At 34.4% G+C, this 61,354-nt stretch overlaps 1 protein-coding gene across 1 annotated transcript; it reads right to left on the bottom strand.

Annotated features, from left to right (window-relative positions):
• Nucleotides 1-17,424: 17,424 nt before the first annotated feature.
• Nucleotides 17,425-57,393, bottom strand: LOC124368515 (rhythmically expressed gene 5 protein). The gene is made up of 5 exons (XM_046825760.1): nt 57,229-57,393; nt 35,567-35,633; nt 27,937-28,041; nt 19,950-20,021; nt 17,425-18,287 (listed from the first exon to the last, which is right to left on the bottom strand). Exons 1-5 carry the CDS (start codon nt 57,328-57,330, stop codon nt 18,037-18,039), a joined length of 597 nt encoding a protein of 198 aa, XP_046681716.1. The 5' UTR covers nt 57,331-57,393; the 3' UTR covers nt 17,425-18,036.
• Between the last annotated feature and the right edge of the window lie 3,961 nt (nt 57,394-61,354).

Raw genomic sequence — 61,354 nt, 5'->3', positions numbered from 1 at the left:
GTACAGCTTTGTAAAGAAAAAAATCTTTATTTTATTTAATTATGTCATAGGATTACGTTAATAAAATTATAATGCAATCATAGATAATAATTTTAATTTCATCATGTATGAATGCCGCATTAGCATTATATAATTATATCAATTATATTGAATTAATAAAATATAAATTTGTATGAGTTATAATAGCCTAATTGAATTAACATATGATAGATGCACACAAAGTACTTTTTCTACCTGGAGCAGAACTTGGGTCTCAGTATTATTATACAACACAAAGTTGTCTAAACTATTAACTGTTTTGTTTGCAAATTATTCCATACAACTGAAAAAAAAACAAAAAATTGTCAATTTTTATTTTCACAAAAATGCATAAATAGCACAGTATATAAAGTAACATTGTTGTATAATATCAGTGTGCATAATATTAGCACAATAATTATGAGAGATATAATTAATTGATTCGCAAGTGTATTAATAACGCTACTTAAATCCATAATATTAGTTTAGTTTGGTATAATTATATAACAATCTGGTATAAATTTTACATAGCAAATATTATGTCATCAAGTAAAATTAATTTGGTTCCCATAACACGTTTACTTGGATGTAAGGTCACATAAAAGCAACAAAGATTAAGGACTGATATATTGTAAAACTTGAGTTATATGTACTAGTGATAGGATATTTTTTAATCTTGACTATCTAACACTGAACATTTTTCGAATCACCCACGGACGAGTCGGAAGATTAGACAAAAATTAAGTTACATTCATATAGTCATAATAATATTAGTAGCAGATTACTGAGATAATCTTATATAGAAATTACAGTTGTTTATAAATATATGATACAAATTCAATTATGTTAAAAATAAAACTTATTGAAAAATATTTTTATTGCATTTTTTATTTGCAAACTTTTAAAGAAAATGGACCCATTTGCAAATTTGTTGCTGATAAGTCATAATATAGTTCTTATAACGAAAACAAAAGTAGGAAAAACAAGTAATAATATTATTTAGTGATTGACAAATAAATGGTCTGTAATGTAAACTACAAATTATTGTATTTCTTTGAAGATTTTTATGCTTTTATTTAACACTGGGAAAAAATAAAATAAAATACCTGATTTAAAAAATATCCATTTTGTATTTCTGTATGTATATTAAAAAAATTGACTCACATATAATATATGAGACACATTTGAGAAGTATTATTTCTATGATACTGTCCCTGTTCCTAGGACATGCAAACCGGTATTCTCATTTATTGCTTCGTCACTTACACCATATGACTTGTATAAGAGGGATGTTTCATAAGTATTATTCTGATGCTACAGTCACCGTACCTAGATGCACTGGTTTCTCTTGTTATTTGCTATGTCACTTACACCGTATGACTTGAATAAGAGGGACATTCGATAAGTATTATTCTGATGTTAGTCACCGTTCCTAGGATGCGCTGGTTTCTCTTGTTATTTGCTACGTCACTTACACCATACGACTACTGTATAATAGGGACAGTCGATAAGTATTATTCTAATACTACAGTTACTACAGGTTAAGTGTAAGAAGGACCTAATGGTCCTAACTTCACCTGTCACAATAAAGAGTTTAATCAATCAATCAATCACTGTTCCTAGGATGCACTGGTTTCTTTTGTTTATTGCTTCTTACTGCATTACAGATTCAAATCTTATCTAAACCAATACTTTTGTTTGTATTCTATCAATACTTTCACTTACTCTGCTTGTCAAGTGCACATCTACTCTATGAGAAATCACAATATGTTTGTTTCTTAAATCATAATTTATGTGTAATCATACTACAATACTTAATTTTTAAAGTAGGGTAGTGTTTTTCAATTGAAACCTAGTAAATATAAATAACCATTACTGATATAAATAGTACTAAATTCAATTCAAAATAACAATTATTTATATTTTTATATCAAAATGTTTTATTAACTTTTTCAATAATACATCAACTAACTGTCTATACTATGTGACATGGTACAATAGGCTTAATTGGGCAAGAGAATGCTCCTGTCATTGTGATCATGGGGATCTACTATGACAATCCAGTTTAAAGACGTCCTTAGCAGCTAAAAGTCTACTATAAAATTTAAATAGTTAAAAAAATGTATCATAGCGTCTCATCATGTTTTAGAACTGTATTGTATTATCTATTATTTGAATAAATATATTTAATGTTTCACAACTCAGTTGGATACTTATATGTTTCTCTCTATTATACTGATATTGCGTCTAGTATAGACGGGGTTGGTTGGTGTATTGTATTCAGAAATGTGGGTTAAAACTTTTGATGTTAACATTTATTACTGTGAGGATAAGCTTTTATCTAAATTGGAAGTAGGCTAAGGATAAAAAGGGAACATTAATAAGTAGCATGTAATAAACTAAAAAGTTTAGCACAATTACTCAAATAAGAAGAATTTTGTTTGTTTCAACTTGCTTCTGAATGGGAATCCAAGTAACTAAGGCAAGACCACCGTAGGGTGGCTAAAGTTTACCAGTTATAATAGAAAATAAATTTCTTGCATCATTTACCTGTTTTTTTTTTAGTCTTAATTGTGGTTGTAAATTTTTGCAAAATGTCCCACTTTAACATTATGGTTTATGTTATGTCTCCCAATTCCTTTTATTTTTAAAAACATCCGAAGGCATGTGGGTATACATATATAAGCTGTGCCTTTAAATGTTAAATTTCATAAAACTGTGAGCAGAAATAATAAAGAAAAAATGGTTGCATGTTGTTATGGGACAAAGCTCAAAGTTATTTCAGTATACCTTGATCTTAAACATTCTTTTTATGTTTATCCAAAATCTTTGTTGTGTGGGCACTTCTTTAAATTTGCCCATGATGTGGCACAATACAATTTGGAATATCAATCCATTTATTGTGACTCACGTCTAAACTTCCGACCTCACCCATTCACATGTAATTTAGCTATAAGTGTTGTATAGTTTTTTTTAAGTTCATAGGTGTAGACCAGTATAGCGGTTTTTTTCTTTCAAAAACATTCTGATTGTTGTCATTTTGTACAATATGCTAAAGTTTGTCTGAAAATTTTAATTCTAGTGACTTAGATCATTTAGTAGAACATGTGTCCTCAAAATTAGTCATTTTGAAGACCATAATAATAGTGTATATTTGGATTACTTGGTCATATAGCTCTTCTCCGTTTGCATTTGTGTGACCTTTCCTTCTTGTATTAATTATTCAAATTCTTGTATGAATTCATAATTCTTTGGACTGTGTATTTTAATGCTTGCTCAATTAATGGTCATATAAACTCAACAAGATTTGGAGAAACCTTTTTAGTTCGTACAAAACTTCAAAGTATTACAAATTATATTTTGCTTTTTATATGTGTTTTCATTTATACATTAGCAATTTGATTTGTAATAATATAGGCAACGTTTAACAATACTTTGTCATATGTTATAGTAATTTCTCTAAATAAAATGTAAGCTAGTATCGGGTTTTAGTTATGTATATTACACTTGATATTCAGATAATTTAGTCAAATCTAATTCAGTTTCTTATCATATATTTTCTGATTTTGTTTCAAATTATTAGTAATAATTGTTATAGGCCTAAAACATTAACCTACACCTGTGAATTTACAATTATGTGCCTAAACGCATATATTAAAAAGTAAATGAATATTGAATTGGGCACATTTGTACATATATATGCTTTTGTAGTAAGAAAATTATTAAAAATTAATATTAGGTTTTAAAATTAATTTTATTATTGTAAAATGTATAATTTTTGTAGATCAAAACCGTGCACGGGTTTTTATCTTTTTTTTATATATATATATATATATTTACATATGACAATAGATTATCTATGTGTTTGTTATAAATTTGTTCCTTTTTCATTTCGTCCAGATTACACAACATGTATATTAGGCCATGAAACATAATTCATGAATTAGTGTTTTGTAAATCGGCAAAATTAACTTTTAAATGCATTTCTAGGTAAAATTGTAAATGCTACACATATCTTTTGTTATTAAACCATATTAATGTTTATAAATTATGTGAACAATATTTAGTTGAAAAAGTAAAATAAAATACTTTCAACAATAAAAAGTTATTTTCTAATATTTTTCATGGAACCAGAGTGTAACCTAAAACAAAAGTACTATACAGTAAGATATCTCCTATATTAAATAGAGACAAATAAATTCCTTCTAGAACAAGTAACGAATGTAGAGGAACTCCAATGTTCCGTAGTTACAATGTACATAAAATAAATTATAAGTGAAACTCTGATCTTTTTAGTGTATGAGCAGGCAGTTACTCCTTAATATCATGCCACGAGATTCCTCTAAGGAAAAATAACAGGTATAAAATTGTAGTGTATGTGTTAGTACAGATTTTGAGTGTAAAATCAGAGCATCTTTTTTGTTCATACAAGTTATTCAGAAGTATATAAAAAGATTGCTGAAATGATCGTAGCAGGAGAAGAGCCTGCACTTGACCGAAAAAAATATATATTTTAATTAATAACATACGGTATCGTGAAATACCTGGATAACTGGCTTAAAAACTGATTTAATATATTAATTTCTTTTAATGCAATCGCAATAAGAATCATTTTACCATGTCTATTTGGGCTTATAGCCAAGTAGTGTGCCAGTTTTTCCATCCTTTTCTTTTGAGTCATTCTTATTTTATGAATTAGTTGACCTAATCCGTAATTTTATGGTCTGCTGACCTGTTTAGTGTACAGTATTGTTTCATTCAAAACTAATGTAGTGTAAGTGAATGTCACTTTGTAAGTTTAATAACAAGTACAAGGAGAAAACATATATTTTGCACAATTGAACTACAGGTATGTGTACAAAGGCGAGTTAGTTGCTAAATTAGCATCTGAAATGGGTGTTGGTGTAACAACCATTAAAGACTAAAAAAAAAATTGAAAAGGTTTATTAAAAACTGGTAGAAATTGAACATGTTATAAATAGAATTAAAAGAAACCAAAACTTAAACTCTTAGATGATGCAGTGTGGCTTTGGTTTTGCCAGGAAAGATGTAAAGCAACTCCAATTTCAGGGCACATACTAAAAGAAAAATCCATTTAGTTGCACAAAAAATTGGACTGTGAAGAAATTGAGTTTACTGTAAGTGAGGGGTGGTTTAGGCGATGGAAGAATTGTGACAGCGTTAAACAAGTTGATATTTCTCATGAAAACTTTCAGCCTATGATGATGTTGATAAAGAGTACATTCAAAAGGTTGGAAAATAAACTTGTAGCAGATCAACTGAATAATATTGAAGAGTGAGGTCTCAACTATAAAATGCTACCAATTGCTTTATTGAATGAAGCTGTTTTGGGAACAAATCCAGGAAAAGACAGGCAGGTCTTAGCTAAATATAGCAACGCCAGGGTTATCTCAAAATGCTGTTGTCATCAGAAAGTCTAAAAAGCCTAGGGCTTTTAATAACATTAACACGTCAGCTTTGCTACTTTATTATCATCTCAAAAATCTGCTTGGGTAGATTGTAATTTCTTCAAAACATGGTCTATTGAGAAATTATCAGCTGTGGAAAAAGTACTTATCAGTTTGTGCTGTTTTGTAGGACAATGCCCCAAGTCATCCCTCTGAGCCTGATCTTCAACGTGGTGACATTAAAGCTATGTTTTTACCTCCCTACGTGAATCCATTGATACAATTAATGGACTACAGTGTTACTAAGTGTTTAAAGAGACTATACAAAAGAAAATATGTCAGTACATTGTGAGAGAAAAGAGGGATGTGATCCTTTTGAAGGAATAAAAAGTCAAAACATAAGGGACACAATTTATTTAGCAGCTCAATCTTGGGAAGAATTTAAGATGACCACTCTATAAAAATCGTGGAAGAAGGTTTGTCCAAGCCTAATCCAGATAACATAAACTGAAGAATCACTCTGTGGATCTTCAATCTATTCAAAGTTATATACAGTCTTCTGACATTGACGAATGGTTAGCTGATGAGGACATAACTATTGTTACAAATGAAGATCTTGCAGATGAGCACAACATTGGCCTCGTATTGCATCAAGCTAGTGCTGAAGAAGAAAAGATGAAAAGACAGCCACTCTGCAACAAAAGTATGCCTTTGAGACTGCCCTAAAATACTTAGAACAACTATCTGCAGTTATATGGGCAAAGAAGTGGCGTGACGGAGCAGCCAAGTTAAAGTTTTAAAAATTGAAGCAAAATTTCTGATATTTGTAAGTATTTTAAACATGTTTCATTCTAAGATGTTTTACTTGGTTGACGTACAGTATACTATATATGAAGTTACAGTAAAGTACTTTTGAATTAAATACATACTTTGTATACCTGTAAATGGCTTAATTCATTCTCCCCTGACTATCCAACATTTTAAACGTGCTGACTATCATCTGGTCTTGTAGGTGATGGATAATCGAGGTGCTACTGTATCTAAATAAGCATGGTTTCATTAGCAGTAGTTCAACTTACAAGACGTCATGTTTAGCAGAGGCTGATCCTGCAGTTCAGTGACAAGGTCAGATTGGTAACTTTAATTCCAAAATGAATTTGACAAGCACTTGTATTTTTTTCTTTTCTTCTCTTATTTTATTGATAGTCTACTGCTGTATGTTTTAGTTTTAAGTAATACATATGTATTAATTTTTCTTCTCACCTCACTGAGAGGATAGATTTCAATCCTAAAATTTTTGTACAATTTACAATACACATTTCGTAACATATAATGATGGCAAATATCCGGTATCCCATTATCCTTTCAAACCTTCCATCCTCAAATAACAAACATTAAACAAAGGAAGTTTCAACTTATTTGGCGCAGTTATTGTTTCCGCAAACCATGTTTTATATATACATATATTTATTTATATATATATATATACATATATTTATTTATATATATATACATATATTTATTTATATATATATACATATATTTATTTATATATATATATACATATATTTATTTATATACCTACCGCGTGACCCAAAAGACCCACACCCCCTTCTAACTTTTGAACGGAATTAAACAAACCAATATCCTTTGGGGGGTTGGTTATATAATGACAAAGATGATTTTTGCGCTACATGAGAACTTAGCCCCTCAACTCAAAATGGGGAGTTGGGGAGGTCATCAAGGGTTTAAAGGTCTTTATAAAAGAAGAACAATGCCACAGACTAGAAGTCTCTATCTCAATCCAGTACGAAACAACGGCTTGTCAAAGTTTTATTGAAAAGTTACGCTAAAAAATACTTTTTCTTAACTTATCTGTTCAGGCTTATTCTTAATACTAAGTAGTGCTAAATTAAACTTAAAATTTTATTTTCAAAAATCTCCCATTGACTTCTTGGCAAAAATGAAGTCTTAATTCAAATACAAACCAACAACGTCAAAATTAATGCAAAAATACAATTCAAATCACTTGAAACAATTCTAAAATTTTTGGAATGAAAGTAGGAATAAATTATGCTTAAAACATTTAAAGTAATCAAACCAGACTGATTTATATCATATAAGTACAAAGGTCATTCTGGACATAAGAGTAGTGTAGCTCTTATCTTTGGTTCAAAGTTCAGTGACTATGAGCACCATTGTTGTGTCTTATAATGCCAGTTGTGACATTCCTTTTGTGAAGAGTGGTTGTAGCTTTCAGTATCCTTACGCTTTAAGATTTGTTTGGTTAAAAATATGGTTAGATCTAACAAAGAAAAAGTTGAAACGATCCTTTTTTCCAACAGGACTGCGCCCTCCTCACTGTGATATAAACGTTAGAACATTCTTGGACCAGGTGTTTCCTGAGAGATGGATAGGTCAACGGGTGCTGTAGAGTGGCCAGCTCGCTCACCCGATCTTACTCCCCTAGACTTTTTCTTTTGGGGAGTTTTGAAAATAAAAGTGTACGAGACTAAACCTCAGAACCTTGATGAGTTAAGGATGCGGATTGAAAACGCTTGCCGACTTATCACACCAGAAATGTTGGAAAACGTAAGGCATTCATTTGAATCACGACTTTATTTTTGCCAAGAAGTAAATGGGGGCCATTTTGAGCTTAAAAATGGTTGAGGTAAGATTTCAACATTAAGTTTAATTTAGCACTTACTTAGTATTAAGAATAAGTCTGAACAGATGAGTTAAGGAAAATAGTGTTTTTTAGCGTAACTTTTCAATAAAACTTTGACAAGCCGTTGTTTCGTACTGGATTGAGATAGAGACTTCTAGTCTGTGGCATTGTTCTTCTTTTATAAAGACCTTTAAAATGAAGTGTCATTTGATGGGGTTTGCCTCCCCTTTGGGTTGAGGGGCTAAGTTCTCATGTAGCGCAAAAATCATCATTCATATAACTACCCCCAAAGGATATTGGTTTGTTTAATTCGGTTCAAAAGTTAGAAGGGGGGGTGGGACTTTTGGGACACCCTGTATATATACATACATACATATATTTATATATAAATAAGTGAAGGATCAAACATTAAGAGGTGATAGGGAGGGGAGGGTGTAATTCCCAACAAGATGAAGTATGTTATGTGGTTACCCATAGGCATTTAGTTGTTAGTAATTTTCAACAAAATTACGTTTTGAAGCATTAAAAACATTTTGCAATCGTTAAAAGGTTATTACCTTTCATGTTTTTTTTTTAATTATTTTTTTTACTATTACACTAAGCAATAGCCAGGAATACAATAATATTTGAAACTATTTTAATATATTGTAAACAGGTCCCAGACTAAGGTGATTGGCACCCTGGCCAAAATTGTCAACTTGCACCTTCCCCCTTCCCAAGCAGTCACTGGATAATATTGTGTTTTTCATTTATCATAATAAGTTTTTAGGTATTTTTCACTATAGACTACGTACACCATAGTCTGATCTAATATAATGATATAAACCATCCCAACCTAAACTGACCTAGCTATTGTAATCAATCAAGGTTAGATTAGGTAGTGTCTATAGAATTAAAAAGTGGTAGACTATACTATAACAAGAAAGATCCATGCTTTTTACAAGTACTATACTTATATTATACATGTGCCATGGAAAATAACGAGAAAGGCTGATTTTAACAACAAATCTTTTGTTATTTATTTACACAGTAAGGCAAATAATATCTATAATATTGAACAATTTATTGGACAAATCTTAATCAAAGCTTGCTTTCGGGCTTTCATCTTTGCAAACTTGTTTGTAATATCAGAAAAGTCTGTACTGAGAGTTAAGTCTTTTTCACAACAAAAAACATTAGAGAATTTAGTTTGACTTGTGAGTTAATCTCTTTGCATTCTTGACACAGGGCAAAACAGAAAACCCTCTTTCTGCGGTACAGTTGGTGACAAGTAATGTAAGAACAATTCTGATGGCCACTTCAAGATTGGGAAAAGTGGTTTTCAGATTTTTTGTAATGTGATCATATAAGTCAATTATTCCTCTGAACTCTTCCTCACCCATATACATTTTAAAGTCATGGGACTCATTTTCTAAGCCACTATCAATAATATCATTAGGGTACATTTTCATAGAGTTTGATATATGTCCTCCTGTGGTTGACTTTGTAAGAAAGTATTTTAAATTTGTTGCCCAAATGTTTATAAGCTGCTTTTTGTCTTGACAGGTTGCATATTAATGAGTTAAAGATTATGTTAACTTGAGTTTTAAAAAACGGATTTCATTAAAATTGAATTTCCTTGTATCCAATAAGGATTTCACCACAGAAGCTTTTCTTTTCTCTAATTCACCACCAATTGGATGAGTTTGAAAAAGTAAACAGGGCTTGGACAGATAAAAAAAACATTTCAGCAGCAGAACCATCTAGGTTAAGTGAGTGTGCTGCATAAGGGACAAACTCAGCAAAAGTACACTGTTGTTTAACAATAGTCTGTAGGATAGTGTAAGCTCCTGACATATTTGCCGCATTATCATAGCTTTGCCCATGGCATAGTTAATGTCCAATCCTAATTCTGAGATTTTGTTAAGGCCTTTTCTTCAATTTTGCTATACTATATGGATTTGGCCTTTCCTGTTCGCAGGAAAAAAATTATTAAACGAAAGCCTACATGTAAGATTTGTTCTTGATTACAGTTTATTGAGCGTAAGACGGCAGCTGTTATCTTTACACAGACAGACCAGAGATCTTGATTATCTTGACCATAGAAGGCAGGTTTATTTAAAACTAAAGAAAGATTTTAGAGCTTCAGTTCGTTCAGCCAAATCTGAGAAGGTTTTTAGGGTATGTTCTAAATGCTCAATCCAAACCTAAAGCGATGTGGAGCATCATAAATGAAAATACGAATCGAAGTAGTTCAAAAACAACGAACTTAATTGGAAGAATCTTGGATTCAACTGGAACTCCTGTGGATGAACCTTTTGTTAAGGCAAATGTCTTTAATGACTATTTTGTAAGCCTGGGGGAGAAGTTAAATGCTAAGACCAGCACGGCTCAGGATCTTTTGTCTAACAAAACTTTCAGTGAGTTTCTTCGCTGTTTCTGTTCCCCTACTGATGAGACTGAGTTAAAGAATGTTGTTCTATCCTTAAAGCCAAGTAGTTCCTGTAGGTTTTGACGAAGTATCGTCCAAACTTCTGAAGCAATGTATAGATTTACTTACAAAGCCCACTAGTTTCATTTGATAAATTTTTCTTTATTGTCTGGTTCATTTCCTTCACTTCTAAAAGTTGCGATTGTAAAGCCTCTTTATAAAAAAGGCTAGCAATGAGCAGTGTAACAACTATAGGCCGATCTCAATTCTCTCCACATTTTCAAAGGTGTTTGAAAAAAATTTTTTCAATTAGACTTTTATCACACTTTGACAAGCACAAATATTTTGTACCGTAATCAGTTTGGGTTTTCAAAAACAAAAAGGTACTCTTGACGCAATGTTTCTGTTTTATTGACAAAGTAGTTACTGCTCTAGATAAAAAAATGTGTGCTATGGGCCTTTTCGTCGATTTAAGCAAAGCGTTTGATTTAGTTGACCATTCGTTACTGTTAAGTAAACTACAGAGGCTGGGCGTCAGAGGTGAAGCTCATGATTGGATAGCATCGTATCTTTGCGGTCGATCTCAGCGAGTTGAAATCAGCTTTGTGGACAGCCAGGGTATTTTAAGGAGAAAGTGTTCAAATGATCTGGTCATTAAAATGGGAGTCCCCCCAAGGGTCCGTGTTAGGTCCTCTTCTCTTCTTGGTATTTATTAACGATATTAGACATTGCACCAAAAAGTCAGATATTTGTATTTTTGCCGATGATACATCTCTTTTGGTCACAGCTCACAATCAAGTGGATTTAGAGATCAATGGTTTTGTTGAATCCAATGCTCTTCTTCAATGGTTTACCTCAAATGGCATGATTGTGAACACAGACAAGACCCATATTTCTGAATTTCACACTTAGACGTAGTTTTGTGGACAACTTACAGGTAATGCTAGGGGAGTGCATGGTATCATGTGTGGACTCAGTGAGCTTCTTAGGTCTTCAACTTGACTGCAACCTGACATTTGAATTGCATATCAATAAAATAGTAAAAAAACTAAGTTCGTGTTTGTTTGCATTGAGAAAATTGGCTTCTTTCGCTAATTCACAACTACTACTAACTTTGTAACTATGGCTGCTTTTATTCTCATCTTGTTTACGCAGTTCCCATTTGGGGAAGGAACTGCAGAACCAATTTCATTTTTAAATTGCAGAAGCAAGCTTTGCGGATTATTTTTTGGGCTAAGTAGGCATCAATCTTGTAGAAATGTATTTAAAAACAACAACATTCTTACTTTCCCATGCATATTTATTTATGAATCTTTGGTTTTTTTAAAAAAGAAATGAATACTTTATGACACTAGCTAACACACAAATTCAGATTATTCACTTAGAACCCGGCTAAACATTCCAGTTCCAAAACATTCTACTTCTTTTTTTCAAAAACACGTAACTTACAACTGCATTAAACTTTTCAACTCACTTCCAGATGCTTTAAAGGTGGATTGTTCTTTAACCTTGTTCAAAAATAACTTAAAACAGTTCCTCATCGACGGTTCCTTTTACAGTGTCCAGGATTTTTTGCATAAATTGTAAATAGTAGACTAAATATGTTTGTTTTTTTTCTTTGATGTATACTTAGCATAACATGTAACACTGTATAAGTTAGTTAAGCTAGCCCTGTGTGTATACTTTAATGACGTTGCTAAATGCATGAAAATGTTATTTTGGAGCAATAAAGGATTTTGATTGATTGATTTTTGATTTGATTGATAGATAGAACATAAAACAGCTTCTTCTAAACTATATGAGGTATGCCCTATTCCTGGGAGGAGCTAGAAAATACGTTCCTTTGGCTTAGCATCTTCGATGCAAACGTAACGTGAAACAAGTAAAATCAACTATGAGAGCATAGTAATGAGAATGTTTCACACCATCTATCATAGTTTGCAGTACATAATATGCCACGACATGGATAAACTCGTCACAAATTTGAACAGATAACAGGTACTTCACTTGTCCTATTACTTTATTTCCATACCGAACGAGATGTTGGGGGAGGAAAGTGTCATATTCGCACTGAGTAGTTAAAGACATCCGAGATAGAGACCACTGGATGTGGATCCTAAACGTTCATTGTTAACCTGAAAAGGCAAACCTCTAACTGAGAGAAATTTTACCACAGACATAATCCTAAGAAATACGTTCCGTCAATAATGAACTTTCTGCTCACATTGGCTACAAGTAGTGTGCTTACTTGTACTTGTACTGTCTGTTTCCGTCTATTGATATAAAGGAACATATTAGAACGACGGTCCCCTAATTGTTCATTAAGTCATTTCAATGTTTCTAATCATTGAACCCAGTAGAAAAATTAGTTTTCTTGTTGATGGGTTGAAATAAGCAACAAGGTACTAAAAAGACTACCAGACGATAAAGCAACCAATCTCCATCATATGACTAACCATTGGAGAGAGTACATTTGAATAATTCTGTAGAAAGGGAACGCTAGGTTCAGTAATTGTATACACGCTTGGATCTAAAAAAATCAGCTTTAAACTTTTTTTGGGAAGGATTTTTGACAATATGATCAACAGATGAAGTCAAAATGAGGTCCCACATTGCAGGGTCATTTATATCCATATCACTAGTAAAAGCTAATGAATCTTAAACTTTTGACTCAGACATTATATGGCCATCTACATTTTCTAGATTGTATTTATTTCAAAGTCAGTTGGAAACAAACAAACTCCATTAGTAGGCAAAGTAGTGAACGTACCTGGAGACTCATCAGAGTGCACATTTAGGCCTAGAATGTTCTCGCTTAGGTAGCTGTAGACGAGGTAGAAGTAAGTCTTTGAGTAAAAAAGTCTTTAAAAGCTCTTGTTCCTCAAATTGCTGTTTAGCAACACGCTTCCTAAATTCAGCACCACTCAAGATTTTTGCTGATATTGAATAAAACTTAATTCAAGCTGATTAAATTAAATTTAATGGAGATGGAGTGCGGATCAAATAAAACTACATCACACAATCCAAACAATGAAACAAAAACAAACTGCCTTTGCTACGCCCACTACCTTCTCGTTAACAATCAAACATAAAATATCAAATAGGATTAAGTTAGGATGTGTCAAGTACAATCCGTTCGCCACCGCGTCAGGAGAAAGAAGGTGGCAGTTGGGTCTGCGGAGGTAGGTCCATATGACACATTGGATCGTCCATGGGGATGAACCTATTTGGCTAGTGCTGTTCTCTGCTGAACGTGAAAAAAGTCAACTTGCGCCGTCTATGCTAATTGTATGAAAAAGATTAAGACTTCGACCGTTTATATACCTGAAAGTTTAAGTCTAGTATGTTTAATAACAAATTTTGGGCAAACATATTAATGTGATGTGTTTTTAATACCATGCAGTAAAATACAACAGTTAGCTAATGATAAACACAACGAGACAGTCAGTAATAATAAAACTATTTTAATTCGATTTGATTTATACTGGGTTCGTTCATTTTTATTTATTGAGTATTTATGATAACGTCTACCATCCATACAATAATATATTGTAAAGTAAAAGCTTCAGTTTTACATACAAGGTATTAATAATAACTCCTTATGAACATGTACATTATTTTAATGCATGATTGAAATCAGTCTGCAAAGAATATGATGATTGTAAATTATTTTACCTGTATGCTCATATAATTTTATGTATACATTTTAACTTACTTGACTCCAACTATTTTACTCATATTCTGGCAATGACCTGGCTAGTTCATCAGTGTTGTCCACATCAGACTCGTCTGAAGATATTTCTGTAGAGGAATCTTCATCACTGTCTACACCCAACTGCACAATTATAGTCAATAGTATCTTTCAGAACACTGTCTTTCTTCCAGTATTCTTAAACTTTCGTGACTTGTTTAACGTTAGCCAGCCAAATTTTCCTTTGTAACTGTTGAATGGCGGCAGTGGTAAGGTAAGTTCCTCCAACCGAGTTAAACTTAGGGCATCCGTAACATTTCTTTATTTTTCTTTTTATCTTACTCCACTCAAGTTCTATGGGGTTAATGTTACACATATATGGTGGTAGCCAGACAACATGATGGACATTATGTTTTAGCAGGGTGCAAACGTTATATGCTTTTTCAACTCCAACAAGTTGGTATTTTTCATGCCCATGCCACATTGAACTCCCTGCCTCTGAAGCCATTCTATCATCTCATACTTGACTGACCTTTACGTTGGAGGTTTATCCACTTCGTTATTTCTTCCAATTAAAACCAATTTCGTGTAGAATTTAGCGCAGAGTCTTTTTTCCAATGGAAATCGATTTTGTCCTTCACAATAGGGAGCAGAACACTTATGGACTTTTTGTTGTTAGTACATAGGCGTATCTAGGATAACCTAAAGGGGGGGGAGAGTTACCACTATTAAATTTTCTGGGCAATTTTCCCTCCCCGGAATATGTTACATGTTAATAATATTAAAAATTGGATTAAAAGTTTGACAGCTGTTTTACAACATTACCCTTATTTTATCCTCTACAAGAACGGCTATAACATAAGCAAAAATGTACCCTTTTGGAGACTGCCCGATAACACAAAAGAATTTCAAGAAAATGACGCTGTATTAATGAGAGTAACAAGGACTCAGGAAAATGGTTATATATTAAGAACTAAAAGACACATCCTGCACCTTTTACCTAAAATTTATACGTTCTAAGATGGGTTTTCAAGATACATACATATTACATAGGTTTTACTTAAAATATGGGCGTGTATTTATATTGCTTAAATATGTATTTGGTATTTAAATATTTAAAAAAAACTAAAACCATGTCATTTCTAATAAAAAATATTTAGATGTATATTTATATATTTACTGTGTATACAACTACACAAATTTCGAGACATTAAATTATTAATTGTGTGTTTGTTCACAGCTGCTGAGCGGTCAACGTCCATTAAGTGCATTGCGCATAGACGCAGCAAACGTTCGATAATGAACAAATTTCACGATATTTCATTACTTTGGTTGCGTAATGTTTTGTTTTCATGCTCAAAGTGTGACATAAACGCAGAAAATGAGGTCTGTATTATGTTTGTCAACCCCCACAATTCGCAGACGGACTCGTCATTCTAATAAACTTACGTAGCATATCTTGTGGTTTACTATATGTTGTCAGCTGTTATAGTTAAAATATCAAACAAATTAAATCAAAACTGAACTATGTAACATTAAAGATTCTTGGAGCATTAGAAATATTTTAAATTAATATCACTAGTGAATAACAACACATATTCCAATAATTAATTTAATTTAGTCTGTTAAGCTCACTGGGCTTGTGGGCTATGTTACATGAAGATTATTGGGGCATTGGTAATATTTTAAATTAATATTAATAGTGAATAACAACACTTATTCCAATAATTAATTTAATTTAGTCTGTTTAGCTCACTGGGCTTGTGACTCCTCATTTTGAAGAGCATAAACACTTAAAGAATGGTGAAAACTAGAGATCGCGCTATTTCTTTTCCATACAAAATAATAGATCGTCAAAATTGTATTTAAGTTTTTACACTTACATTTTTGTTGTTGTAAAATTACTGTCTGCGTGCAAACTGGAAGATTAGTATGTACACTGATAAGAAGTTTATTTGCAAAGAGTGACCGGGCTTTCCTGCTTCAAACTACGGTTTAGTACAAACAAGTCCCTTTTTTGTTTTAATCTCGTCATAACAGGTCATGCTTTTAGAGCGGTTATCCAGTGGATCATTATCCAATTGTGTAGTTACTGTTTCGTGTAGTGTTTTGAGAAATTGTTGTGTGTTTTTGTGTTATTACGGTTATTGATTTTGAATCGCTTTGCCATTCTTACTTTTAAATAATAACATCAAATGAAACATTTGCATTTATCATAAGCAGTGGATATCTGGGGAACATTTCAAATATCTAGGGATGATCTAGTGTTTATACGTGGATTTATCAAATGTACATAGAATACCCACAGAATATCTGCAGGATAAACATTGTGGATATACAGAATCGGGGCATTTTGATATCTCATGTATATCCTGTGGATACCACTGTATATCCAGTGTATATCGTTGATATCAATTGTGGACATACAATGTATATGGTGAATTTATTGAATGTACATATAATATCCACATAGTAAAACCACAGGATATTTATGTGGTGGATATACATGGGATATACACAATCGGAACATTTGGATATCCTGTTTATATTCTATGAATGCAATGTATATTGTGGATATCCATGGTGTACATACATTGGGTAGGTTTGCACTGTATGGGGTAGTACGTTTACTGAAAAAAATCACCCATATAAAATTCAGCTTGTACATAAGTTTAATGAAAACGTTTCAGACCGTCATCTACAAAAAATTTAGTTAAATCACAAAATGAAACTTCCTTTCCACATTGCACCACTATCCAAATAATATCTTCTTATATAAACTTTAGAAAAAAAATGAGGGCGGTATCCTGACTTTTCATTTACCCCGTATACATGTAGTGGAACTATAACCACCTGGGGGGTCAGGTGGTTATGAAATATCTCCCAGAAGAGAATGGTGTGCCCTTAAAATGTTGAAATTGTTAAAAATTTGAAGACTCAAAACAGTGTTTTTATGGATTTCTGAGGTGCAGAAAAACAGTTTTCCACAACTTAATTTTTTATAGAGAGGTACCATCCATCTCAAATCGAGCACTATCTGTATTTATAGATACACAAATATCAGTTTGCACTTATGGCTGTTTTAACCTAATATCCTGTTCATTTATATACTTGTTACTTTTTCCCATTCCCTGTAACCATTAAATATACTTTAAATAATAAATATTTTTTATGTTTCTTTGTAATAATTTTGTATTTATTATATACGGGCAAAGGAAGTAGAAAAGCATATATGAAATGTTTTAATAATTTAAATTAAATACATCATTATATTACAAATAAATAAAAACTAACAATACTACTGAAACATTAAATAGAAATATAACTAAATCAGTATAATATTATATCACATCACAATTTTAAATCGGACTATTCACACGTAAACAATGCATATTTTAAGATATTCTTGATCAGTTGCTTTTTGTATTAATTATTAAACATTTCAGTTACCAAAATCTATTATAAAAATTATACATCTTTTTATAAGTCCAAAAATAATATTAAATTACCAAGAGTTAAACTTGTTTTTAAATTTTACTTGTTGAAAAATATGTTTACCAATTTCCCAATAGTTTATATACTGAAAAGTAAGTCACCCCCTACCGTCTCAACCACATCATTTTGTTTATTATTTGAGTATTTATAAACAAAAAAACTGAAATTCATTACGATTTAAAGTTTTAATAAATATACTTATCTTCTTAAAACTAGAGAAGGCCTATGTACAAAAACAAAATGACAGTTCTTGGATACATGTAATCAGCTACAAGTCCACTTTTCACAGTCAGCAACTGTATCTTTTGTCAGGGCTGTAAGCTTTGGACCCTGTGTAAAATTATAGTTAGCGTATGGTGGCTGTGGGTTGCTTGTGACTCAGCAGTTCCACCATGGTGGGCACAGGTTTGGATCTCATGGCGATGAATTCCTCTGCATCCTCATCCCTGGGCAGTGGCTTTGCTGCGTCTCCAGGCACCGGCCTGCCGTCAGGGTAAACTCGTACCACCATAGGACCCATTACGTAGTGGGGAGATCCAGCGAACTGCTCCACATTACTGGATGCTGCCTCTAGGTGATTGTCACTGGTCACAGGCTCTACAATGATCAACATTGTTTGTCACATTTTCCCATTATTTGTAATTAAACCTGACCACATACGTATTCTTAAAAGTACACATTTACTCAGGTTAGTGTACTTGTGCCTTATTCCCTTAACGTCTGATTAATGACAGGGTCACATAGTCGTGTTATCACCAACCATTATCCCATTTTAAATTAATTAAAACAATTGAGAGATCACAAGAAAGACTCATATGCACAAGATAAAACTTTCAATTTAAAAATGTCGGACAAAGTTAAATACAATAAAATATTTTCATTAAACATCTTTAAATATAGGAACAGTTTAGCCCTGTTTTAATCTTTACAAACAAAAAAAAAAAAAAAAAAAAAAAAAATGAGAATGTCAAGTTAATCTTAATTTTGGAGAATAATAATGTAGTTCATTTAATAATCCCAAGAGAGACATTTTATTGAGGTAGGTAACGAGGACTAGGCAACAGAATTCACTAGTGTTGTGCTAGGTCTAATCCAGTAATAATATATCATCTTTAATAATTATTAGTCTATTCATCTTCATTTCCAGTCAAATCTAATATTCATCTAATGTTTATTCTATACAAATCAATCTAACTTAACCCTAAAACACAGCAAGTAAGAGTTACATATTACGCTTAAGTTATTTAAAACATAATTATTTTTGAATTTATTTTTATTTCCTCCATACAAAAGTTTTCAGGAACAAATCTAATTATTTACATTGGTATGAATATCCACTGCTATCCCTATTTCATCCACTTCATTCCAAATTGGCTAATGTAGAAATTTGTAATGTAATTGAGATTGAAATTTGGGCACTGACTCCAAAACATTTCCTCTTAAATGAGTGATGAGACATTATAAGTGATAAAATGTTATCACCACAGAGTGAGGTTTACTTGTTTTGCAGCCCATTCACTAAAGTGATAAACTAGGAAATGTTGAGATCAGATTCTTTATCATTTAAGCACTTTAGAAGAATAAATGTTAAAAATTTACCAATCTCTAAATTTTAGTAGCCTATCAAAGACTTTTTTATTTCAAAATCAGTTTTTAGAAGAGACATTTTTGAAATTGATTTAACAATCAAGTTACCGTAATTAATTCCCTTTTCATGAACATTGTCAAAATTATTAAATAATCCAATATCGCTGACATAATCAACCACCCCTCAATGTGAAGATCTCGTGCTTTACTCTCCTAGAAGAAATTCATTTCATTAATATATTAACTTGCATTTAAGTATTACAATGTTTTAATCACAATAAATTTTATTATATTTGGAATAAGAAACAGTTTGCAACTTAATTTTTTTCACTTTTCATGTCATTTATTATATATTATTATTATATATCAAATTGAATTTAAAGAAAATCATTATTTATAGTTTAAAAAAATATGTTTATATAACTATTAGTTATAAAAGGCCTGGCTGCCAGAGCATGCTGTGTTTCAATGGTATTCCTTAGTCACTATTCCAGTGACACTTTTTTGTTTAATTTATTCTGTGCTTCATACTGCAATGGGATTACAAACTGAAATACTGGCAACTCTGTGATATATTAGGATTTTTGTATCTCAGTACAAAAACAAGCAGATGCTGAATTAGACATCTCAGACTAGACATTAGAAAATCAATAATCTAAACACAAAATTTACCGTTCTGGAAAGTATCACTGTGTGCAGTCTGCCCTGTGGTCTTGTAGCTGCCTTTCATCATTGAGTCCCAAACTATAAAAGAGTAACATACGTTACAAAATATATATTGTTAATATTATTTAGAAATCATTGGTTTATACAAATGCAATGTTTTATTCTATACAGATGCCAGAGGTTATCAACCACAACAAAATATCCACATACTGTTGTCATACTTATTTCAGGGAGTTCAGTAAACAAGCTCTTCACATAACTCTATGAGGTTTCAGTCCATATACTTACTGCCTGTCAAAAACCTTGACGGTATATGATGCAATAGAGGTCGACTGGATAAGAGAACACCCTAGTCACTGCCTAGGTATACATTGTGAAAAGCCTAATATCTAGACAACTCAGGTCATCCTGAGGTTCTTGATAAACCTCAAGACGTTTCTAGGAGCTAAAACTCCCACCTCAGCAGGTTTTAGAGATGACCCTGTAAATATGTCTCCACCAAGTCAGGGCAATACATAATGTATTTGCAGTCTTCTTGGACTGTTTGAGAAGCAACATGTTCTCAGATATAACCATCTTAAAAAAGATGGAGGTTGTAACAGGTCAAATTACGACATTTGAATATTCGCGGGGAATTGGCAGACTGTGACGTCAGTGAATCGGCAGACTGTGACGTCAGTGAATCACATGTTGTCGGAATTGAGATTTATTTGATTAATAACGAAGAAATATATTAAACTTTATACGGGAAAAGATTTGATTAATTAAAATAAAGTAAACATAACCAAAATTCGTGTTTTACAAAGGTGCTAAATAGAATTACGCAGAAAAGCCAATTGTGGGATAAATGACTTGTATATTGATGACGTCATAAAGCACATGTTGCTAAAAATTTAAATAAAAAGCTTTGAAAAAATAATAAAAAGAAAATAGAAAGACTTAAATTGATTAATTATAGTAAACGTGATCAATTTCGACAATTATAAGAAAAGAATCAAATTATATTTATTCGTGAAGACGCTGATTTGAACGAGAGAGGGGATGATTATTGTTTTGAGTCGGTATCCGTAGTTTTATACGGAGATTCGGTCTTCTCTTACCAGACTTGAAGCAAGGAGGTTGTGTTGATTCTCCTGGGATAGTAGTGATCTGTTATATAGTGTATTGAAATTTTAATGAAGGATGGGATATTATTTTAGACTTTTAAATTATCAAAGCATTGCAAGGTGAGTGAAATTATAATATGTATTGACAGTGTGACATGGAATAAATTAACGTCAAGGTCACTTGGTTTGACTTTTCTTTGAATATCCCATTTATAAAAAGTGTGATGGAGTGATATTAAATTTTTTAATCACCACTCAACATATTTTAAAACCTGAGATAGACATAGACTTGTTGTTGGTGATAACACCACAGACATTCAAATTTAATAAGTTTTAAGCCGTACCAAGGGAACGCAGCTAGCATTGGGCAGATTTTGGGCAAGATGGCGACCAACACCATCCGGAGCAAAATGGTACAGCAACGTGGGACTGGTGACAAAAAGGCGCACAACTACATGGTGTCAACACTAAAGAACCGACTCACAACAAATTGACACAACCACGTGGAGGGGATCCGCAGCAAATTGACGCAGTCAACGTAAGGGGCTTTCAGCAAATTACCGCAGCCAACGTGGGGCTGACACTCATCAAATTGGCGCTGCAACCTGGGGCTCACATCAAGGTTAAGTGGGCAATGTACATTCAACAGATTGGAAAATAATATAATACCAACTCCTCCAAGTCCAAGAATAGCTTTGTTTATTGGTAAGTGTTTATGACACCTTTAGCTTATCTCAGACCTGAGAGGCTTTTCCAGTACACATGGCACCTATCCATTTCATGACAGTATTTTAGACTTGACATTTAGCCAAGTCATAGAAGAGCTTATGAGTTGCAACATAGCTGCAGCTCTCGTCAATCTGTCCACCATCTCATTCCCTGCAATCCTCTCATGCCCTGGTACTCACATCAGAGTAAATCTGCAAGAATGCAGGACCTTGACACCTAGGCACCCCTTTAAGCCTCCTTGATCCATCTTTGTACCAAGTCTGTGCTCTGTTCTCAAAAGAGGAGCCACACTGCTGCCACAGTTGGCTCTCTGGTATGCGATCAATTGGCAAGGATGATCAAAGCATACTTCTGAGCAGGATAAGAGCCTACGAGAGCTGTTCAAAAAGTATCGGACTTTTTGATAATTAAAAGTGCATTTATTGAACTAAAGCTACAAACTTCTAACCCCCTTTAGTCTCCTTGGTGATGCGCACACTTCTCCCCTCGCTCCCACTGTTCAAAACATTTCTGGAAGGCATGTTTTGGAATGCTGTTAAACTCAGCAGTCGTATTCTGAGTTCCTTTCAGGGGCATTTTCAGCTTAGGAAATAGACAGAAGTCGCAGGGAGCCATGTCGAGGGAGTATGGAGCTTGGCAATCCAGGGGAGTGTTGTTTTTAGCGAGAAAACTCTGAATTAGATATGCAGAGTAGGCAGGTGCATTGTGATTGACCTGCCAAGTTTTTTTTGCCCACAGATTCGGTCGTTTGCGCCGCACAGCATTACGTAGGCGACGAAGAACATTAAGATAGTATTCTTTTTTGTGATGTTTTGGCCGTGTGGTGCGTACTCACGATGCACCACTCCCACTGGAGTCGAAGAAGACCTTGGCTGCGAACTTGCCGTGCTTTTTTGGTCTTGGAGATGTTGTGTGTTTCCACTGTGATGATTGCATCTTGGTTTCCGGGGTATCCACAAATCCAGGATACATGACCAGTGATCACTGTGTTCAGGAAGTCAGGATTATTGTTTGCACTGTCCAGCATGTCTTGTGCAATTTCAAGGAGAAGTTGATTTTGCTCCATTGTCAGCAACTTTAGAACAAATTTTGAGGACACTCTTCTCATTTTAAAATCCCTTGTTAAAATCGAATGTACTGATCTAATGCTGACTCCAATTTCCTATGCCAGTTCTCGGACTGTAAGACAACGGTCCTCGGTGACTAAATTTCGCACTTGTTCAATAACATTCTCATTCCGGCTTGTCGATGACCTGCCTGAACACGATTCACTTTCCACTAACGTTTGACCATTTTTGAACAGATAATACCACTCTTTTATTCGACTACTGCTCATGGTAGACTCCCCAAAATGTTGTTAAATCTTGCAAGTTGTTTCCACTTACGATTCGCCAAGCTTTTGGAAAAAATTAATGCAGTACTGCTTAAGTTTTTCTGTAATGTTATAACTTAATAAACACCACCGAACACAATAGAGAGGTCTACTACTAAGTTGACTGCCAGCACTGAAGCTTTGTCATGATACGAAACAGTGCATGTGCGCGCATGACAGTCCCCTCCACATCCCCACTAAACTTGGCCGCCAGCCCTTCATTCGTTTCAGCGGGAGGATAGAAGGTCCCGATACTTTTTGAACAGCCCTCGTATGTAAGGGCCCAATTATTAATTATTCTTATACGCCAGTCAAGTAGCTTGACTTCCTTCGTTCCTTGATGCATTCTTACAGCACCGAGGGCCGCCTCTTCCTTCATGTAGTGATGAAGGGAAGGCAACCCACACAAGGCTTCTAACTGCATAGTCTGTACTCAGGTCTGGATGTGAGTGTACTGAATCATAGTGGTGGGAATAACTGAACTAAAATAACTGATTAGTTCGGTTACTTTTATTTAACCAATTATTGCTGCAAGTAGTGAAATTAGTATTAAGACTAGTTTTTCTACAGACTAATACTGTTAGTTGATTGAACAGACTTAGTCTCTGCTTAAATTAGTCACAGATTCCGATCAGTTATTTAAAATAGCCTAAAGACTAATTTTTCAACTTTAGTTGCTTGTACAGATTTAGTCTCCAGTTACATTGGTTATAAATTCTAATTGGCTGTTTATGTTATAGTAGTATTATAGTCAACTACCATAAGTATATTATATAAAAACAAGCACTGATTGTATAAAATAGTAATCTATGACTAAAATTAATGAACTAATGTATCTACATACGTAATTAAGTTTTCAATTGGACAGCTTAGTGTCTATGCGGCGATGTTGTCTCAACAGGGATAGGCATTGTTCTATTCCTTCACTCTATCCTTCTATCACCCTGTCTGCAGTAGATAGCGTGTAAACGTTTGATACCCTGCTGTGATCACCATATTCGGTGATGGAGTTACCTCCATGACAGTGTCGCTCATTGCGTAATTGAGAATGATTTTATTTACCGTAAGGTAACCAATTTTTTGCCATTAGTGGTTTTATATTTATAACTTACTTCCATTTTTGTTTACTTCAAACGATTTCTTATTGATCAAATTATTCAAAAATACTAAAACTACATGAATTTGAGTTAAAACTGTAGGCACCGAGTTTTCATTTTAGTTTATCCGTGATCTAACCGGAAAAGCGCTTTTAAAATAAATTCAAATTGTGGAAGAAATAAAAATGTCTTTTATATTAAAATATACATTACTTAGCATTTTTAACCCATCTTTATTATCATGCTGTTTTATGAAATATTACTTGAAAATTCATATACATGAAAAATGTTATTACCTTTAGTTAGTGTTTGACATAAATATTGTAAAATACCATATCCTTAGATTCAATCGATCATGTGGCAGTGTGTTCGGTATTGCATACCACACAATTAGAGCCAGTAGCGTAGCCAGAAATTTCGTTCGGGGGGGGTCCGAAAACCGGGGGATCCGGGGACGTTTTGTGTGTTATTTGCCAATGAATTCACTGGTAAAAGGTAAATACCAAAAACATGGAGCTTTAGTAACTACGCCTTATAGAAAGTGGAAATATGTTATAGGCAAATTAAACTCTCACAGCAACTCTAAGTACCACAAATTTTCTGTATAGCTACAGAAACTTTACGAAGTTCGATTCTGGCCGGGTAGAAGGCACCAAAGTGATAAGAAAGAAAAAGAAACACAACAGAGCTTCACTCAAGCATATAATTGACTCAACTATATTCTGTGGAGAAAATGAAATACCCCTTCGGGGACATTTGGGCCACTGACGGCCGAAAACCCTTTAGAAAAGAAGGGCGATTTTCAAGCGTAGCTCGGGTACAGATCAAACTAACGCAACGGTCGGAAAATGCACCGGAAAAACTCTACTGATTAGAAGTTCGGCCACTTTGGATTTCACTGATTGGGGTAATTTATGAATGAGTTATAATGACGATTTTTTGTATCATTACACTGTAGACGAGTATATATTTATCGGAAAAATCACTTTCGGTCGGAAATGAAATACACCTGAAAAACTCTAATGATTAGAACTTCAATTAACTTCGGACTTTGGTTATTGAGGTAAACGTGGTATTTTTTATTGAGTTAGGACGAACGATTTTTTTTGTCATCATTAAACTGTACTCGACTACCTATATAATTATCGAGAAAAAAAAACACTTGTCCGGTCGGTAAATACCGAAGAAAAGCTCTCTACTGATTCGTTTTGGCGATTTTGGATTTCACTGGTTGAGTGGTTGAGGTAAAAGTAGTACTTATAATTAATTATGTTAGGACGTTTGAATTTAGAGATTAATTCAACTCCGACTAATAAATATATAATTATCGAGAAAAAAAAAACAAAAATAAATCACTTCCGATCGGAATGTACTATTGTAAAATAAAAAAATATACCTCAGTCAGTGAAATCCAAAGTAGTCGGAACTTCTTATCAGTAGAGTTTTTTCCGGTGTATTATCTGACCGGAGGCGATTTTTCAATTTTTCTTTCATAATTATAAAGATATTAGTCGGCGTTCAATTTGATACCTAAAATCAATGTTCTAACACAATTCTAAGTACCACTTTTATCTCAACGACTCAACCAGTGAAATCCAAAATCGTCAAAATCTGAATCAGTAGAGCTTTTCCTCGGTATATTCCGACCGGAGGTAATAATAATAAAACTTTTTATTGTGTGTCAACAGTAATAAAAATTGCGTACAATCGTCAAATTAAATTATTTAGAAATATGTATATCTATTTTAAATTGCCCCCATTCATACCCGTTCATACACAGTCCACACTCAATTCCTAAGACTGATACATACTTACAGCCATACGTTTTTAAAATCTTCTAAATTTTTCCACCAGAAATAGAGGATGACCGAATTACTTTAATTTCATCCCAGCGGCTCAGCATAAACTCTTCCACTGAATAAAACACCCTCGACGCCAAAAAGTGTCTCAATCGAGCTTTAAATTTTGTTGGTTCATTCAAAATTTTTTATTTCCTCAGGGAGCTTGTTGATCAGCTTAACACCAACCTCGGATGGCAAACGTTTTGAATGCGGCTTTTCTGTGCGGATGTAACCGAAGGTTGTCCCTGCCTCTTGTCCCATATTGATAGACGTCCCTGCCCCGGACGAACTCGCACTTAAATCGGCAGTACAGGGCGACATCGAGGATGTAGAGACAGGGCAAAGTTAGAAATCCAAGCTCCCTAAAGGCATCTCTGCATGAATTTCGGGATTTCAATTTTGAAATGATGCGGACAGCTTTCTTTTGACTTCTAAATACTCGCTCAAATTTGTATTTAGAACAGCTGCCCCATAGCCTCAACTCGTACATTAGATGGGGGTGTACAAAGCCGAAGTAGGCCATTTTTAGTACATCCCGGGAGCAAAATTTGGAAAGGTTCCGTAAAGCATAAATGCCTGAAGAAACCTTTGAGCAGGTACTTTCAATGTGATTGTCTCAATTCAGACTTCGATTAAGGTACATTCCGAGGAACTTGGTTGGAATCAGTTTTCCTCTATGAAGACATCGTCCGCCATCACAGCAGCGCGATCCTCAATCTCTCTTTTGCCGCAAACAGAAATTTAGTGCATTTGATTTGAAGTTGTTGGTCCTCAGATTTAATTTAGAAAAAAACTGAATACATGAATTCAGTTCTAAAAAGGAAATAATTTCTAATTCATGTTTTGTTAGAGCTTTAATGCAGAGCGTTTGTATCGTCAACATACTGGACCCATTTTCCCTCTCAGGAGCGATGAGTTCCGCCTGCTGATGTACACAAGGAACAAGACTGGTCCAAGTATAGATCCCTGTGGGACTCCATAGGAAAAAAGTCGCTAATTTAAAGTGATTTAATTGTTTTTTTTTTCTCGATAATTATATATGTATTAGTCGGGCGTTGAATTAATACCTAAAATCACCGTCCTAACATAATCCTAAGTACCAACTTTTACCTCAACCACTCAACCAATGAAATCCAAAATTGTCAAAACTTGAATCTGTAGAGAGCTTTTCTTCGGTATTTACCGACCGGAAGTGATTTTTTTCTCGATAATTATATAGGTACGGTGTACAGTTTAATGATAACAAAAATCGTCGTCCTAACTCAATCGAAAACCCCACGTTTACCTCAATCATTGAAGTTCAAATTAGTTGAAGGTCCTAATCAGTAGAGTTTTCAAGTGTATTTTCCGTCCGAAAGTGATTTTTTTCAATAATTATATACACGTTTACAGTTTAATGACACCTAAAATCAACGTCGTAACTTAAATTCTAAGCAGTCACTTTACGTCCCCACGACGAATTTGAACGAAGTGGTCGCTAATTTAAACTGTTCGTCGTGTTACGGTTCAGGTGACTTTGCGACGTCACGTGACCGCGCTGTATAGAAATACCGTGATTACACTACACTATCCGAAAGGCCGAGCCCAAAAGTATCGTTTGATACTTTATGATGAAAGGACAATTATATTTTTAACAACGGTCACTTCAATCAGTGAAAATCAATCAATTTAATGTTTGTAGACAAGAGTAATGACAACTGTCCTTCTTTCTCCTGCTCCATGCTTTATATTTTAATATGTTTTTAAAATTTCGGGGGGGGTCCGGACCCCCTGGACCCCCCCCCCCTTCGCTACGCCACTGATTAGAGCTCCGTTATGTATAATGAATTAGCTGTTATGAGTACTCACTGATATCCATGGCACCTCGCTGATAAGGATCCATCTTGTCCAGACTCTCGTCACCCATCTTGGCTAGGTTTGACAGTCCATATACCATCAGCACCTTGTTGCAATCTAGAAAAAGTACTGTTTAAGAAAGCTGTCTCACAAGCTCTTAATTTGGCAATACATTATATTTGTATAAATTAGTTTTCCTTCCTCGATTCTTGAAGTAGCTTTTTATTTTTTTTATTAAATAAGGAATAAGTTTCTACTTTACCCTGAACACAGAAAGAGAACCATTTTATCTCACTGTATACGAATAAATCAGGCCTGATAAAATTTGATTAAATAATCATGTCAAAATCTGATCAACTTTTTAGCAAACCTGATTTCAGCCGAATTATATTTTAGATTGTTAAATCAAGTTTTTTTAAGATTACTGATAAGTTTAAATTACGTACATTTTAACGAATGGTTAGATCAAGCCTTGTAAAGATTTGTAATGTGATTAGTGCAATTACTGAAGTTTGATTTGGAAATGTTCTACCAAGTTAATCTTTACGTAAAGTGTGATGAAATATTGATTCAACTTAATAGAGCGTGCAAAGTACAAACAAAGGAAAGCAATTTGACATCCAGGCTTACTACTAATACAGAATAGAATCTAGTGCAACAAAGAATTCTATTACTAACTCAATGATACTAGGTTTAAACTGTATTTGGTGCAGTTTGCTCCAATTGAAGTCTTAAGAATTTGGATTCACGAGCACGTTCTATTTTTCGATCATGAAAAGTAAATTAAAACAATTAATTCTTAGTATTTTCACGTATAATGGTGAAAATACTAAGACAAAAAGACAAAAATAAAAATGTTTTTCAATTTTTATTTTAAAAACATTGAAAAACTAACGATTGGCATGAAACCCCCTCGTGAGTTTCTCAAAATCACTGGTAACATTTTCGAAGAGATTATGATTATTTATTTTACGATGTATAATAATCGTGTCATCAGCATATAAAGTAACAAATAGATTACCTAAATGAGGAGGAATGCAGATATTTAGGAAAATCACTGATATAGATCGTAAACAATAACCGATCCAGAACAGAACCATGAGGAACACTGGTAGGAACTCGGACCTGAAGAGCCTTTAGGGGTAAGCTGAACATATTGTAGGCGAATTGTTTAGACTCAAACCACTTCAGCATGGCATGATGTTTAAGTTTATTTATTAAAAGTTTGTGATTAACGACATTAAAAGATTTACTTTGATCACAAAATAGACACAGGGATCACTGATTGGGCTCAAAGGCTAACATAACTTCTTTGAGAAAATGTGATACTGCATCATTCGCAATAAAGGTCTAAAACCAAGTTGGTTGGGTGAGAGAAGGTTAAATACTTGAAAATAAATATATAATCGATTAAAAACAAATTTCAAGTACTCTATAAAAAAAACTGTACAATGCATACTGAATAATGAAAATTTATATCGGACTTTTTGTTACCTTTTGGAATCGGAATAGGTATTGAGAATGTAAACTCAGTTGGACAAATACCTTGAGTAATAGAATGATGGACATGTTCATAGAAATAGTCTTTTACAAAAGAAACATATAGGTCATAAAATTCCAATCTGTGTCTGCTCGTTAAATATTGCATTGAATCTATTGTCTCAAAAATATCAATAATATTAAAGAAAAAAAGAGTTCGCATATAGAATATTTAGAGTTGGATATACTACCATTTATCACCTGCCAGGTCGCCCTAACTGACGAGGGTTCCGACTTGAAGATGGGAAGTCCAAATTCAGATTTCGTTTGTTTGATCAAATTTCTATGTTCGACTTCTAGGGCGTTACAAAATTGTTTTATCCTAACATGACCATCATCCCTCTTAAGATGTAAGCATCTTGAAGCCTCCTCTATTATAAAGTATACTCTGATTAATCTATTGGGGCCGCACATATGATTTCACTATTTTCTAATAACTGGAAATGGAAACAGAAAATAATCAAGAGAAATGTCAGTAAGTGTTAAAATATTTTTCTTCAACAGAGCTTTCTATGAAGTCTGTCCTAACCTTCAAAAATTAATAATTACATTTCTAAAATACTTATTGTTTTGAGCGTTAAATAACAAACATGAATTTTTTACAGTTTGTCTTATATACTGTATAATGTACAGTAAAGACGTAAATAAAGTTTGCCGTTTGTGGTCCGACAAGCAAGTGCTGATAATGGGCGGTGTGAATAAAAAACGAGTAGGACAAGTAAATACTTGAACATTTTAAAATGACAAGTAAACGCAAAAATTGAAGTGAATAAAACAAGTATTTACTCTTGCACGTGAGTAAATACTTGATAGGCTAGTATACCACCGAAAAATGCCAATTTTTGTGCGAATAAACGCAAGTAAATACTTCTGTAGCAAGTAAATACTCGTCCATTTGCAAGTCAACCCGACCCCAGACTTGCAGTCGTACTTGTACACGAAAGATGGCTGCATTAATGAACCTGCGTGGTGTGAAACGTTATAGAGACCGGCGTGATATAAGTCCCGATCTATCTAAGGGGACTACTAACGGTTTGAGAGCGAAAACGTAGATTTTCTCACTTCGCACTTTCTTGATCAAAATACTGATGGAAGAGGTGGAGGATTAACTGCACGGAAAAAAATGGAAATTTTTCTAAGATACGTTAGTGAACCAGGATTCCAAAGTGGTTGTTGCCAACGACATGGGGGGTTGAAAGAAGTACCGTCAGCAGAACATTTTCAAGTGTATTGGATAAAATAGTGTCGAAGTCTGAAGATTGGATTAAATTTCCAAGCACTATTGAAGATATGGATCAGGCCAAGGCAGATTGGGCATCAAAATTTCGCATTCCGACTGTCATTAGTGCTATAGATTGCACTCACGTGCATATTATGAAACCTTCGGAATTCGGCGCGACGAGTATGTGAACAGAAAAGGAAAAACAACAATAAACATTCAGATGACTTGTGACGCTAATGAAAAAATTACAAGTGTGGACGCTCAATGGCCAGGGAGTGTACATGATGGCAGGATTTGGCGATGTGAGTGGAATTCAGGACGTGGTGCGCCGATGGTGATGTTTGTCTCCTTGGTGATAGCGGATATGGAATTACTCCTTGGTTTACTTGACTTCCTTTTGACGAACCAAGAAATGCTCCGTGAGCGGAATTACAATTTGACCCATGCTCAGGAAAGAGTCATCATTGAACGAGTTTTTGGCCAGATGAAACGTCGTTTTTCCCCATACTATCCAGCCAAGTTAGAATAGCAGTCAAAAATGTTCCCAATTTAGTAAATAAGTTGTGCAGTGCTTCACAATGTAGCAAAACATTTGAATGATGCTTGGGAATTGGAAGACGAAATCGAAAATGATGTGGCTGAAGAAAATGTACCTGTATATAATTTAGATCGGAATGAAATTAGAAATAGACGACGTGGTCAGCAAAAAAACGATTAGAAATTAGTAATAATCTGATTATAAAATACACATTTTTGACATGGAAATAAATTTAATCCTATTTCCTTTACTCCAATTCCAATCCCATATGTGAAAAAATAAAAATAACAAAGTAATAAAAAAGTATAAAAAACTAAAATATATCTTTTTAAGTATGTCACATGTGCGCATGTGTGTGTGTGGGCCTACAATATGTCAGGTTTAACATGGCCTGCTGGAAAAGCAAATGCGCATATACCACCAGCCTATGAGCCCTCCACCGGTCATGCCATTACCTGACAAACTGCGTACAGCTGCGTAAGGCGCGTTTCCACGGTCCGTGGTCAGGCCAGACGCTGGGGGCGGGGCGGGGCCGAGCCATCACAAGCACTACGATTCTTTGATCTTTTAGCGCTCCTAGGGCGCAGTTCCGTCTGCTCAGACCATGGGCCCTGGGGAATGCGCCTACGTTACGCATTTAACCAAGCCGTTTTGGTTTCATACCTACATCACGTATAGAGGCGCACATGTGACGTACATCATATACTTATTTTATTTTTGTTTTTTTATTTATTTTATTATTTTTTTTAGTTTTTATTTTATTTTTTTTATTTTATTTTTTTTTACAGAAAAGGAATATTTTAGGAAAGGAAACAGGATACAATTTATTAAACAGGATACAATTTATTTCAACAACAAAAATTCCTTTAAGACATCGTCTTCTTCAACCACAACGCGTTTTTTCAACGGACTCCGTTCGTTGGTGCAGCTCTTAGGTTCAACTCCGTTATCATCATTTGTTCACGTTCAGCCAGAAGTCTTGTTAGCTTAATTTGTTCAAGTAATAATAAACGCTGCAGCTCACCAGTTGTCAACTTTGACGTCTCTCAGTTTTCAGCTGAGAGTTTCAATTTCTTATTTTTTTTCAACTTCGTCGCATCGCTATTACGTTTGCAAGTCACTGGTGTGATGGACTGGTTTGATGCTAACATGTCAACGGGGTCATCTTCGTCTTCACTATTCTCATTCTCCTCATTAAGTTCAGGCAATGGCGACGTAGAACTTGTTCCCAATCCAACGCATGAAGCCCCAGGTATTTTGCAATAAATTGGGTTCTCGTTTGACTCGGAAATTTTTAGGAAATCTGCCTCCCATGACAACAATGTTATTGGTTTATTTCCTGTTGCGTTGACATCAGTTTTTTTCTTGACTGCGGTTTTCATATTGTTCAATAGCTTTTTTAACTGTCCAACACTAGTTTGCTTCCCAACGTTTTTCGAAAACTGGTCGGCTAAACATCCCCATGCCATCTCTTTAGCAAATGCAACTTTAGGCAACATGGATTTATTTAGCACAACACTAAAGTCTTTCAATAACGCTACAAAAATAGCCCTATTGTCACAACTGGAAGTCACACCACTTTCATTCATAGCTGCAAGAGGACAAAAACAAACGGTAACGACAACTGACTTGTGAGTAATGACGGGGAGTCGATTTAGGCGAAAAAACAGACCAAGTTACAACAGGAGAGGATGCATGTAGTCTGTGTGGCGCTACAAGTATTTACTTGTCTTTCTTGTGCAGTCAGTTGTCTCGCGAGTAAATACTTGCTAGTATACCCTCGGGGTTGGCGAGTACACGGTTGCAAGTAAACTCGACGCTTTATTCACATCGGTTTACTCGGGGTTTTAAATACTTGTTACATTTTACTTGTAAGTAAATAATAGTCGTACTCGTTTTTTATTCACACCGCCCAATGAATAGCTGACTAAAATTTATGTATTGGTAGGTTTGGTTTGTTCAAATGTTGTCAATGCAAGAGCCACCGTTTTTGCATTGCCTTGTAATAAATACCATTAATAGTTCAACAAATTACTATTAATTTAATGAAGAAAGTTGTTATTTCGTTTCGATTTACTAAGCAAATTGATATTAAAATCTCCAGCAATGATAATAAATGGCTTCAATTTAAAATAGGAAGAACCTGAGAAATAAAAAAATATGCTTTCTAGACCGTCTGGAGATCTATAAAAGCAGAGTACGACCAGCTTTAGCTCCGGTAGGGACACAACAGTGATCTCAATATCCTTGCTGCTTAGTATCACAAGGATTCTCTCCCGAGGATGAAATTGTAACACTTTCTCTCTTGAACACACATTTTCATTTCCGAATTATGTGTCGAATTCACTGAAATTCCAAATTTTGCCCCTTCATGTCTGTCACACCTAGTTTTCCTTTTGTTGCTGGATTACGCTATCCGAGAGTTTTAATGACATTTCTTAGCGACGTTAGCTTTTGTCGGATGAACACCTTTTCTACTTTTATTATATAAAAATAATTCGCAAGTACCGCATCACTGTGTTCAAAAATTACACAAATGACCATATGCGTACTCATAATCCACAGCCAAATTAGTATGATTTGAATTGTATCAGTGATTTATATTTTTTAAGTGGAATTTTTAGACAGGTTAGTGAAGTAACCGAGTGGAGTTGTTGAGTGTTCAGTCCAAAGGGAAAGTGTTCCTAGACATTAGCGGCAAGGTTCTAATTTGGAGTTGAGGAATGCTTTCCCACTCTCACTCGTACAACAGTGATCGCCAATCGGAAACTTGACACTCTTCCGTCTAAGGTACCTTTCATAATGATTCCGCTGTGGGGTGGGCTGAAATCAACAGCATACTCCAGAAATTCAGTAAAACGGTATTGAAAGGATAACAGGATTTCGGAACTTTGCCATCGTTATATATTACAAAAGGTATAACAAATATCTGAAATCCTGTTATCCTATCAAACCTTCCATCGTCAATAACAAAGTTGAAACAAAGGAAACGGTATTAGTAATTTTACAATACCAAGCCTGCACTCTTTGTGAGGGATTAGGAATACTAGGACCAAGAGAAAGTAGGCTATATCATGAGAATCTTGCTCTTCTTGTAGATTACAAATTGATCATTTAAGAACATGTAAGCAATATTGTTCAAAATGCTAGGAAAGTCTTTTTAGATTTAAATTATCCGAATTTTGAACGATAAATATTTACATGTGATGATTTAAGCCATCCTCAGTAGTATGCAACCATTGTCTGAAGTACCGAAATTACACCGATGAAGCAGTAAATTGAGACAGTCCAAAGAAAATACCTTTGTTGGATAGTCTCAAAGTTTTTTAGGCGTCCAAAAGGAGCTTCGACTTCCTGCTCTTTCATTGCATTAGCTACTTTTACCAAGCACTAAGTCTGAACGGAACTTTGATATATTTAACGTTGCCGTGGATACGGAGCGTGGCAGGTGGGCTTGGGCGTATTACTACACCAGGATAGTCGTAATTTAGACCCTTACATATAAATAATCTGTTTTCTTTTTTATCATAAAAATGTATATAAAATCATAGTAATTTTTCGAAAAAATACACCAATTAAATAAATTTTTATTGATTGTCTCCTCGACTAATGTCTATTAAGCTTAGGAATTTGCATTACTACAATAATTATTTTCCACTCACTGCTACAATTTGATTCCGAGGTATTCCTATAGGCGATCGCCTCTCATGTAGTTGAATATAGAAACATAGCTACATGCACTTTAAGTAGTTAACGGGAGCTTATAACTGCTGAGGGTTGTGGTTACTACGGCTTCTAAATAATCAAATTATTTTGTTCTGGGGGTTGGTCCACATTTTCCAAATATTTTTTACTTTTAATATATAACACAAAATAAGACGATGCCCATCTACCTTCACAGGATATTAGAGTTGACAGGTTCCCCCAACTGAAATCTTGGATGCGCTATTGCCACAAGAGTATGGCAATATACACATAACACCAACCATCATAAGTCCATTAGTCTGGTTGCTAGCGAGAATTTGGCATGCAAACCATGTAAGTACTTTTACAAGCAAAGCACCCCAACTCAAAAGTCTGTTTTACATAGAACAAACCTAAACAACATTGTTATAAAAGACACAACAACTTCTGAGGGAAAAAATAAATTGGTTGCTGTGACATGAACATTATAGGTATAGGACGGCCGTTGGTTTCCCCACATCCCAGACCCTCTTCACTAGTTACGGCCCTGTCGAGATGAGTATCACAACAATATGAGCTCGGGCGTGACGCGGTCGTGGTGAAGTGAACTGGAAAACAACAAAAGGATACCATGAATGGATTGGTCACGTGATACCTACCGGGCATCGTAGATGAGTCGCAGTGTTCTGTCACTTGCTTGGCGAACATGTTGAACAGGTGACTCATCTGGAAAAAACAAGAAATAAGATTAAGAGCTGATCAAAGCTAGTATAATAGTGAAGATATTAATTATTTTATACTTTTATTTGTTTAAGCTAAGCCGATTGAACGTATTTTCATTTTCAAAATAGGAATTTTTTTTGGATATTTGGCGTATGTGCAGGCTATAATGTAGCATCGTGAAAAACGGAATCTGAATCCATCGAAGTTAGTAGGCTATATTACTGAGACGCACGAGACATACCTTGGTATCTGCACAATTGGCGGCTGACCAAGCGCAATATTGTGCAAATAGGTAGGCTATTATACTTTTAAACGAAAAAGATGACGAAATATGTACAAATTATTAGAGAAGTTATGGCACTGTACTGGCTCCTTTTCATTTCCCCGATTCGATTCATGTGGTGTGACGAGCCACTTACATGAATCTGTACAACACTTGCCGTTCTTGTAGCAATATTCTTGAAGCTATGGCACTCTTAAAAAACTAAAACCACGCTTGTTTAACTACAAGGCTTCAAGCTATGGTACTCAATGAAAAAAATGATGCTGTTGATTCATCACTGCACCTGTAAGAGTGACTAGCATCAATGTCTGCTTGTTATAATGTATTTGCCACTATCTAAGCGTGAAAAGCACTCAAAATATCAACTCCTGTGCCAAAATAAAATTACATTTTCGATAAAGCCGTATCCACCGTGTAGCTAATAAAAACTGAAGTAGTTAACGTGGTTTTGAACTCGAGCTCTACAACAAACGTGGAATACACGCCTGGGAATCTTAGAAATATGAATATTAGTCAATATACTCCAACCGGTAACTGGAAGGTGCAGGTATCGATGGGGATTCTTATTGGGTGTTGGTATAGCCTACCACTGGGTTCGTATTTGAGGAGTTCTTGTGAGATATTATAGAATAATGTGATGTACGAGTATGCGTGGGTACAAGTACTTGGTAAATAGTTGTTCTCCACCGACACGAGTACATTCCGCCCAAGCAATTCCCTTCTCGACCCACTCGAGGCCGGAATAGGACACTGTTATAACGACCGAGGATGATGAGTTAGACAATTAAAAAGAGCCAAAGCGCATGCGCGAATATTTTCCGTGGTGTTGCACTCATTATACATCCAACATATAATTGCTGCTGTATGCTGTGTTGGCATTTTAACGGCGATTAGAGTTGAGTATGTAGGTCTCACAGGCCAAAGAAAGATTTCTTACTTTGGCCTGAGATAGTTTCCTACGAAGACATTCTCGGTTTGGTTTACGTAATAACGCAGTTATATCCACAGTAGTGATCAAATAAATTCATAATTTTGTAAAGTGCTACACAGTCATCTAATAAGCACAAATTTGTTATGGTATGAAACAGAATACAGTATTGTTATTTAACAGACTAAAATATTTTTAATAAGTCGTAAATATATAACAATATTTATTCTTAACATATAGTACATATAATTTTATATATGTATAATGTTAGTAAAAATGTTTATTATTATTATCCCAGTGGAGCAAGTAGGCTACTTTATGTGAATCTTTATTATAAACCTTTCACACACACACACACACACACACACACACACACACACACACACACACACACACACACACACACACACACACACACACACACACACACACACACACACTTATTAAAAATATTTTAGTCTGTTAAATAACAATACTGTATTCTGTTTCATACCATAACAAATGTGTGCTTATTAGATGACTGTGTAGCACTTTACAAAATTATGAATTTATTTGATCACTACTGTGGATATAACTGCGTTATAACGTAAACACACACACACACACACACACACACACACACACACACACACACACACACACACACACACACACACACACACACACACACACACACACACACACACACACACACACACTCACACACTCACACACACACACACACACACACACACACACACACACACACACACACACACACACACCCACACACACACACACACACACACACACACACACACACACACACACACACACACACACACACACACACACACACACACACACACACACACTTATTAAAAATATTTTAGTCTGTTAAATAACAATACTGTATTCTGTTTCATACCATAACAAATTTGTGCTTATTAGATGACTGTGTAGCACTTTACAAAATTATGAATTTATTTGATCACTACTGTGGATATAACTGCGTTATAACGTAAACACACACACACACACACACACACACACACACACACACACACACACACACACACACACACACACACACACACACACACACACACACACACACACACACAATGCTTGAAATGCTATTATATTATGAATTAAGTAATGTAATCATTATAACCCTATAAATACGCTTATCTGAAACCGGTCTCGGTTTATTTAAATTATAATTAATCAGCCTTTAGTTCCAAATATACATTTAGAGATATGTCTCTTTCTTGCCATGTGGCCCCAGAACTCACACGTACACGAGGGGATCGCTACATTTTATATAAATTGTCATTTTGTTTATATTTTATTATAAATATATATTTAAATTTCGTTTGGCCTGTGTATTGTTAATTTTTCTTAAATTTGTTTTTTGTTTAATTTTATTGTTAATTATTTGTTAATGATATGGGGCCTCAGCCCTTGTTGAGAAGCTTTTCTATCCCTCACTCTGCCTCTTTAATGAAGGCTTTCTTAATTTGATTTTTCGTGTCTTGCTCCACCAAACAGCAACCGATTACCTCTGCATCATTATTACGATCTCCGGACCTTTAGGACTTCTGCAGAGTCCTGGCGCCTGAGATTCTGTCCTTTCAAACCATCTCGTCTCTAATAGGAGCCGACTTGGCTTCTAAAAGCCTCCGGTGGTTGGACCATTAGTCAGTTAAAAACGCCCACTACTAGAACCATCTTGTCTTTGAGAGACAGTGGGCCCAATCTCTAGGAATTCCCGCTTTCTAAAGCCACCTGGAGGCGCTCAGTAGTTTTCTGTGTTAACACTTCCACGGATTCTAACGTTGGTTAAAGTCCGTGTATGCGTAGGATCCATGACTTGTTAAACCAGTAATATTTATGCCGTGTAACTCCATCCCCTAGGCATTATACGTACACACTCCCAAGTTAATACTTTTCCATGAAACATTCGTTCTGAATTAAAATTCACGTATTGAAACCACTCATAATACTATAAAAAAGCTGTGTGAATCTCAAATTCCTAAAATCCAAAAAATTCAAAAATACCACCCTAAGTTAATATCTTTTTTGTAAAATGTTCATAAAACTTTTGGTTAAAATCAGTTAATTTATAGAAAGTGTATGGTGGTTGTATAGAAAGCTGTTCATGGTGAGCAGGTTTAATTTGTAAATATTTATAGATGAGTTATTATTTTAATTTAAACACGTTTAAACTAATAATAGTTTATTAGTTTCTATTTAACTATAAATTATGAATTTAGTATAAAACATGTTTTAAAGAGGGTTTTAGTGATTTTAAAAATGTTAATGTGCATTACGTGTTTAATAATGGTTTCAAATATATCTACATACAGAATTATCTTTAAAAAATTAACATTGATTTACTGTAAAAATGTGAAACCATAGCGATCCAAATGCTGTTCCAACCCAGACTTTTCAGAATCTTCTAGAATACTTGACATGACGAAACAATGTTTGTAACTGGAGAAACCTCCTGTCATAATTTGGCACTATTTAGTGAGTATAGGCTAGATTGGTCGATTACGCTATTTGCTGGGAAACGAACATAGTTTATGTTCCTTTGGCTTATTAACTTCCCACATAACTAAAACCTATCTGATTATACTGCCACGCCATAGAGAAGTGAGATAGGTATGTCCAGCTCTCTGGAGTACTACACCTTGGGCACGATGGAGCGGGCCAGGTTACACTCCGGCCCCAGGTCACAGTCAGGTATTAGCATCCATAGCTTTCTCGACGGGCTTTCTCTCTTCTGCTCGGCCCATGTTTGCTTTTACGCATTATTTTCTAGACGAACAATAAGTGATAGTGGAAAAAACATAGGCTGATTTGGGGCAAAATTGTACCTCCAAAAAAGGAGAAATTCACTAATAATTATATCAGTAAAATGCTCCATTATGCAATTATGCGTAAAGAATAAGCTTTCCAACAGATTGTTTGCGAGTTTTTTTTGTCTAAACTGGCTATCAGGGTTGGCAACACCGGCATTGTTACAAAATCGTTCTATTTTTTCAGAGGCTTCCAATTCACTCATACCCACATCTCTCAAGAGTTCTTATACAACTGAGCTTTTAAAATTTCGTCCCACATTTTCCAAAGTCGCAATCAGAATACCCAAAATGTTTAAAAGTACGCCAACATCTAAGTACAAAGTCACATACCCTGGAGAGTATTCTATCAGGGTCTGGTTTTTGCACCCCAAAAGTTACAAATGGGACGATCCCTGGACATTTTCATTAAAAATGTTACAACTGTCAATATTATTTTAACAGTCAGACAAGGCCGGTTTATCATTTATAATTTTCTAGGAGCCGCGTTACATGTTGCGAATAGTTACGAAAACTAAATGTAAGCCAAGTGAATCAAATATCTAGATAATTGTGACTGATAATACTCGTACTAATTGGTCGCAGAGTTAATGCAGTTTATCTGTATCAACTGTAGAAATCATTAGAACACTACGAGATGCAGGCAGACCTGGAAGCCATCAGACCTTACAAGTCCCTGAGTCGAGGTACACCGCTACACGGTGCTGGCTAGTCGCTAGCCGCTACCGCCGGACCCGAGTAACGGATGTACGGCGGTGGTAAGTAGGTCGGTGTCGCTCGGTTCACGCTCAGACGCGGTTCATTGGCGGTAGTAATTCTTCGACATATTGCCATTCTATCCACCCAATCTACGTTTATGAATCAGTCGCTGTCAAGTTCTCCATCAACTTTTGCTCCCGACAAATAACTTATCGAATCGAAAGGAAAATACAATCTTAGAGATTTTTCAGTAAACAGTGTTGTGGACTGTCACACAGTCTACATACGACCAGTGTCAAGGAGACCGAGGATGAAGTAGACGGCCGAGCACTTGTTTCCCAAACAAAATATACTACTCATAACTCAGACAGTAATTCCGTAGATCATATAACTTGCTCATCTGTCACTGAACAATACATAATTATTTTTTTCCAACAGCTCAGGGCCCGGAAAAGTTAGGTATTAATTTTTGTTTGTGGTCACCGAAGTAAAATTAAAACTGTATGTATGAAATAAAAATTAAATAGCGAGAGAGCGTTGATGATATATTGATGTATTTCAAGATAATTTCCTCGTTAAGTAATAAATCTGAAACATTAATAAAGTCCAAATAATAAATTAGGTTTCTATAAACACGTACTTTATGACACATAAAAAGTTTGAATTATTCAAAACCGATTTAATAAAAAGGACTGGATTTAAAAAGGCAGGTAACTTAAACAATTGATAATATTCATAAATATAGGAAGTCACCTTTAAGCCGTTGGTCCCCAGGTTAAGTGTTAGAGAGGGCTTCTTAGGCCTAACTTCGCCTGGTAAAATAAGACATTCTTTACTTTTTTTACTTTTTTAGCTTATTTAAACGCGTATATTACAAAACTATTAATCCAACCTTTACTTGTAATGGCTTTCTTGTGTTTGACCTTTGAGCTCACCAAGACGCCAAACGGGACAAGTATAGTGAACAGAGGGTCGAGGTTCTCATCTCATCTGAATCCTGTTGCTCTTGAATTGAGAGAAGGGAATCCCCCGGAGCTTGTTGCTGGCAAGTAGATTCCGCATTCTTACATCCGTACACGCCGCGCCGGGTATGTCGCCTCCATCGCGTCGTCTGGCAAGGGGACAAGTCATTGGGAAAACCGAGCACTTAAGAGATTCTCTGTCCAACTGGTTTATTTTTGGCGCGACGGCGACATTAATACTTCAAGGTCGAGTCCTTGAAGACCAGTGTCATCTTTGGAATGCGTTGGAGAAGCCCATCTTGCCCAAGGCCGTAGCGAGGTTGGGACCCACCTCATGCAGTTTTGATAAAATATATAACTTCAGTTTGACCCTTTACACAATACACTTCTACATCTGTAGTTTTATTTTAATTACAATTCTAGACAGAGTGTTCTTGGCTGAAAACGAGGATAGACCAAAGTAATCTACTTTGGTAATCATAACGCACCACGTTAAAGTTGATTACAACACCAGCGCTGGCGAGTTTTGATACGTTAACTTCTCAGTATGCCTGTTGAGTTACTATGCAATTAAAAAACATATAGGTTGGAATCCAATTTATCAGTATGATCAAAACAATCATATCTCTCATATCTCGGAGCAAAGTGTCTGCTGGCGCTTAATAATAATAATTTTGAATCATGATTGCTCACCAAAACAAAAAACAAATTTTCTCTTAGTGACGAAAACTACCAAGAAACAGAATTTAACATTTCACGAAATGTATTCCAAAGTTGGTCAAGAGCGGCTGTGATTGTGGCCATCTTGATTTTAGACCGATAAGAATAATGGTAAACTTCAAACACTTTTACGCCCTTACCGTTGGAATGATAGTACAGTATATGTCGTATTTAAAACATTGAATTGATTAATACGCATTCAAACTCTTTTTAGATTTTTCGTTATTTTATTATTGTTACTCTAAATAATATAAAAAATGTTATTTTTATGTTTCATTATTCCTGTGCTCAAAAAATATACGCTTTAAAAATTAACTAAAAACGGTTATATATCTCATACATTTATGGCGAAAAACAAGAGCGAAAGTGTTTAAAGTTTAAACAGTGTTCGTATGGGGAAAACACACAAAGGCGTTTCATTACATCCGTAAATGGGTACCCATTTCCTGCGGTAGTAAGCTGAAGTACAAGATTGACTACTTGGTATGATATTATGTATTCCAGTCAGCAACAATGAATTGATTACCCATTTGGGTACAAGCCAAATTTTTTTTCTCAGCGATTCCAGGGATGTCTACCAGGGGACTACCGAGGGGTACCGGGCCATTTTAAGCCGTTGTGCATCTTTTTAGATTACTGACTGTAAATACCCTATTTTTCTGTAAAACTTCCTGCCTTTTTCAAAATTTTACAAGAATAAATTCGTTAGGAGCACAAATTATAATATTACATCTTTTTTATGTTATAAAACATCTCCAACAAATTCTTGAGCATAAAGCTACTCTTATCACTGAAATCTATGACTAAAACTGTACTGAATCACAATTTTTAATAGTTTGGAAACAAATCTCGCAATACAAAAATAAAATTCCAAACGTCCGGTTTCGCACTTCTGCAAACGTCCAGATATCCGGGTGCTAATGTCCAAAGTGTAATAATTTTACTTCGTAAACCTAGTCTTCCAGTAACTTCGTAACTAAATTTCTGGAGACTTTAACGTTTGGTTTAGTTGAATCTGTAAACGAAATCGTAACGTAAATTGGATCTGTTTTACTCGAGGTAGAGAAGATCACACTTATTCTAAATATTTTTCATCTTGTAGAAAGGTATTATTGGCCCGCTCGCTTTCAGAAGTGTTAAAATGGTTCAGAAAATTCAATTTTGAGTTAAAAATTCGAACGTTATTACTCGGCAGAGGATCCGCTTATTCCCATAGGAATTTAAATATTATTCTTAATACATCCAGGATTTCAAATGTTTGGAGTGTGGACAAAATCAGTTAGATTTCTTTCTTTTGAGTAGTATGATTTTTAGTAGTAATAGTGCTTTTATTGTTATAATTATGTGTTATTATTATTATAAATTTACTTGTTCAAAGATAACTCCTTTTATGGATATTATAAATATGTTGCTGTGTACGTGTAGTCTATAAAAGGGCAAATATATTTAGAAACATAGGATACAAGGAAGTTTACAAAAACACTAATCTATTTCTGTGGGAGCATTCCCCAAAAAGATACTTATTAACAAGTTGTCTAAAGTACTTATAACTTACATAGTCGGATTTATATATCTCAATTGTCTTGTGTATTAAAACATTTGGCTAAAACATCGCTAAGCCACATTTTAGGTATATTGACAATAATGGAGGTTATACTATAATAAAACACAACCTTCCAGTGTTTAAATATGACGTCAAAATAACACAAACTACAAATACGCATGTGATCTTAGACGCTGAAATGAGACATTCAATATCCACTTAATGATGCCACATTCATGGAAAAAATATTACGGAAAACTACCTCCAAACCAGACAAAAACTTAAAAAATCGCCTTAAAATGTTAGATACCATCCCTCCCCCGATAACGGGTTTATTTCCGTTCTCACCGCCCACAACTCGGCAGCATGTCGATGGCACGGACTAGATTCAGTTTTAGCGAACTCTATTGTAGTCTACGTATATTTGTTAGTTAAGTTTGCTTGTTTTAGTTTGAGGTGTTAATAACAAAACTCCGAATGTGAATGAATTAAATTATTCTTTACTTGTATTCATTGTTAAAATATTTTATTTTCCCCTAACGCCACGTGGGAAGAAGCGGTCTATCCGATAATAATTTCCAATAGTTCGCCTTTGCTGGATTAAACAAGTATTTCTTGAGTAATGTTTCACGTTCAGACACGACACGTGGTGGTACGGGTAGCCTAACACATGGAGTTATTACACCTGACTGATGGACCCGCATGCGTTCCCACACGGAAGTGACCTTAACGATGAAAACCTCCAAATCACAAACATTTTACCGCCATGTCGCAGGAATATTTAATTTCACCGCTTTCCCCCCACTCATGTCAATATTCGTCGCTTACGCAACATTTTCTACACGGCCTAGTAATTTGACTAAGATCTGTACAGTGTTGACGACATCCCATTCGTGTGACTAGGAAGTAAAAAATCCAACAGTCATCCTGTGGAATCTCAATAAAGGCCCTAACTGTTGGCTGAGCGTACGCTCAGCCAGGTCCGTTGGTCGGAAATGTCAGTTCTATTTATCATTTTACGTTCATAACATTGAGCTACAAGCTTTACACTGCACGGCTGCCTCAAAGAAAGGGGTACTATTTAGAGCAAAACGTTGTTGAATATGCATAAAATATTTAAAATACTTCAAATTTGCTCAAATATTAGTTTATTTCACTAATACTGTTGTATATAAAGTTAATTTAAGTGTAATGTCCAAAGGCAACAGCGGGTGGAGTTTTCAAAACGGTCAAAACTCTGAATGACTTTATTGGGACATGATATATCAAAAGAAAAAAGTTGTGCCATATATGTGGCGAGAATTAGTACGATATTTAAAAGATTTGAAACGAAATTAGAGACTCTCGATCATTTTGATTTGGACGGGTATCTAAAGACCATCCTTTTTTATCATAAGGCTATTGTACTCCTTTATTTCAAAAGTCATCAAAACTTCTAGGTTTACGATATAAGGAAAGTTATTAATGTGGTATTAAAAGTATTTAATTGCTTATAAGGACATTATATTGATCTTGTTGTAGTGTAAACCTTCTTGACAAACAGGTGATAGACATTGGATGTTAATCCATTTCCGACACCATGTCTGAGTAATTTAACACCTAAGTGAAAAATCACTGGGTTTTCAGCTATAAAATTTAAGATCAACTAACAACATAATAAAATGTTTATGGAAAAGTCAGTGGCATTTGGTAGCTTAGTTCTTTAAATTGCACTAGTTGATCCTGTAGAATATTTTATGTTTGGCTGTATTTGAACATTGAAATCCAATAATGTAGAGCCCTGAGGTCAGAGATCTGCTCACATAGCATGGAAGTCTGTGGAATTTATTTTACTACTGCATGAGATTTCAGAAATATAAGTTTACCTATAAAATCCAAGTGGGAGGAACACTGAAACCGAAGACCTCAACTGTTTCTACACGAACTCTATCTATGTGGTTACATTATTTTCTTACTGTAATTGATTATGTCATTTTATGATATTGTAGTAACTAGGAATACTGAATAGCATGATGATGTTTCCAATTAACCTTTCACGCCATTTATTATGACAATAAGCAAAAGCTGGTCATATTGCAATCATCAGTGTACTAGTTTTCGGTGTTTTGTCAAAACTCTTAAAATTGTTGTTTTAATCAACTCTTAGTATCGGTATATGCTAATTATAAAATCTGTAATGAAAAGTGGTATTATTGAGTTAAAATACTGATATTTTTCATTAAGTTTTGGAATATATTGCCATGTTTTCTCCATTCCCATTATTCATTTTTTTATATATTAAAATTTAAAAATGTGTGTTTGATATTTATTAAAGTAAAAAAGCATTAAAGATCTTAAAGTTGTTTCTTCTTCTGCTTTAAAGGAAATAAAAAACATTGTGTATATTATTTTAAAGAAAATCCTCAATTCTTTTTTTTATTTTGTCGAATCTTATCGGTAGCGACAAAAAACAGAAATTGTAAATAATTGGTAAATTGTTTTGAAGTGAAACATTTGTGCCCATTTTAAACAAACGTTCCAGACATAGGACATTCACAGGCTGATGTATCTATGTGTGCGCGTGTGTGCGTGTATGGGCACAAAACTTTGAGTAATGCTTTAAAGATTATTCATTCCTTAAGTTCATTAATGACATATATTCAACAAGATAACATATTAGTGCTATATCTATTTTTATAACTGTCACCTGAAAAATTTGTGGTTTAGTCACAAATCTAGGGAAATTATTTCAACAGAGTACAATCATATGTCATTTTTCATTAAGCTTCCAGCACGCGTGGTGACTTTACTTATTTTGGTTGGTTCGTTGGTTTCATATAAAAGATAAAGCATTTTAACTTAGGCCTAACCTGCAATGTCGTTACGTTCTGCCGGTTCCCCTGTTGTACCGGTCTACTTCGTTGTATCGATTTATTTACCAAGCATTTCCACGTTGAGCTTAAATACGTGCAGTCCCAGCACGGCAACAACTGTAGGACAGGAATAACAAAGCGTGATGCAAACCTAACACTGTACGTTAGTTGAATTACTAATTGCGCTTACACAATAGTTCATTGATCTTCGTGTATCATGTTATGTATCACCGCTCGAGGACGGTGACATGAAACCAGAGACCTAACCAACAAACGGTGCTTTGGTTGCTTGCTACTCGATGCTAATTGCTGGCTTACAACAGGGACGTATCGAAAATTATGTTTCTGGGGAGGGTGACTATATTCCTCATATGATAGATGCATATCTGTTATTAACATTTACATTTTTCGATTTACACCACGTCTAAACGTTGCTGAGATAATTAATATTTTGGACGTATTGCGACGAAGTAATACAGGAGTATAAGGTAGTCGGTATAAGAAACAATCACACCATACAGTCCATAAATTCGGTGCATTGAATATATGAATTAAAAGTGCGATCTACAAACTAGAGAAAGATAGATGGAATGCACAGATGAGGTCTCAGAGATGAGGACATTATACAAGACATCGCAGGAGAATGGAAGCTACATACAAAACAAATTAATAAAACATTTAAAAATAAATGACCAAAGTAGGTGTTGGAATATGCTATATTTAAATTAAAGTCAAAATAAAGAACGTCTGAAACTGAAAAATCTTACTTCATTCAAGAAATACCTAGTAAAATAGGGAGGATATAATAAGTCCACAAAATTCCATGTAGTCTACATTCTGACAAAACATTTAATACTACGCGAGTTAGTAAACACATTAGGCACAGTAAGTATCAGGAAACGAAAAATCAATCATAAGTGTGTAATTACAAGGACAAACATTCAATATAATTCGATAAAACAGTACCTGCGACAACTCCCCAACAACTCTTAATCCTAGCATTATAAGAGAAACCATATAATAATAAATAAATAAAATAACTTCAACAAAGGAGATGCATCATATTTTCAAAATGTTCGAAGCCTGTGATACAGAAGCCATATTAATCACTGTCAATTAAATTGGTCGTTAGTATAAGCGTCAGTCAATTACGATACAGCTCCACCCTCTTCAACTTAACTGTACAGGCGGACATTTATTATTGGTAGTTTCGGTTTTATATTTTTTTTATTTAATATACCCACAGCAAGGCCGAAATGTATCAAGTAAGCACAATTATAATGGAGTGTAAATCAGAAAACATATTAGTTATGTCACCGGCAATGTAACCCTAATACCAAAACACCTGTTATTATACAATTTCAACAAATTTTAACTGGTAGTTTCATTCTCCGTATATTTCTCATTGTACATGACTATCAAAATAATTCATGTTTAAAGTACCGTAATGCTAGTATTTAAAAAATGTGTTTGTCTTTTTTAAGGAAAAATGTTTAACCGTAACTGTGTTTTTATAATACAGAGATAGTGCACTCCACAAATCGTGTGATGTTTATTAATTAGTTAAAATTCATAAATACCCACATTAAAAAAATGTGGCTTTTAGTATTGTTTCTACTGCATAAAAAGTTGAAACAATAGTTGGATTCAAGCAAACAAGCTACTACAGTGAAATATCATTTAATCATCATTATTTAATCAATTGTGACATTACAGTAATAGCAGTAAAAGTGATTCGATACATTTCAGAAGTCCTAATTCTCAAGCCAAATTTCAATTAATAAAGAATGTTTTTCGAAGTTACTAACTCCAAGTCAACATCACAACGCCAAAAAAGAATCTGAATTGCAAGTATAGGGTGTAAAAAATGGATAGCATATTTAGTTCTCGTTTTGGTTTGTCGGTTTCAAGTTACCAATCAAGGAGGCAAGCACACCTAAGAAACATCCAAGGTCATACACAAATAATGAGAATCAAAGATGAAGGCTACATCTTGCTACGTTATTCATAATATATATATATATATCTGTTTTCTATAATTTTTTATAAAAATATAATAGCATTAATATATTTTGAAATAATTAAAATTGAATAGTTGACATACTGGTTTTTGTGTGTTTTCTCAAATAAAAAACGTCATAATTTTAACTCGAGTATAGTTTATTTTTCCTTGTTTCTGTCCCGACAAGAGATCTTTAAGAAGACATTTGAGATACTTGATATTCCTGCAGAGTGTTACATCACAACAGTAAAGTATACGCCGTTTGCCTTGGACAGATCCCAATAAATCCTCAAAGGACATTATGTTCTACGTTATGTCTTTATTTTCTTCACGGATTCCAGTTTCAGGGGTAATATATTTCACGCCGGCGCCGAATACTGACAGACCTTCACACGGCCTTTTAATCGAGAAGATGACCGAAGTCGAGCTTTAGTGGCCTTCGCGACGCGACGCTTCCTTGTCATAACCGGGCCGATGTGCAGGGGTCGCGCCGCGACGCGAGCCATGAGGAAACGGAGTGGAATCTGAACTGACTGCAAGGATCTTCCTGACAGAAAGGTGAAGGACGGGAGGCTGCGGGTGCGTCATCCGACCTCGGCCTCTGTCATCGTCATAGCCGTATCGGCGGAACAACAGTTCATCTTTACGGTACCGTACATCACGGGAATCAGCCTCTGTGGGAACCTAATCAACGTTGGACATATACTCCGATAATATCAAACCAAAGCATAAAAATTACCGTATAACGGAAGAAGTATCAATACCCACTGGTTTTGAGTTTTTTGGAGAATTAAAGACAAGTGACATCTCTATAATTACTGCAGTCATTCATATGCAAGAAGTAGTATGGCAATTTATATGAATAAATGATATTGAACTATGATACATATTACTGCTGAGCTTTCATAAATCCTATCACTCGTGGGTCTGAAAAAAATCATATCTGTCTGTCTGTCCGGACGATATCACAAAAACGAGATGACCAATAAACTTGAAATTTTACATGAAGCTAATTTTATATATTAGCAACACAGAGTTCGATTATGGAACATGTCACTTCATGGGATTTGGTTAAACGTTAGCGAATATTTTTACATTGTTCTTATAAGTAACCATGATTGCAATGGGAACAAATGAGAATAATTAAATGTGTAAACAAACTGAATCCAATCATTAGAGATTTCAATATATGAAGTAATTTCTATTCATGGAATAGAATAAGTGTGAATCGTCAGCATTAAAAGTCCGTGACAAGATTACATTTCAACCCGCTCTTGCGTCGTACTTCTCTCCTTGACCCATCGGAACATGTATTATATGAACACCGCTATAACACCTAATTTAATCAACAAAATGGGAATGCATTATCTGGCAAGATATCTCGAGAAACATTTCGATTACTCACTTTAAATTTGGTAAATTTGGCGTGAAACTTCAATTCATGAACACACACAACAACAATATTTTATACGATGGCGCATTTTCAACTCTGGAATTTGGTTGAACACCATTGAAGGCTATAACTCAATAGGCTGACAGTTTCTCTTATTCCTGCCGGAGGGGATGTAACAACGTCTTCATGATTGTCCGCCTTTCTATTTGTCTGCAGGACATCTTAAGAATGAAATGAGCCACAAGTTTGAAAGTTTGCATGCAACAACAGCGAAGCACGTGGTGTGGCGTATTCCTACCTTGTAATTCATACGAATTTCCTACTGAAAAACGGGGACGTCGTGGGTATATCTTTCCAATGGCATTCTAAACACTCCTTTAGGTGATAGTCACTAAAAAATAATCCAATCTCCTGATCCATTTTAGATTTAGTTTAAGAGACTGATATTAGCTCTATCGTCCATTTTACTTACAGCAACAGAATTAACTCACATGGTGTAATAATTCAAAGATACTTTTTATAAATTCCTTATTCAAATGAAACTACAAGGAAAGCAACAACAAAATTAAATGTCAACTGTTGAGTTGCCAGCTGATAAAATAAAACAAAATAAAGTCTACAAAGGTACAAATCTCAGGGTCATGAAGGAGTATAGTGTTCATAGCTTGTCTTCCGCACATATTAAATCATTCCCTCGTTATGAGTTTCATTAGTGGAAGTACACAGGAATGATCTAATTGCTTGTATCCGTCATCCAAGACAAATGGTTCATTCTCACAGATGAATATTCATTCTTCTTGAGTCAATGGCCATCTAAACAGTTTTCCAAATCACTGCCCTGACCACTCCAAGATACTACCCTGACTTTAGGATTACAAGGAGCTGTTCGACTGGTAGCAATACTGGTTACTACAGATAGCTCTTCAACTCCTGAGATGCAAACGATGATCCTTGATCGGAATGTATGTAGACAAGTAAACCAAGTTTGAGCTTCGCAGTTGCTGTTGAAGATGTAATATCAGAGCATGGGAAGGCAAATGGAAATCGTGTAACAGATAAAAATCGGTAAATTCAAATGGTTCGCGGTGAAAACAGTAAGCAAAATTTGAGGTATAACCTGTAAACGGAAATTGACGTAAAACCTGTAGACGTGAACGAAGGGCAGATGATAAAGAAAAAAAATAGATGTCATGTTTTTCATTAAATTTAAACATATCGGTTTGGGTTGGAAGCTGAAGAGCTAACGACTTCAGTTGATTTCCGGCGTGTGACCTCTGATTTGTGGGCCTCAATGTTTTACGGAGAAATCTCAGCCTTCTCCTTTCCTTTCCTCTGGTTTGAGCAATGTGTATACATGAGCAATACATGTGTGTCTGGGTTATATTCAAGAAGCACATTTTTTAAGTAAAAGTTTAGTGACAAATCAAAATGTTTAACTAGATCACCTATTAAGACTCGTAGGCTAAATGTTACTGAGTATAATTTGTTTTGATTTGATAAATAATAACGATGTGATATATTTGAAACTGTTAAAAGATGAACCACGTGTTTCATATGAAATTCATTTAGTTGAAAACAGAACTGTATAAATGAAGTTGGTGAGGTTGTTATGATTGAAATTAAATACGAACTTCCACAATCGAGGTATTTGTTGACTAAAATAAATACAATAACGATTCCTTGGCTTAGTAAGTAAAGGTCCATGTTAAGGTGCTTACAAGGATTAATTGCCTTTATAAGGTTGACCTCCTTACTTAAAAATCTCGGTTTCAATTCTGTGCATACTTAGCGAGTAGCAGTCATTTTCATAATGCCTTCTAGAGTGTATGGTATGTTCTTTGTATTTTCCCAACAGTTCATCCGTATCACCCCTGAGTAACTAAAGGGCCTCATGCAAATCCTTTAATCTTTACCCGTAATAGTTTATGACAAATAAATGTATACATGTATCAGCGGTCTTATTTTGCTTTACATGTCTGTAGATAATCTCATAGTCATAACATAAAAATTCAAGCCACTTATCTTTTCATGTCTTTATCTTACCGGATTGTTTACTGTCAAAAATAAACAACTCCAACTTTTGATCAGTAATAAAGCCGAAAATGTGTCCTAACTTGTGTTTCTAGTGCTTTATTGCCTTAGTTGTTGCATTGGAGAAAATGAATTGTGTCTAATCAATCTCGATTAAAATAACTGTATTTATTTTATAACATTATAAAAAATATATTCTAGAGTTTGATTTTTAAGTTTAAACTTGTGTCTTGACAGATACATTTATTATTGTTAAACTGAAGAATTATTTACTGATTCTCTCTTGTACTTTATTTGTAATTTCTTCAATAGGATACACATGACAAATGGAATAGGGAAATTACAGTACAAATGTAAACATATCGGAATGTTTTGTAAGTTATTTTCTTGCCTAATAAAGGTTTGATCTTCTTCAACCAGTGAAACCATATTTAATTACATAACAATTGGTAAATCAGTATGGTTTCGGTTTAAAGGGCCTGAATTATATAAGTGCTAATGCTATGCGCATCATTTACCGGAAGCAATTAATTGCTTTATCTTCTTTTTAATTTTGAAGGTGGATTGAACAACCGGTTAGATGGACTTTGTAAAAATATAATTAGTCCATTGCCTGTCCCGGAACTAGCGGTTCTAACTGGCCACTTACCGAACGTCCCACACACCGTCCTGACACGACAAGATTGCCGTGGAGATGAGTTGCAATGTTGTTGTTACCTCGATGACCTTGGTTTGAGGTGACCTTGAGTCGACCCTCAAACTGACCTGATTACGCACTTGGACTTGGACTGCAGCATAACAGTATACACCGGCACCGGTGATGTTGGTTGTGTTATATAGGCTACGCGTAATGTGATTCCAACCTTGAAGCAATTATTGATTTTACGACACGTATAATTTATAACAACACTTGAGAATTGAAAGAAGATGCATGTCACATTATCTTAATGTGTTCAGAGATCTATCGGATTGTTTTGTTCATTGCAAAAATTAAATCTTGCTTGTGTTTCTTGCTTCTAATTATGTTTTAGAGCTGAATAAGGATATTTGCAATCAGTAATCATTTATTAGCTTAACGTATTTATGCTACAAATAACACACTCATGTTTATTGGAATAAATATCTGTTTTTGGCGGAATACAATAAAACAAATATTCACACCTTGGCTAATGTAACAAGGTTTTGGCCGTGTTAAAATTATATACCGTGTACCACTGTTATCATTACAGTAGATCTAATTTAGTGTTATATATGTTTAAAAACATCTTTAATCAAAAGAATATATATCAAAGATTACTTGAGCATTCAAATTTCTACAACTAAAATACAGCTAAAAATTATAAGTGCATGGTAATTATATCGTTTATATTACCATTAAGCTATTAACTATGTATTCCTTTAAAAAAAATCAATCTTAAATATAATTTCAGAAACGAAGTCTTCCCTTGGTTGTTTTATATTTTCAGAAGAACGTGAAATGAACTGTATGTGAAAAGAACTAAAACAAGAGAGAGATAGAGAGAAAGATTGCGATCAGAGCAAGAAATGTTGAACATTATTTTATGGAAGAGGCTTTGTTGAGATAGTATGGTGGTAATGAAAATGTCCAAACACTAATAGCATGGATATGTTTAAATCTTACACTTATAAATAATTATCAATTCCAGCACAATCAAACTGGTTAAGAGTTCACTATTACGTCATGAAGATGAAAGTGGTACTGAAAAAGGACAAAGCTCCCAACAATAAAAGAATGGATTCTGCTGCTGGCGAAGGTTAACAAGAGCGAGGTTAGCAAGTGCCTAGGAATGGTGGTGTGTAGTCTTGTAATATCGGTGCTTGAATATTGGATTTTGAGGAGTTAGAATGTAATGTGTAATTAATATACAGTACTTTGATAAGGTCTTATCTCCTTGAGGTGAGTTTACTTAGAGTGAAGAATGGATGGATTTGTAGTTAGAAAATTGGGTTTCAGCTACCTACTAATATATCTCAGAAACAGAATGCTTTGGTTCCCACTCTGTACTGCGTTGGTTATCGTTGTCATTAGGCTATTAATTGGTTGGTAGGAAACTGTCAGTCTTAGTCAGCAACAAGGATGTACTACTTCCATCCACACATCATTCGTCAATGTCCACCTTAAATTCGGTCTTGTGTATGTAAGCGTCCCCAGTCACGTTATCATATGAAGTAGAGGAGGTGACCCGTGATCAAGACTGAGAGGAGGCTGAACTATCGTTGTTGGTAAGGAAGGGGCAAACTATCGGGTTGAAATATTAAAAGCAGCGTCTTTATAACTGTTCGCTTTTACTGTTCAGGACGCATTTCTCGATCAGTACCGAGATGCCATGTAATTATTTGTTTATATTTTGAAAATACTCAAGCTGAATAGTACGTTGATTAATATGACACTCTTTGCGCTGAGTCTGAGCGTCTTCTTGTCTCGTACGATCGCTTGACGGGAAACTTGCCAGTCGCGGGGCCGGAGTTATCCAGATGTTGGGCTTCTGGGTAATCTTTCTCCAGGGTAACCAAATGAACTCGTATAATGTGGAAAAAGTTGAATATTACCACGCGCGCACTGCATGCGAACAGGGAGTTTTACTTCTACCTCAATAAATTATGGCAATTGAGGAAATAATAAGTAGTCATTATGATGGGAAGCGCTCCTCTTATATTATGTTCTTCTTCTACTGTATTTTAAACCGTCTTATCTACGTGTGCTATGATGATGATATGTCAACAAATTTACTACTATCCTTAGTTTATTTTTCATTATTATAATTTATTTTCTTCTGTTTAGCCTATTAACTAAAATGGATATTTACTTTTATGAAATTTCCACAATATACCACTTCTCGCTTTTAAAAAATGTGCACATTTTAAAAGAAAAATATATTATCGAACCATTTTAAACTGAAAAATATTCAACCTTGTCATTTCATAAAAATCAAAAGTAATAAAATACAAACTAAATGTTTTTAAAGCACAAAACCATGTCATTGTATTTTATTACCTATTAATTATGAAATAATAAAACATAACTTCAGTTTCCTCGGTTGCGAATTTTAAAATACTGTAGCAAGTTTTCTTCAACTGTTCTGAATGATTGCTTCGCTAATCTTTAGATCAGGCAAAAGGATTATCTTAACGGTGGAAGGAAAAGTTTCCCAGAGTAAGATGTGAGATTAAACAAGTATTTAATATGAAGATGAGAGGATGTCATTGGGTTTCTCATGTCCTAACACTGGGGTAGTCAGGATTGTTTGGGTGGATGAGGATTACCGGTTGTTTATAACTCAAAGCATATTATACGTCATATTATCTGGTAAGAAACGAGGTTGGTTCAGAGCGAATTAAATGTTGTTAGAACTTCTTTCTTCGATTATACTTTGAATTATGAAACCATATTGCGGGGGTGGGGGTGTTGTAACTCTCATAACCCTCCTTGTCTACGCCTAAGCGGTCATAAACTACAGTTAACGTTATTATTCCTTACAATATAACTCGCCTGAAGTGTGGTCCCTAGTACCATGACACTCATCTACCATATCGTCGCGTCTCTTGTATAGTATTGTATACGTTTTTAAGAGAGCTGAGAGAAGAAAGAGTAAAGGAAATCTATTATGAACGAGAAGGAACAGAAGGTGCCTTTTGATTTTGTTAACCTTGTCACTATTATTAGAAGTACAGCTGAGTATAGATAGGTCAGCTTATTGTTCTCCATACGCTCGCCGTGTAATGCAAGCACGTTCGCACTCCGACTGATTCACTGGTGTGTATATCGATGATACTATAACTGGGATTTCCCGTCGTAAGGTAGGAGTAAAGGAGCACAATAGACCTCCAAGGTCACATAGACATCTCTCTTCTCGACTCAACAAAATACAATAGTATTGACTATAGCATCAACAAATTGTGTTGATGCTATAGGAAACAGGATTTTTTCCGGACATTTGCCATCGTTCAGTGAAACAAGAAAACAAAGAATTGATGCTATAGTCAATATTATTATAATCACTTTCAACATAGTCCGTTCTCAGAAGTTCAGATCGTATTGTTTAAATAAAAGAATAAATACATAGAGAACTTTTTATTAATTTGATCCTCAACAAATAGAAAAGAAAGAAATAGTGTTTATATGAAAATAATGCGTTCTACAAGATGTCACGGAGGAACATTAAAAATCATCACCCCCTCAATTTCCTGTTAACTTCTGTACACTATATCGTGAACGTGCTCCAATCATCGGAAACATGTTACACCATCCCGGATCTTTCACCTACGCCAATGAAACACGGGCATCTTAGGAGTTTTGCCAATGTTTGTTGTGGTTACTTAGTGCATTCTATTCTTCGCTTTTACGTAAAATTATTAACATTACTGATAGTAGGATTTCGGACATTTGCCAGCGTAATATATTACAAAAAGGTAATAACACGTGTTATACTTTTATTGTAACATATAACGATGACATATGTCCGGAATCCTGTATACTTTCAAACCACTCATCGCCAATAACAAATTTTAAACACAAGTTATTGATGCGTTATTATTTTTGCACTTCAGTATTTAAAAACACTAGGAGACGCCACAAAGACAGTAGCAGAAATATTACTAAAATGGAAAAATTTAATCTCTATCATGGATGCAATTATATTATTACCCGTAGTAAGTAGGCCATTGTATGGAACCTAAAAATAAAACTAGAATATTTAAAAATCAAATTTGAAGTTTATTTGTATAATTTATTTATATCCACTCAAAATATAAAATGATTAAGTAAACAATTATAGTTAGGTTCAATTTTTATTTTTGAACCAACCTAACAAGAACAGTCTACGACATCCAAATATAAGATCGTACTGAAACCAGATACGATAGATGGATATAGATTTGAGTACCGTACTATAAACCAGTCATATGTATTTGCATCTGTATCTATAGTAAACATATCCGCTTCCTACAGTAGATTCTCAAAATCAGGCAAGTTTTTATAAAGTGACGTAACCTACCCTGCTATGATCTAGCAAATTCTGAAATACTTTACATTATTTCAAAACTAATAATCGCCTAATAATGCTTATAAGACCACATAAAATGTATTTTAAACACATGTTTTAAACGCTTATGTTCGCAGCTATATTCTTACGCGTTTCTAGTAAATTTTGTTTCGTTTGTGTTGAGAACTTAGTCATGATTTTGTTGAAAATTAAAATGTAAATTGGCTTTTACATTAAAACATTATGTTATCAACACGAAATTCGCTTTGTATAATGGTAATTTATTAATTGCAAAATTCGATGGTCTACAACCCAGATCTGATTGTAAGTGCCTCCTACCTTTTCTTCCCTAGAGAGGAACTCCCACATCGGGATGGCGGAGGATGTGACTGCCCCCAGGAGGGTGAGGGCGAGACACACGCGACACACGACAGTATCCATGATGCACTAACAGGACGCGGTAGTGTTGACTGGATCTAGCTAGAAGCTACTGACAGCCAGCGACGTCCTACCCAGCTATAAGCGCCCCCCTCCACCACCTGCGGATACGGACGCTATCGCCTCACCTACACTACACTGTATCGCTGTGACTGATGCCGAAACTGGTGTCATAATTGCTGAAGATCATTGTCTTAGGTGTTGACTCACAGGGGGGCATTCCGTGATATCTTTGTCTACAGGGAATTTTCGAAAACCAATGACGTCATTGACTTATTAAAATGTGGGGGATTTTTTATATTGAATATTTATTCTTATAAATGTCGTATACAGTTAAAAACTCTAGGTCATCTAGGTCAATAATATAATTATTATAATTCGTTCCCAAACACAATTCCACTTCCTCCATTTTAAAAATCTCTCATATGGACAATGGGAGTGGGGGATTATAGAGAGGTGCTGTGTTTTGATTGTCTGCGTTATAATATATTGTATATGGATAATAAAAAAACACACACACAGGACGTTATATACAAGATTAATAACGTACCATGCATACATTTTTAAGTTTAATTTTAAGTGCAATTAAAAATGTTTAAAAGTAAAAGGAATTCATTTTTCACGCGTTTAAAGTGGCTAAAGCAATCAGAGAATTCCATTGCACAGTCTGTAGGAGGAGAGGACAAGGAATGGAGATTAATTTTAAATACGGTACATTGAAAACAGATGGCCAAAAAAATATTTTTGCAATGACCCTTGGGCATTTACAATTCGGTTAGTGTATTAAAATTTAAGGATATTTTTGGAGAACCTTCCACTCGCCCCTAAAATTTACACAACTCCCCATTGACTAATGATATTTGATTATAGAACTTTCGTGAAATCAGGTGACCAACAGCCCTTACGTTCGAGCATGCATCTATTATACTAAACTCTCATAGTGGAAACTCGCATGGATCTCGTTCTTGTTGTTTTAGGTCCAGAAGGGTTTTTATTTCTGTTAATTACATTTAATACTGTTGGTGAGTGGGAGGAGGAAGAGACCTGGCTGAAAGCTTGGATGTATTACCTGTGGTTTTCCGTGTATTGCAGGCACTACTAACTAGCTATAACACATTTCCAAATACCAATAAATCTGACAATTACTGTTATGATAGAACACCACAAGTCTTTTCTCCTCGCTCGTCAGCACTACATAATAGGCACTATACCAGGTAATTATAAAGATAAATAAAATGTCACAACAGATTTCGATGATACCTCTCAGCCACACACTGACAGTTCTTGAAGTTTCAAATGTAACCAGATGTAATAATACTTAGAATGAAAACTTATCACATAACAAAAATTTTACATTTGAAATACTAGTTTTGTTCGGCAGTTAGTTCATATTTTGAATATATATATATTTTCAAGTATAATATCGAATTTAATCACCTTTTTTACATTGTGATAGTTGCATAATTTTTTTACAGAATGAGGAAGTAAAACATAAATTTTAATTTCCTAGTATAAAGCTTTGCGTCGTGTTGGTAACATACATAATAAGTTACTTCGAATTGATCACTGCTGTATGCAGAATTATTATACTTCCGTATTTAAATTTGGAAGAACCCAAATCACAGCTTTAAAGAAGCAATGAATGGTAAATTATATCATGTTTAATAATCAGAAAATTGTAAGTTTTACGAAAATCAGAAATATTTGATTTCAAGAATTTGTAGCCTATATTGTAGCCTTGATTATGAAACATTCTCTGAAGATTTAATAAAAAAGGATCGTAGCTTACTATTTTTATAATAAAACAGTCGGATTTAAATGAATTTGAAAGCATTTTTAATGGCACGCCCAATAGCAAATTTATTTTTAGCTGAATGAGTATAATCATAATTAGGAAACGTACTTTTTCTCGTACGTAGCTATTTAATTATTACCATACAATAAATGTAATAACATAAATATTTCCACTTCCTAATATTTCCACTTTCCTAATACCACTTTCCTAATATATTATCATCTTCTCCCTTCAAGCCACCACCAAGGACGGCAGAAAAAATATTGTGTTAGTTAATTTTTGGGTACTATGCCCAGTAAATTATTCCCTAAGACTTAAACTTTAATCCAACATTTTCTCAACTCAACCACAGTAATATTGGTATTTCCTTCTTAAAACATGAAGCCTCCTCTGGGGTACAAAAATATAAATGGGCGATGGAATTTATATTTACCAAAATCGTCTATTTTAAATTCTATAATCTTTATTTTATATATATATATATATAATAAACTTTATTATATATATATATATATATATATATATATATATATATATATATATATATATATATATAATTTCAATAAACGTTGAATCGCAAAAAGTAGTACTTGCTCCGCCGGAAAGTGAGAGATCCGGGTTCGAGTCCCGGCGGAGCAAGTACTTTTTGCGATTCAATCACTTATACAAATTTAATGAATATATATATATATATATATATATATATATATATATATACTTATATACACAAGTATATATATATACTTTAATAATTAAGTTTGTCAAAAATATTTTGAATTTTGATAAATTCCTTAAATTTAAGGAATGTCCAAATTTGAATTAAGTTTGTCTACAAGACAAATTGATTTATATTTAATTTTTTTTTAATTACTATTGTAACAGTTGGACTTACCATAACCTAACTGACTGTTCATGCTATGAAGAAATCTAAATTTTATCTTGTTATTTATGTTATAGAGTTTTATAATTATTGTTAATTATTTATTTGTTTTTGTTTACTCTCTAATAACTCAATATCAGCTGTTTTTATTGTTATGTTTTAAGCATCCTTGTTATTTACTATAAATTTTATTGTGGCTCTTGTTAAATATGTTTCGTATCTGAATGTTAATAATATGTTCTGACTTTATAATGGATCATGTTGATGTTGTTGGTGGCTCAGTAGGACAATCTCTGTTTTTTTTTTTTCTTATCTCATTATAATGCCATATGTTTATTATTGACAATGTCCATTGCTCACAAGGCTTAAAGACAATAAATATATTCTATTCTATTCTAATAAAGCCATCATGCAATATTCTGTTGTGCCAGCCAGCACTATCAATTACCGCGGAGAACTATTGTTCTGCTGAAATATAATCGAATATACTACAAAACTAAATAAACGCGAAGAACGAGGCTTGTTTATTGTTGTTGTTGTAATGATAAACAGAATTAAAATTCGCTGGATGGAAGGTCACCGGTCAAATTGATACTCACCAGCAACATGCCAGTGGGCTGATAAGTGCAATTGTGTACTTTCGTCCTCATTTACACAAATGTACCTGGCCAATCAGTGTACTTTCTGAGGCACCAGTCCATTTGATATAACACGGGTAAGTGTCCGAATCACCCTTTGGTTGTGAAGTAGTGAGATTTGTCATATAACGATTAGGACCTAAAACTATTTCTTTGAAAATACGATGTTTTATAACATGTTATGGAACATTCTTAGGTAAGACTTGATTATCATGATGAAACTAATAAAATTCATTCTATTGATAATTGGTAGGGTATTAAGGTCGACCGGATTTTGCAGGATTCGATTAGAAAATCCTGTAGGAAATTTTCACGTTGACGCTAATTCCGCGGTTCAAACACCAAATACAACTTTATAACTCTTTTCGTTTCAGCTCAGTATTGGACTACATAAGCCTACATGTCACTCGGGAACAAATTTAACCCTTCCTAATTCTTATCCATATAGATATACGTACTCATGTTATTGGTAATGATCGCACCACCATAAGGTAGCCGATGAGTATAATATAACAACATTTAACTGGTAGTAACACATGCATCGCCACTTATAAATACATAATCATTGTAAAGAAACTTCATGTACTTTTCGCATATTTCAGGAAGGTGTCTAAAATAGTCCTCCGATTTGGTCGGAAGAAGTAGGTAGATTTTGTAACAACTGACATATAAACAATTTATTTCTCGATGGGTTTACATGTACTCAGTATCTCA

Source organism: Homalodisca vitripennis, chromosome 1 (genome assembly GCF_021130785.1).
Source record: "Homalodisca vitripennis isolate AUS2020 chromosome 1, UT_GWSS_2.1, whole genome shotgun sequence".
NCBI lineage: Eukaryota > Metazoa > Arthropoda > Insecta > Hemiptera > Cicadellidae > Homalodisca > Homalodisca vitripennis.
The sequence above is the reverse complement of the archived record's forward strand: the minus strand, read 5'-3'. Positions and strand labels throughout refer to the sequence as shown.

Coding starts and splice junctions, on each gene's coding strand:
- LOC124368515 (XM_046825760.1), bottom strand. CDS start 57,330: ATGGATACTGTCGTGTGTCGCGTGTGTCTCGCCCTCACCCTCCTGGGG. Junction 28,042..35,566: donor CGACTCATCTACGATGCCCG/GTAGGTATCACG, acceptor TACTTTTTCTAG/ATTGCAACAAGGTGCTGATG. Junction 20,022..27,936: donor GCGAGGTGCCATGGATATCA/GTGAGTACTCAT, acceptor ACTCTTTTATAG/TTTGGGACTCAATGATGAAA.